Consider the following 53806-nt stretch of genomic DNA (forward strand, 5'->3'; position numbering starts at 1 on the left):
TAATTTTTTTTTCCAAATATCAGTGGGAATCTCTCTCATTATAGTATGCTAAGTGTTCAAATTCTACTGATTATAATCTGCTTTTAGATTTTTAATACTGACACAAACAACATTTACTCAAGTTACAGTATTATTTATTAGTCTTGATGAAATTGGGAGATTTATTTTTACATAGATATATATAAGATTATACTGTTGAAACTGTACAATATAGGTGATCCTCATTTAACCACTGATCTCTTAATGGCTGCTCACTTCCATGACTGTTCAAAGTTATGATAGACTCTCAAAAGGTACTTATGATCCAATTTCAAAGTTTCCATGGCCATACACATTTGGGCACATGATTGTATTTTGGGCTCTTGGCAACTGGCATGCATTTCTGACTATCTGTAGCAGCCTGCAACCACCTGAGTGTGATTGTTGATGTTTTTTGCTGGTTTCTGGTGTTTACTTCCAGTTTGTGGTAAGAAATGCTCATTGGATAAAATGGGTTTGCTTAACAACCATGGTGTTTCACTTAACAGTCATGGTGTTTGCTCAATGATTGCCCAAAAAATATCATAAAACATCAGGAGACTCTCTGGCATCATTGCCCAGTTTTAACTGAGTGGGTGGGCATGCTACCATTCAAACCCTTAGACTGGATTGCACAGCCTCTCACTGTTACTTTCCAATATATGCATGAGGCCTGTGTGCATGGCGCAGAAACTTTCTTGGGAATACAGAGGCTGACAGCTCTGCTGCATGCCAATCTTCTATTTACAATTCTTTTTTTCTTTCAGTTTGAAACTGTATTTTGAAAAGAGGGTAAGGTGGGACTAGGAGACTGGCAGATGCCAAATATATAAGCCTGAGTACTGTTATGCACACAAGCTAGTTTATACTATTATGATCACTAACTTTTAACCATACAGAGTATATGTTAGTAGTCAACTATGCTGTTAACCCAGTATGATCTGTGGAGAAAGAATATACAATGTACAGCATGCAATTTATATTTAATTTACAAATCCAATAAATTCTTTTGCTCCTATTCCCATGGAAACAAATGCTTGTCTTTTAAAAAAAAGCCCAACCCTTTCATTTTTGGCAAACCACAGATATTTAGTATGGCTATAATTTACCTCTATTTTCACCAATCTATGAGTTCCGCGCTGCGGAAGAGCTAGCTTTGGAAACTGCAGAGAGTCTTTTGTTCAGCTAGTGCATCACATCCCTGTCTCAGTGTCACAGTGAAGCATGAGCTTTCTGTGAGAGCTACACAGCAGCTGGAAACAATGAAATCTGCCTTCTTAGCTACATGCAACTATCCTGATTGTATTTCAGCTTAATAAGCTGCCGTCCAAACATTTCCCTGCCACACACAGTGCACTCTTTCGCTCTCCCTTTTTTCTTTTAATAATCTGACTCTTAAATCTTTGGGTTGGAGGTGTTTCCATGGCACTAACTGTTATCCATCCCTACACAAAGCTTCCCCCTTTCCACACCCAGCTATCAGTGAAGGCAAAGGAGGCTCACTTCTCTGCATGTGCATGTTATCTGTTGAAAAGGACCAGCTCCTCAAAGTCATTTTCTCTTTTCCCCCTTCCTTTGTGTCAAGTGTCTAATATAACACCGGCATGGCTCTTAAATGACAGCTCTTGTTTGTCAGCGCAGAGCCAGGCATCGAGAAAACATCAGTCGTGCACTACACACTTGGATTTTGTATCGTGACTGAGATGATTGTCTTCCCATGTGATTCAGCTTTTTATTTGCTACTGTCCTCCTTTCTCCCTCTTTTATATTTTGAGCTGGCATTTCTCTTCATGGTAAGGTAAGCTGATTTAAATAAATTGTTAAGGACCTATTGCCTCAATTTCAATGGCAGTAACATTTAATGATATGCTTTATCTGAAATGAGATAGTTGCTTGTAAAGGCAAGGACTAGAATAATCTTTAGCATCGATTCAAACATAAGATTTTTTTTTTTTTGCAAACAAGGCTCTCCGAGTTTCCCCCACTTGTGTGGCCTAAATTTCAAGATGCTGCAGAATTGGACATTGGCGTCTGACTTCTTTAGAATAGAATGTGATTAAACAGATTTCTAATTTTACAAACCTGGCACAATATATAAAATGGAATTTGAGGAAGCCATTAAGGTGCCTTTACCAATAATTTTTTTATTTTCTTTTTCTATGTTTGTGTCCATTATGGGTAAAGTAGAAATTAGGTTAGACCACTTAGAAATAATTGTTGAAATTTCTTATAGATGAATGCCTAACCATTTTGTTCTGACAATGAGCAAACTCATCACAGGAATTTATGGAGAAGATGCTCAAGCACATGCCTGTTCAGCTTTTAGATAGGGAACGATGGTGTGTACTTTTATATATGCACATAGGATAGATCAAATTTATATTGTACATGATAAATATAATGGAAATACAAATACACAGAAATATAGCTCCTGATAAATTTTGAACTGTAAAATGGAGGGATCTATTAAAGCTAATGTGTTCCCTCGTCCCCTCTTTTTTTTCTGTCAGGGCTCAGTGAGGAATAAAGGTTAAAGTCCTAGATTCTATCAATTGTTAGATCCTAGAGTGGACTCATATAAGGGAAGCTCACTTTTATATCCTAATAAGAATTTAGTGAAACAATTGTTCAACTACTTAATATGCTAAGTCAGTGATGGCGAGCCTTTTAGAGACTGAGTGCCCAAACTGAAACCCAAAACCCACTTATGCATCGTCGGGTGCCGGGTGGGTATGGCCCATTGGTTGGGCGTGGCCCATTGGCTGCGGTGGTAACGGCAGACTGGGTGGGACTAAAAAGTTCAATCAATCAATTCCAACTTTGCAAGATCTTTTTTTTCCCCCCCAGGAAAAGTTGAAATTGACTGATTGAACCTTTTTTTTTTTTTTTTTTGCACATGGCGGCGGAGGCCTAAAATGAAAAGGTTTTATAAAACCCAGCTGAAAGCCTAGGACTGGGGCGATGGCGCATGTGCCCACAGAGAGGGCTCTGAGTGCCGGCTCTGGCACGCGTGCCATAGGTTTGCCACAACTGTGCTAAGTGCTTGTATGACTAATATACTATTTTAAATTACACACGTGTGGAGACTTCAGCAATTTGACACTATCCCTGCTGAAAGTGTTTCTATTTGTTGTCCTGTGTTACCTAGCTTACTGGAAACTCTGGTGAGTGGTAATGAATTGTTTCTCAGTCATGTGGGTTTCACTGGTGATATCAATACAATTTTAAGGAAAGGAGAACCTGAAAGAGAGACCATATAGTTTTCTGCAGTTTTTAATGCAAAATTATTGCCTGTCTTACAGTGTTAAATATGCATATCTGGGTACTGGATTCAGACTAAAAAAGGGTTCTGAGTCTCTGAAAAGCTAAACATGGACCTAAAGCAAAGGATGCTCAAAACAGTATTTTTAATAGCTCTTGCTACAGCTTGCAGGAGCTGTCCAGCAGTTCTGTGGTTGCTCCGAAATTGTTCAGAAAAAACAATGTGAAAGTGAAATAGAAACTATCACTAGCTTAAGATTTTAGTCTTCACTGTCATTTTTATGACTCTTATATAATAGCTACTGATGTTTAATCCAATTTACTGTTATTTTGACTGGGGTAGGAAAGATCTAATGTGAACGTAGCCTTTGTGTTTGCAAAGTCTTGCCACTTCAATTACGGTGTCAGTGTGACAGACTAAAGTACTCTGGAGTTATCTACATAGGCAATACAATGATTTGCATCAATATACCTGAATAAGCCTCTGTAGAACAACAGCCTAAGAACATATACATTTTATTGTTTTCTATTTCATAATTTTATATTTGCAAATGGAGTTTTAATTACTAATTTAGCATTTTAACTTAGATTAATTCTCAAACATTTTATATATTCGAGGAGCACGAAGCTGAAAACACCAGCCTGAAGATGACGAATGGGACTTTGTTGAAACGTCGCCAAGACACTTCCAATTTTACGCGGGAGAAAACCCGAATAACCAAAGACCTACATACAAACATCCACGAAAACCTTAGAAAACATATATATATATGTGTGTGTGTGTGTATGTGTGTGTGTGTGTGTGTGTGTGTGTGTGTGTGTGTGTGTTTTCTGAGGTTTTCGCGGGTGTTTGTATGTAGGTCTTTGGTTATTCGGGTTTTCTCCCGCATAAAATTGGAAGTGTCTTGGCAATGTTTCGACGAAGTCCCATTCATCATCTTCAGGCTGGTGTTTTTAGCTTCATGCTTCGAGGAGCAATGTGTGATCGTAGCTGTTTCTTCCTTTTAATTGCCAGTGGGGGTATGAACTGATTGGATGATAGCTTAGCTGGGTTCTGATTGGATGGAGATGTGTTCTGATTGGTTAGGAGCTTGGCTGTGCTCTGATTGGATGGGGGGTTGGTTGTGCTCTGATTGGTTGGGGGAGTGTTCTGTTTGAGTGGGGGCTTTGTTGTGCTCAGGTTAATCTGAGTTGCAGGGGGATGTGAGATGGTGAGCATTGCTATTGTTTGGGGAATGGAAAGATTTATACTCCTTGCAGTATAAGAATGGAATCTTTCCATTTCCCACCATCCAGTCAGAGCTGAAGAAGCTTCTTGGATGAGAAGTGAAATGCCTTCAAAGAAAAACAAGAAAGTCCAGTTGTCTTGTGAAAAAGCATCTTTGGGACAACTATGACCTGGATGACTGAGAATCTCCATAGACATTTTTCATTTGGTAAACTCTTGATTTTACAGACCTTACAGAATCTGGATGTAATGGATAACATCTGAATTTCAGGCAATAGTAGATTTTACGCCAAACAAGAGACCAAGTCTGTGGTTTGGTGAGACAATCAGGACAACATTTGCTGCTTCTCCTAAAATATGGGCATGCTTCTGCATATGCTTCATTTAAAGTGAAGACTTAGATAAAGCTGGATATTTTCTTCAAGTTAATAGATTATCTAATATCATCATCATCATCAATTGAACCCAGTACTTCCAAAACAGATAGCTAAAAGTAAGGTTTTTTTTTCATGTATGGACATGTTTTGCAGCTTAAAAAACCCAATTTGCAATTGAATGGACATTTGGAATTAATGGACATTCTGTCCCCTGTTATTCAATTGAACATTCACTATATTTATAGTACGAGAGCCACTGATTCCTCCGATTAATGGAAGACAAAGAAAAGTGTCTTGTGTTTTTCAACTAATTCCCATTCAATTTGATTTTTTTCAAAATAGCTTTAAAAGTATTGCAGAGGACAAGTAAATGAAATTCTTATGATTAGAATATCATATATGGTATTTGCATTATATACCTACAGTGAGACAAATGTGTATTTCATTGTCCTATTCTTCTTTATACATTCATCTCTCCAGTGGTATGTAGCCTCCCAAGTTTCCCACATTTAACCTAAACCCTTTTAGAAAACTCCAGAATGGAACTTGCCTCACTGCTTTTTGAGTAGCAGTACCAGCTTGTTAAAAGCTTGAAAAAATGTTCTATTTTTTCTACCCACATATTTGGAGAAGAACTTCAAAATGCTATTTGTGCCCAGAATAAGAATTCGCAGCAATCCCAGACACTGTGGGTAATTGTAGCTCTGGGAATTGTAATTTAGCAACACCTGGAGGGCCACAAATGTCCAGATCTCATTTAAATGCATAATTCTGTGCATGTTTTAAGCTTACTTAGAAATAGTTTCTACTAATAGCAATGAGTGGATTGCATATACAAAATGCAGAATGTGGATATAAGTAATCCTCACTTAATGTCCCTAAGCGGGGCTGACAAACCCATTGCTAAGCGATCCACTTGTAAAGTAGAAAATTACATGACTATACTGATTTACAGCAACAGTTCCAGCAGATCTAGTTACAGTCATACAATGAATCACCACAGGTTTTTAGGTGCAATATAACACATATGTGACTTTCAACCTCCTGTTGGCTTTCCCACTGACTTTTTCTGGTCAGAAGCCCCCTGGGAATGTCACAAATGTGATTGCATGACCACTGGGTGCTGTGATTGTTATATATGCCAAACACCAAACATCACAAACACATGACTGCAGGGACACTGTGACAGCCACATCTTTGAGGATGTATAAGTCTCTTTTTTCAGCACTATCATAATTTTGAACAGATGCTAAATGAATGCTCATTAAGTGAGAACTGCCTATATAGGATGAAATCTAAAAATTCCAGTTGCCAACTGGCTAAAAAAAACATTTGCACTAGAAGACTGATGCCTGGCAAGGAAGACTAACTACCAGATGTCCCATCCATTACCACTACTGATCTCTTATATTTTATATTCAAGTCTGATTTTTAAAAAACTTTACATGAAAATGGCCCTAGGATGAATATATAGGATAGCACAAAAGATCATTCTATCTTTTATCAATACCTATGTGCAGGTCACTAGGTGAGACTGCCTACTGTCTTCAGGAATATATTTCGAATACAGCTAGCTCTCGGCTTACAACCACAATTGACCCCAAAATTTCTGTTGCTGAGGCAATTGTTAAGTGAATTTTGCCCCATTTTACGACTTTTCTTGCTACAGTTGTTAAGTGGATCACTGCAGTTGTTAAATTAATATCATGGTTGTTAAGTGAATCAAGCTTCTCCATTGGCTTTGCTTGATAGAAGGTCGCAAAAAATGATCACATGATCCTGGGACAATGCAACTGTCATAAACATGAGTCAGTTTCCAAACGTCTGATGTTTGATCACGTGACCATGGGGATGCTGCAATGGTTATAAGTTTGAAAAATAGTCATAAGTCACTTTTTTCATTGCCATTGTAACTTTGAACGGTCACTAAAACAACGGTTGTAAGTCAAGGACTACCTGTAGTTTGCTCCCTCTTGGCAATTAAGAATCCAAGTTTGTGATAAGACTTTACTATGGTCTGAGAGCCTTGCTGGGGTGGCTCAGAGGTGTACAAGAGCCATGCCTCTTCTAGTATTGAGGCAATGAAAGAAAACCAGGCAGTCCCCAGGCTGCAACTTTTAGCATACTTTTTCAGGGATCAAAAAATCATGAACAAAGAAAAGAGATATGGAAAGTAGGTCAGGCAATGCAGTAGATCTAGTGAAATTTTGGGAGAAAACTTCCCACTTTGATCCTAGCAAAAAGTGTGAAGGGGGAAAGGAAGAGATGAAGAATTATAGTTCTAAGGGAGCCTCAGGTCAGCTAAGCATTTTTTGTGACCTTGCAAAGTGATTGAAAAGAGCATCTTGGTAACTTCTTGGCAGGCACTGATTATCATTGCCAGATAAAGAACAATGGACTGAAATGGAAGATTATTTGCTTGGAGATATGACCGTGTCTTAGATCTCATGTTGTAGATGCTATGTTCCATTAAAGCATGCTTTGGGTCCTGGAATACCTGTGACATATCAAATAATAGTTTCTGTGTAATTTGAATGTACAGTTGGTAAAATAATTGCAGAATACTTCTAGTATAATACATTTTAATCTTGGGAACTGATTGAATTGTACACAAGTAATTGGTCTAAGCTGCTATTACAGCTATAACTGGATTTCTACATATTTATTCTAAGGCTGAACAGAACTTCTCATGGTTTGAAAGCTCCTTGTGATTTTTGCATCAGCATTTCTTCCATTTTCACCCAACCCTGCCTTGCATTCCAAATGGAGTAACCCCTCCTCCTTGCAATTTGCCACGCAAGAGCCTGCTGGAAAACTTCCTGTGCAAGCATGGGAGCCATAAAAGGCTTATTCTGGCTCTTGTAATTCGGGTGTGTGTGTGTGTGTGTGTGTGTGTGTGTGTGTGTGTGTTCCTTGCTTGCTCCTTCACTCCCTCCCTCTTTTTTAGTTGATTCTAGCCTAGGCATTAAGAAAATACAGGTCATCTCAGTCATTGGGAATATTTTTGCATATGACTGTATTCCAGAACAAAACCAAAGGGTTGGATTTATTCAGCTGGAGAATTCTTTTTGGCACATTTTCCTCTACCAACATATAATCTGCATCACTTTTGGATTTACTTCCCACTTATAAAGGACTGCAGCCTCCAGGGATCACAGAGCACAGATGTGAGTAACAATCTATAAATGCAATTGGAGGGATTAAAGGGGACAAATGAGAGAATGACAGGGAGATTTTGGAGTTCAACTTGCTGTCTTTGTCTTTTGCAAAAGCTCTCATTTCACAAAAACATACAGCTGGCTCTTCAATATTATACAGAAAAAGGCTATTTGGAAGCAAAAAACACAAACTCTATGCTGTTATTTTTGCATTTTTCTCCTTCTTTGCCTTTGATCTTTTTTGGTGCACAACTTTCATGAGATCTTAGATTAATTTAATCATAGAAGTTATCAGCAATTCATCTAATATTCCTCAGTAGTTACTGAGAAAAAAAATGTGACTCAATTTGGCAAGCTGTATCCTTGATTTGTTAAAAGTCATTCTGTATTTTAAACATTCAGGAGTATAGCTATGCATGCTATAACTGAGGAAATTGCATTTAAGCATGCGAAGCTAAGTTTACATGCCAAGACAGATATGCATTGGATATGCAGTTGGGATGGAGTATCTTACAGCATTTTTTAAAAAAACATTTGCTATCCAGGGTGAATTTTGTCTAAGGGCAATTTCAGGCAAAGTACAATCTTTGCAGAAAGTGTACTGCAGTGCTTTCAAGAGATGTGAGAGAAAGAGGCAGAAAACACCAGGCTAGGAATGTTATTGGTGGTCATGAAAAAAAAAAAAAAGCCAATGGCATTGCATCTTTAAGATATTCAAATAAATTATAGCAAGAATTAAATAATCTGTTTATATTCAGTATTGAAAGAATGTCAAACAGCAAAATAGGAATAAATGATTGCTAACCATGGAAACAGACCTTGGTTGTGAATGACGCCTGACTAGCAAATCTTATGAGCCTGGCTTCTTGTGAAGTGGCTCCAGATACAGGATAGATTGACCTGAATTGCCATACTGAGTAGTTTTGAGTTCTAGCTGGCAAGAGCTATCTTTATACCTGATATTTAAAAACTATAAATATATTTTATGATCTTTTGCACTCAAATTATGTACTTAAATACATTGTTCTATTGTTACTTCCCCATATGTTTACCAGACAAAGAGGTTACACCAGAGTAAGATATAGTGCACCAGAGTAAGATATAGTGCACCAGAGTAAGATATAGTGCAGATAGATAAATCCTTATGCAAAAGAATAAATGGTCACAAAATTAACATCAGAAGCATATACTTAGAGGCAAGCAGGAGAAAATGTCAACCTTCCCATGACATTCTGTTTCAGCTCTTTAAAAAAAATGGAGAAAAGCTGAGTTGTAACTTGACAAGTGCTTAATTCTGTTATTTGAGGCTTCAACCTAGAGACTTATTTTTAATTCCACTGTAGGTGTTAATTAATTCAGCAATGAAAGGTTCCTTATAAATGCACTGTGAATGATCACTGGGTTTGGTTTTTACACTTCAGAATGATACACTGTTTAAAATTTGATTTTTCCTCTTATTTTCACTGCCATCATTTTGTTTTCCTCTTATAAATTAAAAAGGAAACTCCTTTGATTTCAAGTGATTTCATGGATGTATTGATGTGTTTTCTTCACCACAGCATGGGACCAGTTTTGGAATAATTTTTGTCCTATCCTATAACTCTGTTCCCCATCTAAGTACCAACCCAGCCAAATCATCCCACTAAAGCCAGACAAGCTTGGCTTGTTCAAACCTTTGATCTAACAACAGACAAACACCTTGGACATGTTTTTATTTGAACGCTATGTCATTTGATTTTTTTTATTAAGAACAAATGAATTTGACAACTGAACTGACCTTCTTCCCTAGCCATTTTATTTATTTATTTATTTGTTTGTTTGTTTGGGTTGAAAATCTCAGTTATTGCATTACAGGCAAATGAGTATACTGCAAAGGGGAAAAGCCCAACTAATACTGTATTTCAAAGTTAAGAACACTGACCGTCAAATTCATAATTCATATGTATGTACATATAGTTAACATTTTTTTTTATTGAAAGTTTTTTAAATTTTACAAAACAAATCCCCTCCCCAAACACCCCCACCCTCCCATACCCTCCCCCACCTCCCCAAACCTCCCAAACCCTCCCCCAACCTTCCCAGAGCTGAGTACAGGCTTAATTAAATTTTTTTAGAAAAAGAAAAGGAAAACTTAAAACACATATAAATCCTAAACAAATCTAAATACATTAAATTAAATAGGTTATCTTCTCTAAAAAAATAATAATTGCAATCATTAAACACATTATAATATACTCTAAACATTTTCTAGTATCATACTTATATTATTATCCATCATTCTGTATAAACTCCCTCCAAAACACAAATTTAAACATTACTTTCTTTGAATATCTATACCTACAATATAAAATCTAATCTCTCCCTCTTTCTTTATCCTAGAACACAAAAATAAACATATAAACCTTCATTATACCATTAAAACTAAATACTCTTTGAATACTTAAACTAAATACTTAAACTTAAACTTCTTATCTAAGATTTTCATTCAATCTCCATAATCTTCTCTCCTATAAAAAAAAAACTTAAAAGACATATAAATCCTAAACAAATCTAGGTACATTTAATTAAACAAGTTATCTTCTCTTAATAATAATAATAATAATAATAATAATAATAATAATAATAAAAACCCAATCATTAAACACATTATAATATACTCTGAACTTTTCATATCATACTTATGTTATTATCCATCATTCTTTATAAACTCCCTCCAAAACACAAATTTGAACATTACTTAAAACATTAAAATTCCCTTATACACATTTAAATCTTTACCAATAACAAATTCCATCCACAATAAACACATTCCTTATCAGTCTCTCTTGTCCATAAACCATTAAAATTCCCTTATACACATTTAAATCTTTACCAATAACAAATTCCATCCACAATAAACACATTCCTTATCAGTCTCTCTTGTCCATAAACCTCAAAAGAAGTGCTTTGAAAACTGCCCTTAAAGCTAACTCCAAAAAGTTTGTAAATCTTGCTTCTCCCACAGACTCAGTACTCTTTTGAATACTTAAACTAAGTACTTAAACTTAAACTTCTTATCTAGAATTTTCATTCAATCTCCATCCTTGTTAGTCTCTCTTATCCATAAATCTCGAAAGAAGTGCTTTGAAATCTGCCCTTAAAGGTAGCTCCCAAAAGTTTATAAATCCTGCTTCTCCCACAGACTCAGGAGCCAATACTTGTGAGGCTTCCTTAAACTCCTTTTTCTGTTGCTCTTTTTCTTTACGATTGTATGTTGCACGAGTTGTCCTCTGCTCCTTCATCTCGACTTGTTGAGGCCCCTCGAACTGAGATTTCCCATTTTTCATTAATATAGGCTCTTCAGACTGCAGTTCTACCCTTAAAGGTTGCTCCAAAAAAATTATAAATCCTACTTCTCCCGCAGATTCAGAAACCAATAGTTGTGAGGCTTCCTTAACCTTCTTCTGTTGCTCCTTTTCTTTACAGTTATATGTTGCACAGGTTATCCTCTGCTCCTCCATTTCAACTTGTTGAGGCCCCTCAAACTGAGGTTTCCCAATTTTCATAAGTATAGGCTCTTCAGACTGCAATTCTACCTTCTTTTCTTCCAAAACTTTAAACTTAATAGATGGCGATGAACATACCCCCAGGACCGAAGTATAAAAGTCTTTTGCTTGAGAAACAGTATTAAGTCTATAACATATCCCCAGGTAATTCACCACCATTCCAATCGGAACATCCCATCTGAACAAGATTCGTCTCTTTTTAAGTTCATCTGCTAAAAAAGCAAACTCCTTTCTTCTTCTTAAAAATTTAGATGGGATCTCCTTTAGAATTATAACATCTTGTGAAGCAATTTGAAATCTCTTCTTATAAAAGTCTTGTATAATTTCGTTGCGCAGAGATCTTTTCCCAAAGTAAATTACCACATCTCTTGGCAAATTCTTTTGCACTGCCACCACAGAGTTAAGTCTAAATAATTTTTCAATTTCACTGAGTATTTCCTCTTTTTCTTTATTCAAAATCACAGCAAAGTCCTTTGCAACCATCTCTCTCAGATCTCCTTGCACAGACTCTCCCAAACCTCGGATTCTTAAGGCATATTCCATTTGTCTATATTGAAGCATAAGAATCTCATTTTCCATTTCTTTTTCCATGCTTTCAAATTTTCCCTCCATCAATTCCACTTTTTCTGCTACCTCTTCTACACGAGAGTTCAGCTTTTCAAGAACAGAGGCAACTCCTTTTAGAGCCAAAACTATCTCTTGCCTCAAAATCTTATTATTTTCCTCTAAAATCTCTTTCATTTCTGCCCTAATTTGAGATATAACATTTCCCATCATATCTTGCAAATCCTTCACAATTATTGGCTGTACCAAGGAAGAGGGTGAAGCTATTGATTTAGGTTGTTGCACTGATGATAACACCGAAGAAGAAACCACCTTAGGAGCTGTAGGAATTACTGGACGCTTTGGAGCCATCTTTAAAAAAATCTTTACTCCTTCTTAAAAATTACAAAAATTAAGCAAAAGAAAAAGAGAGATTAAGTCCAAAAAAATTCAAAAAGTCCTTCAAAAGGAGATCATTATAACAAAAAGATACTGAACGCTTTGGAGCCATCTTAGAAAAATCTTTACTCCTTCTTTAAAATTACAAAAATTAAACAAAAGAAAAAGAGAGATTAAGTCCAAAAAAATTCAAAAAATCCTTCAAAAGGAGATCATTATAATAAAAAGAAAGGAGTTAAAAAAAGAAAAGGGAAGAAGAAAAAAATAATTAAATAGAAAAAATCCATTCCATTTTTTTTAAAAGTACAAAAAGCAAAACAAAGAAGTTAAACAAAAATAATAATGCTTCTAAAATCCAAACCCAACATCAAAATCAAATCCACATTCCGTTCCAATCATTAAAAAAAAAAGGAAAAGGATAAAAAAAAACACCAAAAAGCCTGCCGATCGCCATTCTACCTTCCCCCCCCCCAAAAAAAAAACCCGAAAGGCTTGCCGATCGCCATTTTACTTTCCCTTTCAACAAAAGAAAAAAAAATAAAAAGAGGGAATATAAAAGTAAAAGTAAATCTTTAAACTTAAAATCCAAATAAAATCAAAAAAAGCAAAAGCTAAATCCTCTACTCAGCTCTGTCCGCCTCTAAAAAAACCTCACCAGATCACTTTAATCACGGAGGTGGTTGCAGCGGCTTGTTTTGTCCCTAGGGACAAAAGCAGCTGGGAAGCAGAGACAGTCTGAACTCCGTGGGAGCACTCCTCTCACCCCCCCCCCAAAAAAGGCCTTGGGGGTGCATGAGAGTGGCTCTACCATTATTCAGACAACCCTCTTCCCCCCCCTTTGCCTGGGAGGGGGATTTTGAACCTCTGAACAGCTGATGGCCGCTGTTCATAGCGATTCAAACACTTACCCAGGAGGACGGCTACAAAGTAGCCGCCATCGCACACGCAGATCCACCGGAAGACCCATATAGTTAACATTTTTAATATAGGCCTTTGCTCTGTTCTATGTTATTCTCTGACTTTATCTTTGGGATAAATATATTCTAGGTGCTTGGTTAAGAATGTTAATTTATTCCTGGATCTTGCTGGGCCACTGGGAGGATACTTTGCAGGAGATGCATGGTTAGGAGAGAAAGTTACACACACTATTATTTAAAACTAAAGTAATTTGGGTCTAGTTCTAGTTAATATTTGGATGGGGAACACTGGGAAATGGTGTTTCCATCAGTTGGCCACTGGCTATCAGTTAAGGATGTGTTCTAAGTCCTGAAAATACCACAAGGCTTAAAACTGGGATTGTGTTTACTTATTCAGGATCACAACAAGTGAGGAAGTGCTGATAGAGGTTCTTCCCTAGCAAGAAAAAAGTAATAATATTCCCATTATATTTTGGTATAAGAGAGATATTTGGATGGGGAAAGTGGGGAAAATATGTGCTTTTATTATATGAATTACATTTTAGGAATAATTAATTGCAAAGTGATAATATATACAATGTTATTATATATCTATATTTGTGAGCTTTTTTGAGTTTTTTTTTTTCAGGAGAAAGAGGTGGAATATAAATTCAGAAATCAAATAAGCCAAGCCAAATAGTGGATTATGATAGCAACAAAGCCCAATTAATTTATCTATGAATTTTATTTAAATGTTTAATTATACATATTATCATACTAAAATTGTCAAAGTCCCACAGACCAGTCTAAATGAATTTTCTTATCTGAGGAAGTTAATATTTAGTAATGCCATCTATTCTACTTGTAAGAAGGATCTCTTCTGCATGTGAGGAAAAAGGATATCTATTAAAGCAAATGTCCAGTCAAGCTGACATAATTGATATTAGCACAATTTACATAATTTGCATAATTTTGTATTTCACATTATTTATCTGATTGGCAGAAAGGACTTAAATGGTATCAGTTGTTTGAACTGCTTTGAAAACAACAGACTTGGTGTGTTATTTGGGAGTGAAATTTCCACTCACATTTTATCCATTCATTTGAAGTTTGCTAAATAGGAGTTTGAGCTTTTATTATATAGTAATTGAATTTTAAAAGCAGGCAAACAAATCTGAACATAATTGTTTTTCTCCCAAAATCTTATACATAGTCTATAAACAGAATACTACTGCTTAAGGCCAGATTTCTGCCCAAGTTGTTAGATCCATTTAAAATAAACTGTTCACCATAAAACAAGGTCAGATGAGTATTTGGAGCCAGTAGGCACAATAGTTGGCATAATAGCACATATTGGGATTATATTATGGAAATTCTTGTAAAATGGTTACCTTGGTGGGCATTGCCAATAGGGAAAACATCCTTTAATCAGAAAATAACTGGAAATTGAAATGAATTTTTCTATTCATCCTGCAATTAGTTTTATGGTGATATACTATTTTCTTTGCAAAACAAGAATAGGAGCACTAGACTAATTCATGTGTTAGCATCAACAAAAACTATCAAGCAAGTGCCAATTTATCTTCTCATTTTTGAAAACATGAAAATCTGATGGCATTTTATTGCTTTTTTATAAACCATTGTGTGATACAGAGCAATATATAATCTGGGCCAATGATTATTCTGGTATAAATCAATCTACTTCATTTAATGAAATGAACTTTGCTTCATCAGCGTATGGAATAATAAATGTGCTATCTAAGAGGCCGGGGATTAAGTATTATTGTCATAGACCAGGGGTGTCAAACTGCTGGCCCACAGGCTGGTTGCATCATGCAGAAGCCGCACCCAACCCAGCTCCAGCAATGCGAAAAAAGTCACGATATGTCGCGACATGTCACATGACATGGCGAGTTTGACATGTCATGGACTCACAGAGTTGTCTTTTTAAAAATGCATTCCTGAAGAGCTTCCGGTGGGAGGCGACGGCGATGGCGGCTAGCTTTTAGCCGTCCAGCTGGGGAAGTGTCAGAGCCGCGGAGCGCAGCGCGCATCAGCTGGCCCGCGGCTCGGAAATCCCTTCCCGGGCAAAGGGAAGGGATAGAGAACGCAAGAGTAGAGGTAGAACCCCTGAACCCCCTCTGGATTTATTTCTAGAGGGGGTGAAAGGAGTGTTCCCTCGGAGCTCTTGCTGATCTCCGCCTCCCAGCTGTTTTTGCTTCCTAGGAAGCAAAAGAAACCGCCGCTTCTATCTCCGTGTTTACAGCATTTTGGTGAGTAATTTTTAAACGGACGGAGCAGTTTAAAGGATTTTTTGTTATATTTTAGGTGTTTATTTTTTTTATCTTTTGATTTTTACTATTTTTCCTCCTTTTCTTTGTTATACTAGTGAAAGGACTTAAGATGGCGTTTTGAAAGTGTCGGAGTTTTTTTTTCCTTTCTCTTTTGTTTTACTTTCCCTTTTTAAGGACTGTTTTTTGCTTTTGCTTTTGCTTTTGGCTTAGAATTTTTTCTTTTGAATTGTTTGCTCTTTTACTACTTATTCTTGGGATTTATTCTGGACTTTTAATGATTATAGTTTGTCTCTTTTTAAAAATTCTTTTTTTCTTTTTTTTCCTCCTCCCTTTTTGGCTGGAGGGGAAAGGGAAGTGACAATTGTGCTTTTTAAAATGGCTTCAAAGAGGCAGCAGCCTTCCTCAATACCCAAGGTTATTTCTTCTCCTATAACTTCCACTGCACAGTTACAACAACAATCTAAACATGCACCACCGGCTCAGCCACCACCCTCCCCTCCTCTACCTGGACTTTCAGTACAAGAGGTTAGAGGCATAATGGGAGAGATTGTAGTTCAAATGAGAGAGGAAATGACTCAATTTGTTTCACAGATTAAATCAGAAATTAAATCTGATCTCAAAGAAGAGATAACGGGGATAAAGTCTAAATTGCAAGAAAATAATAATGAATTACGACAAGATATACTGGCAGCTGTTTCAGGTTTGGCTACTGTGGTGGTTAAGCTCGATGCAAGGCTTGAGGAAGTGGAAGACAAAGTTGACTCTTTAGATGACAAAATTCAAGACGTGGAAAGGAAGGTGGACTCCTCACAAGAAGATATTTTGATGTTTCAGTACAGACAGATGGAGTATGCTCTGAGGATTAGAGGCCTCAAGGAAGATATGAATCAAGATTTGATGGAGGTGGTTCTTAGTGATCTGGCGCTGGCTTTGGATATGGATAAAGGAGAATTACAGAGAGAAGTGGAAAAAATTTATAGACTCAACTCCTGGATTGCTAAGCAGAAGAATTTGCCCAGAGATGTGGTGATTTACTTTACAAAGAAGTCCCTGCGGAATGAGATTATACAAGCTTTTTACAACAAAAGATTTCAGATTGCCGCCCAAGATGTCATCATTCTAAAGGAAATCCCATCTAAAATTTTAAGAAGTAGGAAAGACTTTGCTTTTTTAACCAATGAGCTTAAAGCTAGATCGATGCCATTCAGATGGGAAATTCCGATGGGTATCGTTTTGAGCCATGCTGGGACACGTTACAGATTGAACACAGTTGACAAAGCTAGAGATTTCTATACTTCGGTCCTGAGTGCAGGCTCAACTTCATCTGGTCGGAAATCTTTGAGTGGTAAGGAACCTGAGCAGCAATCTGAGGCACTAGATTTGGTTTCCGCAGGGATGATAGAAGTGGCAAAGCAACGCCAAACAGAGGCTAAAGAGCAGAGGATGACTCGTGCAGCCTATAAGCGTAAAGAGAAAGAGCAACGTAAAAAAGAGCCCAAAGAGAATTCTCCTGGAAGTGCATCACCGCCGGTGGGAGGAGCAAGACCCAAGAGTTATGCAACACACGCAGCTCTGTCAGAGTTTGATGGTGTCTTCTCCAGGCTGCGTGCCAAGGGAGATGGCAAAGTTTTTGACCTGGAATGTTAATGGATTGAATTCTCCTCAGAAACGGAAAAAAATCTTTTATTATTTGAAGCAACATACCAATGATGTTATTTGTTTACAGGAAACTCATATTCTACTTAAAGATCAGAAATATTTAGTTAATGCTCGTTTGGGATCTCATTTTATATCTCCTGCACCTGGGAAGAAAGGGGGAGTTGTTATATATGTTAAACAAAACCTGCCAGCTTGTCTGGTAGAATCAGATCCCCAGGGGAGATATGTGATGATTGAACTTGGTATTTATGGAAAGAAAGTACTTATAGTTGGACTTTATGCTCCAAATCAACAACAGGAACAATTTTATAAACAGTTACACCAAAAAATAACTTTGCTTGATTATAGATCGGTGGTATTAATGGGTGATTGGAATGGTGTCTTAGATACACAAAGGGATAAGAAAGGTTCCTCTCCTTTTCTTAAACAAGCAAGGCTACCTAAAGCCTTTTTTGATATGAAAGAAGACTGGGAATTAAGGGACTATTGGCGGGAACGTAATCAAGAGGAGAGAGACTTTACTTTTTTTTCTGACAGACACCAATCTTTTTCAAGAATTGACTTTTTCTTTGATTACCACGGATTTGTATAATAAAGTAAAGAATGTAAAGATTTTTCCTAGATCACTGACGGATCATAGTCCAGTTTGGATGGAGTTGATTCAAGAGAAAGAGGAAAGAAGATCCTGGAGAGTTAATGAAAATTTGTTTAGACAAGAGAAGAATGTTCAAAAACTAAAGGAGTGTTTAAAGGACTATTTTGCTTTGAATATGTACAAGGGGACTTCAATGTCAATGGTATGGGATGCAGGTAAAGCATTTATGCGCGGTGTTTTGATAAAAATGAATAATTTTTATAAGCGAAATCAGATTCAGAAACGTAGAGAACTTGAAGATGAAATTAAACTAAAAGAAAGGGCTTTGATTCTAAATCCTTCTGATGAAAGTACTAAAGAATCTGTAAAGTTATTAAGGTCACAATTTAATATGTTGATAGCAGATCAAGCTGCAACCAATTTATTATTTATGAAACAAAATACATTTTGTAATGCTAATAAGCCGGGGAGATGGTTGGCTTATCAATTAAGAAAGAAACAGAGACAGAGAATAATAGAGAAAATAAATTATAAGGGTAAACTAGTTTCTCAGAAGGAATTAATTAAAAAATCTTTTTTGGATTATTATCAAAACCTATACAAATCTACTAATGTACAACTGTTAGATATAAATAAATATTTAGCTGAGGCAAGTTTTCCTAAACTGACTGAGGATCAGAAATATGAAATTAATGGTTTAATTACTAAGGAGGAAATTGCCTCAGCAATTCAACAATTGAAATTAGGGAAAGCACCGGTACGGATGGGTTAACAGCTGTTTATTATAAAGCTTTAATGGAGGAGATGATCCAACCATTAAATGATCTTTTTAATGGTATCTTACAGGGTTTAGAGATTCCTCCTTCATGGCGTAGTGCTTTTATATCATTGATTCCAAAGGAGGATCAAGATCTTACTTTACCAAAAAATTATAGGCCTATATCTCTTTTAAACGTGGATTATAAGATATTTGTAAAAATTTTGGTAAATAGGTTTATGAGGGTGGTGCATCATCTTGTGCATAAAGATCAATCAGGGTTTATAACAGGAAGGTATATGAAAAACAATGTTAGACAAATTATTAATTTATTAGAATACTTAGATAAGAACAACCAAGTTCCTGCAGGGCTCATATTTTTAGATGCTGAAAAAGCATTTGACCAACTGAATTGGCATTTTATGCTAAGAGTAATGGAAGAAATGAATTTTGGTGAAAACATATTACAAGCTCTTAAGGTAATATATCAAAAACAAACAGCACAACTTATTGTTAATGGAGGTTTGTCGGAGGTTTTTACAATAGAGAAAGGTACTAGACAGGGGTGTCCTTTATCGCCATTGTTGTTTGTTTTAACATTGGAAATATTATTGATCAAAATTCGAGACTCTCAGGAAATTAAAGGAATATATGTTAATAAAAAAGAATATAAGCTTGAGAGCTTTTGCGGATGACTTGGTTGTTACTTTGTCGCAACCTGATTATTCTGTAGTAAACTTATTACAGTTGATTCACCATTATGGTTTGGTCTCGGGTTTTAAGATTAATGTAAATAAGACTAAAATCTTACCTAAAAATATGTCGAGTCAGGAGAAGCAGATTTTGGTTAACTCGACGGGTTTTGAGATTGTTAATAAGGTAAAATATTTGGGGGTGATGCTGTCTGTTTCTAATGCAAAATTATTTAAAAATAATTATGAAAGGTTGTGGGTCAGGGTACAGAAAGACTTGAAGAATTGGGAAAAGTTGCAATTATCCCTCATGGGAAGAATTGCAGTGATAAAAATGAATATTCTACCCAAGTTTCTTTTTTTGTTTCAAATGTTACCAATTTTGAAAAATGAGATTAATTTAAATGAGTGGCAGAAGGGTCTCAATAAATTTATTTGGGCAGGTAAAAAACCAAGGGTTAAGTTCAAAATTATGCAAGACTTCCGTGAGAGGGGTGGACTCAAGGTACCAAATTTGAAATTATATTATGATGCGGTGGTTTTAACATTAATTAGTGACTGGGTAAATTTGACAAATTCTGAGATACTTTATCTAGAGGGATGGGATTTACTTTATGGGTGGCATGCCTATTTAATATTTAATAAAAAAATAGATTGGGCTTTTAAATCTCATATTTTAAGAATTTCTTTACTTAGGATCTGGAGAAAATATTATAAAAGTGATTTTAAAGTACCATTATGGGCTATACCTTGGCATGCGATAGAAGGAATAAAAAGAGGGGTTAAAATGGATATGGTGTCTTATAGACAGTTACTTAAATGGGATGGACAAAACTGGCAATTAAAATCACGGGAAGAATTAGCACAAGAAAATTTTACTTATTCTTGGTTCCAATATAGGCAACTACTAGATAGATGGAAGATGGATTGTAAGGTGGGTTTTCTTAGAGAAGATGAAAATCTTATTAAGCAACTGAAGGATCAAAGACAAACCCACATTAAGAGAATTTATGGGGTTTTAGTTGAATTGGACTCAGAAACGGAACTAATTAAAGATTGTATGATTAGATGGGCGCAGAACTTTGGTGAGCCAGTTTCATTGGACACCTGGGAAACTATTTGGGTGAGAAATGTCAAATTTACTCAAGCACAGAATTTAAGGGAGAATTTTTATAAAATGTTTTATAGATGGCACCTTGATCCACAAAAAATGTCTTACATGTACCCTGACGTGCAACCTAAATGCTGGAGATGTGGTTATAAGGAGGCTTCCTATTATCATATTTGGTGGTCATGCAGAGAGATAAAAGCATTTTGGATCAAAATATGGTGGAATATCCAGAGAATTTTTAGAAGGAGGGTAAAATTTACTCCGCAATTATTTTTGTTAGGTATTGTTACAGATTGTGATACAAAGGAGGTTGTATTGATGTTAAATTTGATCACAGCCGCGAGGCTGTTAGTTGGACAATATTGGAAGAAGGAATCTTTGCCTACATTGCAGGAATGGTTTTTTAAAGTAGCTTATCTGGCGGAAATGGCAAAGATTTCGGCTTTCTTAAAGCAACAAACGCAAGAGAAGTTTTTTGCTATCTGGGACAAATGGATAAAATTTATACAATTTAGATTGGGTATACAAAAATATCATATAGCTTTTTCATAAGTTTTATTTTTATATATATTATAGATATCTTTTTTATATATATAAACATAAAGTTTTTAATTTAATTTTTATTTTTTTTTTATTTCTCAAGCCTATATTCTGCTCTGGGAAGCTCAGGGGGGGGGAAGGGAGGGTTTTTGGGAGGGGTGTGGGGTGGGGTTTTTTTTTTTTTTTTATATATGTATTGTTTAACTTTTTTTTTCTTTGTATATGTTGTTTTTTGTTCTGTATTGTTCTTGTTTTTCTTGTAAAATTTATAAAACTTTTAATAAAAAAAAAAAAAATCTTGAAAAAAAAAAAAAAAAAAAAATGCATTCCTGCCATTCTTGTTTTTCCATGATCTATTTAAATTTTTGTTCTACTTACTCATTTTCTGGATTACATGCATAAAGCTTTTCTTTTATCTTACCTGCAAGAACAGTTGCATGCCAACTTGGTGGGGACCTCAGTTACACACATATATTTGCTTATGTCTTTAAGGTTACTTAATTTCGTCCACCCCAAAGAAAAAAAAATCCTGTCTGGAAATAAAGCATTCAGCCTGAGCCTGCTTATGCTCACATGGGGACACTGGAGCAGCTGCTGCTTGCTGTAAGCATAAGCAGCTGGGTCCATTTCTCCCTAACCTCATTTACATACTTGTCAGCTGTTCAGAGCAAGACAGCAAAAATAATCCCTTTGCTTGTAATAGGAGTTTGCAGTTTTGACTGTGCCCTAATTAGTGCACTGTTTCCTGCTGCTCACAGCTCAGTGCTGTGCTGCATGAGGCAGCAACAATTTATGTGAAATGAAGTGGGTGTGAATGAAGACAAGAAAAAGGGGCTTCAAAGGAGAGACCCAAGAAAGAAGCAAAGTTGACTGGAGGAAAATCTTCAAAGCTGGATAGAGACTCTGATCTGCATGGAATTTTGGGAGTGCAAGAACAAAAGGAATAAATTTAACTTATCTTATTATTTAGATGCAAATACCCAGCAGACAAAGAAATGGAGGATTAACTGAGAAGACCCAATAAAAGGTATGAGAGCTATTTATGTATCTATAGAGCAAAGGGGACAACCTCCTTTTGACTTTAAGCCCTTTAAGCCCTCCAGATTGATCCCACAATCAGCATAATACTCAGAGGTAATACTGTAGTAACTGCAATCTAACATTAGTATTTGATGGGCTACAGATCAGCTACAGAACCAGTTTGGTCTAATGGTTAAGGCATCAGACTAGAAATTGGGAGACCATTGTTTCTAGCTCTGCCTTAGGTATAAAGCCAGTTATGTGACCTTGATTCAGTCACTTGTCTCAGCTATAGGAAAGAGACAATAGCAACAAAACAACTTGCCAAGAAAGCTGCTGAGAGTTTTCTAGGCAGTCTCCAAGAATTGGAAGTGATTGAATAACCCCCCCCCCCCAAAAAAAGGCTAGAGATGGTAGAAAAGTCATAGAAAAGTTAGCTGTAGGACAGAAAGATGCATCCATGAAATTCTCAAGCCATTAGAAATCTGCATCTCTATGTTTGAACATCTCGTTTGTTGAAACTTTCTTATGTTTTGTTGCAGTATACATGGATTACTAAGCAGATGTTTCCCTGTCCCTGAGATGGAAGTGCCAAGCATCAAGGACTTTCAGTGGAAAACTTTAGCACCTTTGCCCAGTCCAAGAGTCTATTCTTCCCTGGTAGAGGCTGGTGGACAGGTGTTTGCCATCGGGGGCTGTGATGACAATGGTGTGCCAATGGACTGCTTTGAAGTGTATTCCCCAGAAGCAAACCAATGGAATTCTCTGCCCCCGATGCCTACAGCCAGGGCTGGGGTAGCAGTAGCTACACTGGGCAAGAGGATAATGGTGATTGGAGGCATGGGAGCCCATCAGATGCCTTTGAAGATAGTGGAGATGTACAACATAGATGAGGGCAAGTGGAAAAAAAGAAACTCTTTGAGAGAAGCCTCGATGGGCATCTCTGTGTCAGTAAAAGGCAAGAAACTTTTTTTAAAAAAAATAAAAAATAAAGTGTGTAGTAGAAACAACTTTAGCTTTGAAGGCAATACCTTGTCCTTGGATATATTTCTGTTTATAATTGGCGGGATGAATGATTTTTTTTCTCATATGCAGAGGCCTAGTCTAGTCAGCAAAAGGCTATCAACTTCTTTTATCCAGTCAGTATTGTCTGATTTTGACCCTTTCACCTGAATTGTTGGAATAACCATCAATGAATTGCTCTGGTTGAGTTTATGCGGTTTTCAACCATCTGGCCTAGAACTTGCTGTGAAGTCCGTTTTGTAATTGGAAGGTGGCCTGACCTTTTCTTCTTCTTCTTTTTAAACCCACACACAGCCAAGCATGTTTTGTATTCCTGCCAAATATGGAAGAAGTCGTTTATTCTGTTTGGTTTGGTGAAGTTTTTATAGCTCCCAAAGGACAGATAAATCAGTGCTTTCTAGTGCATGTGACAGGCTGAAGGTTTTTGCAAAGCATGGAGTGCCAAGATCATTCAGTAGGAATTTATATAGGAAGGTGAATGTGTGCAGTCAAGCATCAATCTTTTTTTCCCTTCAGTATCTTTACCCTCACATTACAACCTGCTTTTGAATATTTGAATCATTTTAGATATGTGTTTGCAATGGAAAGTATCAAATTGCTGTTATGAAATAGAAGGCCAGAAGCCTTCTTTTACCCAAACAAGCATTTCCTGCTTAAATGGGAACTTGACTGCAGGAGAGACATGGCTTAGAGAAGAAGTATTTATTGGAATTTAGCAATTTATCATTGCTGTTTTGCATGTGAACATCTCTTATTAAATGGACTAAAATCATAAATAACTTTCTAGCAAAAGAACTTGGTGGAAGTTTTATCCTTAGAGCAGTAGTCAAGCTATATGATCTGTGGAACATGATAACAACAATGAATGCGTTTCAGTTCAGGGATTATTCTGGTTTTACATTTAAAATGCATGGATTACAGCTCAGATATCCCAATTTCATAGTTGGGATTTTGTTTCCTTTTCTCTTCTAGACTACCGAATCTATGCAGCTGGTGGAATGGGAGCAGATCTACGTCCTCACAATTATATGCAACACTATGATATGCTTAAAGACATTTGGGTGTCCTTGGCAACTATGCCTACACCCAGGTATACTGCCACCTCCTTTCTGCGTGGCACTAAGATCTATGTTCTGGGTAAGAATACACTTCAAGCATCTTCTCATTTTGCAGCTAACTCTAATCTTTACCCTAATTTGTCTCCACGTACATAATTCAAGAACCTGTTTCTTCTTCCTCAAACAGCTGCTCAAGATATACAGTGCTGGAAATGTCCTTTGAATAAAAATGTCTGAGCAGTAACTGTCAGGTTTTCTACAGAAGCCACAGGTCCATGGCTACATTTCTCCATCATAGTGGAAGGAAATAGCATTTACATGAATGTCACTTTTCCTGAGCAATATTGTGAGATTAAAGAGAGGAACTCACAAACAGGTTCTTGGAAAACAACACTGAAGTGCCATTCTAAAATCATCAGTCAGAAATAAAATAAGGAAGATCTTCCCTGGTTGCCTAAGGCAGCATATGGCCCCCAACAACCTGGATCCTCATTTTACCAACCTCAAAAGGATGGAAAGCTGAATCAACCTTGAGCTTTTCAGGACTGAACTCCTGACAGTGCGTAGAGTTAGCCTGCAATACTGCATTCCAACCACTGCATCACCACAGCTCAGAAACATCCATCTCAGTCCCTGTTTGGCTATTTTTTGCTAAATAATACTGATCCAGAAAGCAGACACATTTTCCTAGGCATAAGGATGAAAGCTGAAAGAGGAAAAGTGGGCAATTAAATGGGAATTGCCATACAGTAGTTTACATTCTTACATTTTATTGAGCTTTTAGACAATGCTATCATCCAGTTATTGTCCTCCCCGAAATGAATTTGTATTTCTATCATAACTACAGAAAGTTTGATGTGAACTGCAGTATTCATGGGTGTAGAGAGCCTTAGCATTGTCCCTCCTTTTATCTTAAACTATTGGGAATCTTCAGGCCATAAATATTGTCTCCTCCTCACCTCCCAGGACCCAGATTTAGATGGCTAGCAATTTTGGAAGGCTCTACCCTCAAAGCTTTTAAATAGCCAATAACCTCAATGAAGGTTGCAATATCTTAAAGCTTCTTTTGCAGTGCAGGGAGACCATTTTTAAGGAAAGTAGATGAGGCTAACCTTGTTGCACAAAGATACAAGGTGGTGTTAGCCATCTCATTCATAATAGAACCCTCTAAGATAAATAGATATTGGGAGTTTTTTAAAATAGGTTTCAATTACTTTCTAAAAGTCTAATTGCAGAATTTGTGCAAATGTATATGTGAATAGTTGTTCACATGGAAATAGTTACATTGAACTGCTGCTTGACTGAACAGAATCATCTTGCCCTTTGCCTATCTCATCCATTCATGAAAGCATGTCATCAAGTCAGACCATAGTATCCAATAGTTCAGTATCAGCAGCTGGACATAGTAACACTTCATTGTTATCTTTAAGGACTAGGAAGTATTATAACTGGATCTGATGGAACTTAAAGAAAGCTACACATAGAATTGCAATGCATTTAGGTGTACAGTATGTCACTGATAATTTTACTTGTATCTGACCAGAAATATGCAAGAATGAAGGGTTCACTGAATGCACAGAGATTTTGAATGTGTTCCACTATTATGCAGTTTTGAAGCTGTAAATTCCAAAGTTTTCTGAAATGTGGGCACTGATCCTTAGCAAAACAGGCAGAAGAGATACAGAAGTGACAAAGTAACTTGAACAAAAGAGAATAGCTGCAAAAGCAAGATGGACAAGGTAGACAATTGAAGTTGATAAGCTTGCCTCTTGGATTCTGAGTTCAAAAGGGGCCAGGCCAATTTATCTCCAACTTTTTCTCTAATGTCCAAAAGAAACAGAGAAAAGAATAAAACATATGAATAATTTATATCAGGTAGACTTCATATTAATACTGTGTATATATCTCTAAGTTAGTCTTGACTCCTGCTATTTGCTTGAACAAATCCATGTAGTTTTCTTGACAATATTTCTAGAAGTGTTTTGCTTTCTTCCTTTGGTTAAAGAGAAATTGACTAGAGCTCAGCTGGTTTCACACTTAAGACAACAGTAAAACTCATGGTTTCCCTTTTCCTTGCTCAGTGCTTTTAACCACTACATCAAACTGGCTCTCTAAAGTTAGTTCTAATCTGGGGGGGGGAATTTAGGCAAGGAAGTGAGAGTCCCCCTTCATTCTCACTACATCTATTGCCCCAAGGGTCAATAATTTTATTAATTCAGAAGATTGGTACACAGAAAATTGAATTCGAACATTGATAATATTGCTAATAAAAAGCATTTGGAGACTGCAGTATCTCCTCTACACCCAACATTAAATCAAAAAGTTATCTCTGAGCAGAGTGAAATGATATCTATTTTGATTTAGCTGTTCTCATTCTAAGACCAAAAAAAAAAAGTATGTTCTAAAGCTTCCAAAGTTGGGCCAGGGTCTTCTGTGACCTGCATAGAACAGGAAATCTATCACCCTCCTCATAAGTCATGATATATAATACTTAAAGGTTAGTTTTTGACCCCTGAGGCAGAAAATCTCACATTTTCCCCTGCAGTTCTAAACATGATGCCATCTCTCTGCAATATGGGCAATCTCTGTCTTGTGATTTTGATGAGTAAATAGAAGTTGTCTTCTTAATTAACAGCAACAAATTTTATCAACTTTTTATACACTTCAGTATGGTCTTAGAACGAGAGTAAATTCTGTTCACATCTACACTAAATTCTGTTCACATCTACACCAGAGCTTACACACTGTAATGAGTACTGAGGCATGAGTAGATATGAGCTGGCTGGGAAAATCTGTGACTTGGTCCATACATCTTAAAGTTGTCCAGTTTGAAAATGGGTAGACAGTAGTTATCAAGCTTCCTGCAAGGGGAGAGCAAGAACATAGAAGGGGAAATGAGTTTGTTTTTTTTAAAACTAAAATAGTTACATAAACAGAACTTGCAGTAAAGAGCTCTTCTGGCTCCCTTTTGTTCATTCTTCCTGCAGCTGCTAAGCATGCTTAATCCTTCTTGGGTGATTTTAAAGCAGATATATTTTCTACAAATCTCAAACTCTCCCAGATGTGCTGACAGCTCCCTCTCATTTCTTACTCCAGTTCTGTGTTGAGGGAGTGATTACTCATCATGCCTTGATAATCATTTTGGTTAAGGCCAACTGTAAATATAAAAGAATAACACCACCAAAAGCACCCTTCCATACACACACACCAGTATATAAAATGGGCAAATTGGTGGAAACTACTATGACATGCTTAAAGATCATAACTGTAACCTTGGCAAAAATATGCAATGCTTTTGAAGCACAATTGGTAGGACATCTATGGAATAAATGTATTATCCTGCAACACTGCATACTTTATGCCAAATATACAGACAGAGGTTTGCCTGATTTATGAACTAGAATAACAGTCTAAGAGTAATCATAATTATGAGTTGTGCCATGTGGTAAGTTAGCTTTATAACTGAAAGGTTGTTATAAAATCTGTTCAGCTGAGTGACTATCCAGAGAAAATTACTTAATGAGAGGTAATTTTTTTTTCCAAAGATTTCATAGGTAGTCAGATCTTGTTATTTCCTAACAGGATGAGGAAGAAAAGGACATAAAACTGAGTTGGTTTTTCAGCAGCCAAGAGAATTCCTTTCCCTTCACTTGTGATAGCATCTCTTTACCTAATTTTCCTCAGTTCTCCATTCACTACTGCTTTCACAATGATGAAAAAATAATATTGGTATGAAGCCAAGCTGATCTTTCACTACAGTATCTGCTTTTCTTTACTGAAGGTGGAAGGCAGTCCAAATATGCTGTGAATGCCTTTGAAGTCTTTGATATTGAGACCAGATCTTGGACCAAGTTCCCCAATATTCCCAGCAAAAGGGCTTTCTCCACCTTTGTTTGCACAGAGAACAACATCTTTAGCCTTGGAGGATTGCGGCAGGGCAGATTGTACCGTCAGCCTAAATTCATGAAAAATGTGGATGTCTTTGATATCGAGCAAGGTGGGTTTTCTACGATTGCCTCCAAATTCTAATGTGGCTACATTCAGGTGGGGGGAGGGGGGGAAGAGAACAACCTTTTGATACACACTTTTTATAACTAGTAAAATGCTGCCTCCATTTCTCCTGTGGTTTGCTATGTATATTCAGCAGTATAATTTGGGAAAATTCTGAAAGAATAAAAAATGGCTGTATGTACCTAATGAACTGAGGCTCGCTTACCCAAGCCTTATAATGGGGAGTACAATCTATGTTCTCTGGTTTGCATTTAACCTCTACAAGTGTTGTGAGTCTGTGCCAGCCACTGGACCCGGCAGCTGAGTCCGGGGAATCAGGAGGAGGAGGGGCCTGGAGAGCCATCAGAGTCGGAGGAAGGCTCTGATCAGCTCCAGGACTTACAATCTGATGAAGAGCCTGCCCCTCCAATCATGCTCAGGCTGAGACTCAGCTGTGCAGGGAACCTGAGACAGACTCTGAGGACTCAGAGCTGGAAGACAAGCGCAGACAGGCAACAAGAGCAGGACAGAGGGAGGCAATGGGGCAACTCCAAGGGAGGAGGAGAAGTCATTGAGAAGTCACGCCTTGGGGCTGCATAATAAAAAGGGAAGGTATGGGCGGTGCTGGTTGCTGAAGGCAACCGTTTGCAAAGGACTCAAGTTTCATGGAATCAGATTCTGTTTGCCTTGCCTGTGAACAATTCTTCGTTTGAATCGTGTTCTGTTTGCCTTTGAACAATTCTCTGTTTGCATTCTGTTTCGTTTGCCTTTGCTTTGGGGACATTTTCAGGTCTGTACCTAATTAATAAAAGGGGTTTGTTTTTCCTGCATTTCCAGCCTACTTGTTAAATGAGGGGTTGGTCCTTGTGGAGTTAACAAGGACTCACATAGGCTGGGACAGAACAACAAGTCCTATTGATCCTAAAGAAATCACTGCCAAATTTCCATTATTAAATTTCAAATTGGGCAGGAAGGAAAATTGCTAAATACATGAAGAATAACTATATGAAATGTATTTATCATTAATATTAATTAAAATAAAATGTTCTTCCATTCTGATTCCGCCTACTTGTCTCTAGCAAATCACACAAAAGTAAAAAGCAGTCTTATTACATCTGATGTAATAAGGGAATTAAGGTATGTAGTATAATAGTAAAAACTCTGGATTGCTGCTTTTGAGTTCACAACCCAAGTTGTATACTGATCCCTAAATATTTGAGAAGCCCATCATCTAAATTATGTTTTCAAGGCAAGTGTTTGCATTGTAAGGTCTTCATTCGTTAATGTGACAACAAATGTAATAGTTTAAGTAGCAAATATTTTTATTCAGTTTGGTGACTGCCCCTTCAAGGATTTCAAGAATCTTATTTATAGCAAAAACAGTTTCTCTCCAGGTGCCAGAAAATTCATTGTTCCAATTGTACTGCCAATTGTTCCTAAATCTATATTAAGCTTTAAAATTCAGATGTAAAACTTTTATGTAAAATTCACAAGTCCAGAAGTCAGTTTTAACTTAATGGAGGAGATGGGTCTGCAGAGAAGTGAAGCAATTTATCATCTTACTATGAACAGTAACTGCTCACTGGAGAGAGGACCCCACATATTATTGAATTAATGGAGAGGAGCAGCCTTTTATGAGATTCTTCTGAACTTCAGATTCTCATGCTTTCTGATGCTATGGGCTTCAAATTTGCCGAAACCCAGGACGAGTTGGATGTGGAATGTTAACTTTTATATGTTAATCCATGTTAATATTTTGGAACTCTGTGTGGAATTTTACTGGTAATTGGATAAGGAGATGTTACTTTTTTGATTTGCCTATTGTTAAGAAAAAGTGGCAGCGTGCTGGCTCAATGGTTAAGATGTTGGGCTTGTTGAGTGGAAAGTCAGCAGGCCAGGTTTGAGACCTGAGCACCACACAATGGGGTGAACTCCTGTCCTCGACCCAGCTTTGGCCAATCTAGTAGTTTGAAAGAATGCAAATGTGAGTAGATAAATTGGTAACATTTTGGTTGGAAGGTAAAAAGCGCTCTGTGATGTCAGGCTGACCACATGACAATGGAAATGTCTTCCGACAACACTGGTTCAATGGCCTTGAAATGGAGATGAACATTGACCTATTATTATAGTTGGCAATGACTAGTGGAGTATAATCTGCAATGACTTCTTTTTTTATTGCTAAGAGATGGTTCTGAGATGAAGAGTTTTATATTTATTAATTAAGAGAAGATGAGATTATAAAAATGTTTATATTTGTTGTGATGAGGGTGAGAAACTGCTTTCTTAAGGGGAGGTTCTTTTTACTTTTGCCTTCTTGCACTTTTTTCTTTCTTTTCTTTTTTAGTTTGCATTATTTTATTGTTGTTTCTAAACCATTTATTAAAATAATTATTAAAAAAAAGAAACCCAGCTTAAGTTGGTTCTCCCCATTCATCAACAAATTGGTATCTTTCGTGAGGTCTGCCTCAAAGGAGTAGAATTTTTTGGGTAATAATATATATTCAGTGGGGTTGACTGAACAGGTCCCTACATTGCTGCACTAACCATATTACCATAATAATTTCCCCAGAAAGCAATATCCATATATGTATATAATTGCATTCTGCAGAAGTTACAATGGCAAAGGGCGGGAATACAACTGAAAGACTTGGTGATCATGTCTGTATCAAACAGTAAAAAAAGTATAAGGGGGGGAAGGAAATATGAGCACTCAAAATATATCAGTAGAAAAAATCTATTGAGTTATAGACCTCTAGCATGTTATTAGCTATGAAAAATGTCATGATCATTTAATAATGAATCAGGTTAATTTTCAGGAGGCTGGATGAAGATTGATCGCTCATTTTTTCTGAAGAAACGACGGGCAGATTTCATTTCTGGATGTTTAAAAGGAAGAATTGTTGTTGCAGGAGGACTAGGTGAGGATTTTTTCCCCATCCCTTCAAAGTTTGAACTATATTTTTCAGTTTTATTTATATTGCGAATAGGAAATAGACCTGTCCATGAGTCTACCTCAAAACTTTTCCAACGAGTCCTGCTCTCATTAGCGACCCCCTGCCTCTACCATGCCTATGGAGCTAATAGGGAAGCAGTTAGTCTGGGAAAGCATAAAGCTTTGCCATCGTGGATTCTCTGAGTTCCTCCCTAAGGCATGAAACCCAGAGAATGCAGGTTAGAAAACTAGGTTGGTGATCTAGGAGTAGAAAATCACAAACCTCAGATAAATATGCCCAAGAAAGCAGATGATGGACTAGAAAAAATGATTATTCTAGTTAAGGTTGAGAGAAATAGGAAAAAAAAAAAAAGATGGATGGATGGAATTTCCTTAGAAGAGCTTTTATTATTATAAATGTCCAGGTGCCAAGCATACCTTTAACTCTACAATTATCAGGAATAAAACTTAGTAATGCTGAACTAAAATCCATTATCGCTTACTTACTTACTTCATACTTACAAAATGAACCAATGAATATACGTATGTTTTTATTGTGTGAAGTTGGGTGTCTGGGAAGAGAGATATACAAGATTTGAAATAGGAAAACTAAAAATAGTTAAAATGAAGAAAAAATAAATCCACAGGAATCTTTATAAGCTTATACTATGGACAGCTATGATAGCAAAATTATCTGAAGAAATGTTTAAATTATAATTATTTGCACAGGTCTGAATATGATACAGTACAAAACAAATCAATTTCTTCTCTAAAATGAGAGAGACAACCAAATCTATATTCAGGGATAAGAAATGTGTGTACGTGTTTGTCTGTATTCATATCAAAGCAGAGGGAAGGAAATCACCTTTTTTTCAAACTGATCTCGGTACTCAATATGGCACGTAATCGATTCTGTTTTCTGTCTAGCAGAATAACAGCACTACAGATCCAGCTGATTTAACTTATTTTCTTTGGTTTCTCAAAATCAATTAGTTAAGAAACAGCAATAATCTCTCCAAAAATTACAGTTCCTATATTAGTTTGTTCAAGTTCAGGAACTTGAAGATGTATGGACTTCAGCTCACAGAATTCCCGAGTCAGGCTCAATCATGCTGGCTGAGGAATTCTGGGAGCTGAAACATCTTAAAGTTTCTAAATTTGAAAAACACTATTTCAAAGGATATATTTGCCCCAGATGTGCATAAATAAACAAACACACACAAACACATATACTTGTATATTCTTTTTAAAACCAGTAATCAGTAGAATGTTCATTGGATGGCTTTGGAATTCTGTGCATTTTCTATCTGTCTGTAATCATATTTCTCTCAACCAGGAAACCAGCCAACTGTTCTGGAATCAGCTGAGGCCTTTCATCCTGGAAAAAATAAATGGGAAAGTTTACCACCTATGCCTACTCCACGATGTGCTTGCTCCACTATTGTGGTAAAAAACTGCCTTCTAGCGGTAGGTGGAGTGAATCAGGGTTTGAGTGATGCCGTAGAAGCATTATGTGTCTCTGATTCCTAGCAGGCATGTCATTGGATGCTCACCATTCATAGTGATCTACAGACCAAGAAATAGCTCTGTAGCTTTAAAGCTGGGCCAGTGTCTTCAGTATGTGAAAAGTTGACACTTTTCCTTCACCAACTCAAAGCAGCACTGCCTTGCTTTCCTCTAATTCCTTTCATAGTGTCCTTTGGAAACAACAAATTCTCGCTCCATGTAACTACACAGTCTTGTGGTTCTGTCATCTGGCAGAAGCTCTTTCCTATAATGATGTCATCATCTCTGCAAGCATTACGGAGCACCACTGACTCATGAATTTATAGGACATTCCCACTGTCAACTCTGAATGGCCGGAAATCAGGCCAGTTTTGTAATGGAGCAGTCAAGGTTCATAGCCTGACATGAAGTTTCATCCAAGGATGAGGAAGCATATCATCTAGGACTATGAGAAGATTTTGCCTTCCTCTGAAATATCATGTACTAGTCACAGCTATTGAACAAAATCGTTAAGATTCTGTGCTGAGCTTTTCCAAGTACTTTTTGAAGAATAACAATGGAAACAAAGAAGGGAATCCCACAGAGCTAGAGTGCAATGTGCCCCAGCATTCCTGAGCTCTTTGGAATAGTGCCATTATGATAATGAACTTACTGTTTTTCTGTGGGAATCTTGAAGAGTTCGTAGTCTTCAAAATTCCCCACTGTGATATTGCCATATAGGGATTCAAAGCATCTTGTATGAATGTCTTCCCAATCATGCAGCTTATGATCTTGAAGTCACATCAATTTGTGTGAGAGCAACAAACATATTACCTTGATTAGTAATATATTCTATCATTAGAATGGCAGAATTGTTCTGTCCAAAGACCTGAAAACAAAAGGTGAAGAATCAAATTCAGGAGAAAAATGCCTCTGTCCCAGGAACCAAGGTATTACTCCCTTCAATGATCCTCCCTCCATCCCTTCCTCTTTGTTTGTGTGTGTGTCTCTGTATATGTGTGTGTATCTTTCACACATTCTCCAACCCCACAATTGGTTCCATCCAAGGTACACAAAGTGTGGTTGAGTTTAATATAATTGATGTCTGAGTAGCAGGGAAGTTATGGACTTGGCTCATAGCCACTTTCACATGTCCCATGGCAACAGCAACACTTGGGTGCAGTCTTGCTTGTCTTTTTTTTTTTAACCTGTTTCATGCATTGTTTATCTTCATTAACCTGCAGGGTGAAATGGTCAGTTTCACCCAAGTGCACAATTGATCAGTTCTGGTTAGTTATTAACAAGTAACACAATTAAAATCAATGTTCATATTGTAACTTGAATAACTCCTATAGGCAGTTAGTGTTCTGTTCTTATACAGAGAAAAGAGAGAGACCAAAGTTTACAAGAATACTATTCTTAGTATTGATTTAGCTACTATAGAGCAATCATACACATACACTAAGGGTTTTTCTGCACTGCAATCTTAAGCTGCTTAGCTCTTCTGTACATACTGCCTGGAAATGAAGCAGGCTTAAGAAATCCATTTCCAAATTTCGACTTTTTGTCCTCTTTGGTTATAATGATGACCAGGTGTCTCATTTGGATTGTAGTTACCACTAGTCCTGATTGGTGGATTCCTACCTTCTTTATCCCTTCTCCCATTCCAGGAACATACATGCAAATTGCTTTCTGCATTGTGGGCAACAGAATTTAAGGTTATGTAGTTTCTACTGATGGACCTCTTCTATGAGCGCCCCACCCTCATTGACTCCCCCTCATTTTCCTATCTGGTGCATTACATTTTTATCATTCCTGCTTCACTTGGCTGCAAGGGAAAACTTGTCAAGTTCAACAGATTATGTAAGGGGGGAAAATGGTCACATTTCACCATTCTGCCTGTGAAATTGCAAAAAAAAAAAAAAGTGAAATGAAGAAAAGAAACAGAAATTCACCATTCTGGTCCCTGTAGGAGGAGGCGGCAGGGTGAGCAGCCCAGGATAAAATGGCAGTGACAGGAAGTGGCATTCCTACCATAGTGTACGGTAGATGAGTGGAATGGGCAGATATAACTACACTGAAATCAAAGGTGTGGTTGAACAGAATGATACAAGTCAGAAAACATTACTTTTAAGTATTGAGAAGAGGCTCTGCATTTCTGCTCTGAAGAAACAGCCAGTGGCTTATATTGATGGGAATTAGCTCTGCAAATTGGTTTCAGTCCATGCTCCCAACATGTGATCTGTAAAGAAATCTTCAAGTCATATTGCTACCCCCACAGTGAAGGCCTAAAAGAAGCTTTGGATTGGTTGATATAATCATTAGAGATTGAGCATGACTCAAGAGAGATTTTATCTTTTTAATGGATGTGCATGTTATCCTGGAAGGATGTCCTGTCCTCAGATCAGCAAACACGAAGACAGAAATATCAGCATTTTTCAGCCAGCTATTTTTGACTATCTTAGGACACTGGCTTCTTAATTATGAATTAAGAAGCTTGATAGTACTATTTTGCATTTTAAATTTTAGATGATTTTAAAAAATTCTATCTATCCACACAGCTCTCTCCAGGGTAGTGCTCTGGCTAGCCCAGTTTCCATCAGGTACCGGTAACTAAATCAGCCAGACTGTAAAAACAGATGACAACAAAATAAAAAGCACATAGGAATGGAAACCACAAGCCAAAATTCTTGCATGAAATCAGTGCTGGTGAAGAGACTAAGACTTTGAAAAAAGAAAAGCTCTTTGAATGGTATCAAAAACATAAAAATTGGGATGCCAGGTGAATTTGTCTCGGAAGAACATCCAACTGAGAGACGCAATAGTTGAAAAGCCATAGTGTTTCCCTGCCATCCATTTCATTTCCAGAAACTAGGGACTTTCAGAAGAGGTTATCTCTGTGTCCAGACTGGCTCCCTCATGTGGGATTATATAATCCTTCAAATACTTGGGTTTGAAGCGATGCAGGTTGTTAAAAGCATCCGATTTGGAATTACACTGGATCAAAAGCATGATTTTCAAGATTTGTTTATTATTTTGAATGTATGCCCCACTTTCTGTTATGGTAACAAAGAGAAACCTTGGAGAGCAGTGAGCACTATTTCCATCAGGTAACTAAATTAACCAGTCTGACAAATATCAAGCAGCTGCTTTGAGAGGCTTAAAAAGCAATTCAATGGCCCAACATCAACATCCAGGAGACTTCAATTATGTCTGGCTAATATAAGCAGTCTGTGCAGCTTTTTGACCCAAGATACTTTCCAGGCATACTACATAAAATTTGCAAATTAGCAAGACATGAGAGAGCACATAATAAGCACTTAAAAATTTGGAAGCCTGTCCTTTTTTTATAACATCTTTCTGTGATGCACAGGGAACAAACAAGAGTGCACAGGGAACAAAACTAGATTTTGTTAACAGAGTGCACAGGGAACAAAACTAGATTAAAAGAAAGCATATCACGGACCAACTCTGTTCCAGCAAAACTGGTCTGATTTTATGTGCATTGTTAAATATAAGTTTAAATTTGTGCGGGAATAAATGGGGTTTGCTTGCTTTATCTGGTTTGTGGACAGGGTATTAAAAGGGCTCCAGAAATATCCAGAGGACCACTAGAAGCAAACATTAAAAAGAATGCTTGGATATGTTCCTTAATTAGTCAGACTCAATTAAGGAATGTATCCATGCATTTTACTTTGTAACAGTACTGGAGTGAATTGCCACTACTGTACCTTCTTCAAGGGCATTATTTTTCAGTTTCTCAGACTATTTTAAAATTCCTTGATGATTGCCTATCCTAATCCTGCTTTAGGTTCAAAGCCCAGAGAAGATTATCAAAGTGCTGCTATACAAGAGTGAGCATAGCTTACGGCAGGGGTCTGCAACCTTGACAACTTTAAGACTTGTGGACTTCAGCTCCCAGAATTCCTCAGCCAGCATAGTCCACAAGTCTTTGTGTCCAGACTAGCTTAAGTCCACAAATCTTAAAGTTGTCAAGATTGCAGACGCCTGGCTTACAGCAAAGTTAAAAAACTATACATCTTCTAATTGTAATGCTGGTATCAGAACACCTCTTTTAATTTTCTTAGGCAATAGTAGTTGGTCTTATGCAACTGCACGTGTAGAAGCCTCTTGGCCTGACAGAGTTGCAATTTCAGCCTGCATTTAGCAAAACATTTTGGGAATGAATGAAGACACAAGAAATTGCATGGCAGCTTGAGTATAGTGCAGTGATGGTGAACCTTTTAGAGATCGAGTGCCCAAAAACTGGCCCCGCCCCACTCCTGCTCTGCCCCCCATTCCCCACCCCACCTGCCCACAGGACCACTCACTGCCTCCAGGGCCCACCGCAGATTGCCAAGGCAGCCCAGCAGCGCTATGGCGGCCACACCCTCTGCTCGTGCCCTGCAGCATCAATTGCATGATGGAGTGTGAGGGCAGAGTCTTGACTATGCTGCCTGGCTGCCATGTCCTTGGCTGTGCTGCTCTGTGTGGGCCATGCTCGAGGGCGAGTCTCCTTCAGAGGGGCTGCTGGAGAGGAGGGGGTCAGGAGAGGCAAGGCTGGGGCAACGGCACGTGTGCCCACAGAGAGGGGTCCGAGTGCCGCCTCTGGCACCTGTGCCATAGGTTCGCCACCACTGGTATAGTGTAAACTTGCTGCTTTGGGACTGTGGTTGCTTTATTCTTCTTTCCAACTGGCAAGGGCTGTAACAAGTGCTCAGGATGGAGTACACAAAGGCAGACTTTCCTCTGGCAAGTGGGTGGTGGAACCATCTGTGAGAATCTTCTCTGCCAATAAAGAGCTGGCAGCATCTGCAGATGATGCAAATACTAGTAGGGAAGCCTCTGAAAAGTCTCTTTCCTGCTGTGAATCTTTTGCAACCCACACATCAGACCGAGGGAGTTAAAAAAATAGATATCCTTAGCTTAAAGAAGGAATATTAAAGCTGCTTAACACACAAACACATCAGCAAAAAAAGAAAGGTCCATCTGACAACACTTCCAGGCTAGGAATTCCTCTGCGATCATTTGCCAAGATTTAATTGACAGTGATTTCTAGTTATAGCATTCCCATATTTTCCAACTGTTGCCTTCATCTTTTTTCTCTTATACAAAAATCCATTACACATGCAAGGACAGAATAATGTTGCAATGTGCTTTGTACTCATATTCCAAAAGCTGTCTAGAAGCACTGCAGATGTTATGTGTTTCTTGTGGCAAGCATACAGATGTTGGGAAATCTACCAATTACCACAGTCTGTCAGTGGCGGAACTTCTCAATGGCTCAATTAGCATAAGTCTTATTATGAGACATATTATAAATCAACGTGTTTCTTTTTTTAAAAAAAAAAACGTGTTTCTTATAAGCACAATTGAATCAACATGTATCTAATGGCCTCAAAGAAGAAATGTAACAAAAATCTTCACCTATTTTGGAAACAATAAATTAAAACAAAATTTGAACTGGGGAAAATCAGAAAAATATTTTTTAAAATTATTTTCATATATGCGAAAGATTTTAGAATGCTTCAATACAAGGCCTTATCTGAACCCTTCAAGTCTTCTATAAGACCAATCATATTTTCCTAATTTAACATGCATCTTTTTAGAATATAGTTCCATATAATACATTTGAAATCATATTAATCAAATGTATATATTTTCATAGAATACAACATATAGTGGTCCCTTCTCACCATAAGCATTCTTTCTGAAGTTTTCTTCTGAAAACATTGAACATTACAATGTTGATATATTGATATATTCAGTGATCTACTTCTAAGACAGATAACTGTGAGAATAGATTTAGAGAGGATATAATAAATAAAAGAATTCTTAGATGACAACAATATGAGTTGCAAAGATGATTGGAAAACAAAAGGATCAGTTGCAAATAGCATAAATGAAATTCAGAATGAGATGAAAGGATATAGACAATGACTACCAAGTATCCTAAATCAGGGGTCCCCAACCTGTGGGCCGTGGCCCATTACTGGGCTGCGGCCACTTGGCCACCGGGCCCCGTGAAGGGATGGCCAGTGCACGCTCACACCTGCATGCACTCACACCCCCACACTCGTGCTAGCGGTGAGCATCCTGCTGGCGTAAGCGTCACCCCACCCCCAAGCGTTTGCTGGTGCTAACACTGCCCCATCACCCGCGCATCCCGTTGCCGATGCTAGCATCATCCCACCCCCTCAGGTCCACAGAAAACTCTCTACGGAACCGGTCCCTGGTGATCAAAAGGTTGGAGACCTCTGTCCTAAATAACACTGGAGCCCTGCTAAGTAGATCTTTCACTATTTCAAGCTAAAGTTACTATACATTAAGCAACAAAAGAATGTGTGTTATTTCTATATATAATCCTTCAGTGCACAGAGCCCTATCATGGTGAGCAAAAACTGTTTTGCCACAATATTATGTATTAGATTCAATGCTAGAAATGAGAGATGTAATTTCTAGTACCACTTTAGGCACGAAAGCCAGCTGGATGACTTTGGGTCAGTCATCCTCTTTCACCTCAATCCATCTCATGGGGTTGTTGTTTGGAGGAAAATAGGGGAACAGGGTATTAGCTATGAATAACAATAACATGAAGAAGAAGAAGAAGAAGAAGAAGAAGAAGAAGAAGGAGGAGGAGGAGGAGGAGGAGGAGGAGGAGGAGGAGGAGGAGGAGGAGGAGGAGGAGGAGGAGGAGGAGAGGAGGAGGGGGGAGGAGGAGGAGGGGGGAGGAGGAGAAGTAGTAGTAGTTAGAGGGGATCTTGGAGGTCATCTAGTCCAACCTCCTAATCAGGCAGGAAACCCTATACCATTTCAGACAAATGGCTGTCCAGTCTCTTCTTAAAGACATCCAGTGTTGGAGCATTCACAGCTTCTGGAGGCAGGTTCCATTGATTAATTGTTCTAATTGTGAGAAAGTTTCTCCTTAGTTCTAGGTTGCTTCTTTGGTTAGTTTCCACCCATTGCTTCTTGTCTTGCTTTCAGATGCTTTGGAGAATAGCTTGACTCCCTCTTCTTTGTGGCAATCCCTGAGATATTGGAACACTGCTATCATGTCCCCCCTCGTCCTTCTCTTCATTAAACTAGACCACAGGTCGGCAACCTGCGGCTCCGGAGCCGCATGCGGCTCTTTGAGCCTTCCCCTGTGGCTCCCAGCCTCCTCTGCCTTTGCAGAGAGAGACAGAGACAGAGAGAGGCAATTGCACTTCCCTGCTTCTGTGTATGTGTGTGTGTGTGTGTGTTGTGTGTGTGTGTGTGTGTGTGTGTGTGTGTGTGTAAAAGAGAGTGCACTCACAGTGTTCTCCGAGGAGCTGAAAAGCTTTCTGAGCGGAGCTCCTCCCTTTGCTGCGTCTCTGAAGGAAGCAGGAAGGGCAGGAGAGAGCTAGCTAGCCCAGCTAGGCTGACTCAGGAATTCTGGGAGTTGAAGTCCATGAGTCATAAAAGAGACGAGGTTGCCGACCCGGAGGTTGTTGGACAACAGCTTGAAGCTTGCCAGGTGAGCAGCAGATAGGAGGGGGGGGAGAAAGAGAGAGAGAGAAAGAGAGAGAGAGGGAGAGAGAGAGTGGGGGAAGAGGAGTGGCAGACCAAGGGCAGATAGAGAGGGAGGGAGAGACCCTTTTGACATCTAAAATGAAGAGAACACTGCATATATCCTTTTTTTACCTGTGTGTGTATGTAATTTTATTCTCTTAAAGCATTCTCTTGGTGATCATTGTTTTAATAGTATGGATATTCCCAAGAGTCATATTTTTACTTTTATTTTTAATGTGTATATGTGTGTGTGTGTGTGTGTGTGTGTGTGTATATATACATATACACATACACACACACACATACACACACCTATAATAAAGGTTAGAAAGGATATATGCAGTGTTATCTTCATTTTAGATATCAAAAGGGTTTTGCGGCTCCCAGTGTTTTGTTTTTGGTGGGAAACGGGTCCAAGTGGCTCTTTGAGTGTTTTGGGTTGCCTACCCCTGAACTAGACATACCCAATTCCAGCAACCATTCTTTATATGTTTTAGCCTCCAGTCCCCTAATCATCTTTGTTGCTCTTCTCGTACTCTTTCTAGAGTCTCAACATTAAAATTGGGTCAGTTTGAAACATCTCCTTCTAACATGCTGAATATATGCTTTTTAAGAAGAATTCTGATATATTTTGCCATTACAATCAGAGAAGAAATTATTGATGAAAATAATGAACTATATATTAGTCAAACTGTGTATGGCCTTGAGAGTTTGGCCATACAGGATAATTTCAAATTCAGGCACAATAGCTGTGGCATGTAGACTACCATGTCTTCTGTCTTCTAGGTAAATTGAAGTTAAGCTCATTAAAGCAGTGTTTTGTGAGTAATATAAAAAGTAGGATGTGGGATTAGTCGGTTTGCTCTTTCCAGAAAGAATGGTAAAGAAACAACCACAGAATAATAATAATTAGTATTACCTGGATGAAATAGAAAAAGCTTCCTGGCAGATCATAGGATGATAATGGCACTTTGGCCAAGCTGTTATTTTAATACAGTGGTGGGAAACATATACACATCCAGTTTTGTCTGAAATAAAACTTCAACAATGCCAGCTAACGTGTTGGAATGTAGATCAATTTATGGAAGTTTTCCATTCTGTTGTAACACCTTATCTGTACTGTAACTTTGTCACATGAACAGAGTTGCAGAGTCATTGAATAATGTATAGTCAAATGCATATAGTCATAGCTATTCAGATTGGTAGCTTAAAAAATAGGAGAAACTGAAAGAACAAGGCGGCTCTGAGGTTGCATTCTTGTGAAACTCTTAGGACCTCTTGTGGACTTTCTTGCTAAGAACAGTTGAAATTTATCTCAGGGCATTTCCGTATCTGGAACAGCAGATGGCAGCATCTTTCCAACCATGGCTGATCTCAAAAAAATCAGCCTTGGGCTCCTACAAGAGTTTGAAAGTTCAGAAGACAAAACCTCTGGTCCTGGTGACTGACCCAAATTAGATCCTGCAAGATCAGGCCTGTTTAGTATTTGAAGAAGGGAGACTTCTGGAGGCTGAAAATCTACATGGGGTTGTCTGTGAAATCATCTGGAATTGTGATTGGAATGAGATCTTGCTTTTTTATGTCTAGTTCAGGAAAGAACAGTTAGCAAGTTCACTTTGCCTGCGAAAGGGACCTTGGAGTCCTAGTGGATCACTTGACCATGAGCCAGCAGTGTGCAGTAGCAACCAAAAAAAGCCAATACAATTCTGGGTTGTATAAACAGAGGCATAGAATCAGGATCACATGAGGTATTGGTACCACTTTATAAAGCCCTAGTAAGACCACACCTGGAATATTGCAGCCAGTTTTGGTCACCATATCACAAAAAAAAGATGTTGAGAGTTTGGAAAAAAATTTAGAGAAGAGCAACTAAGATGATCAAAGGTCTGGAGACTAAAACATGTGAAGAATGGCTGCAGGACTTGGGTTTGGCTAGTCTAAAGAAAAGAAGAAATAGGGGAGTGATGATAGCAGTGTTCCAGTATTTGAGGGGTTGCCATAAAGAAGAGGGGGTCACGTTATTCACCAAAGCACCAGAGGGCAGGACAAGAAACAATGGTTGGAAGCTGATCAAAGAGAGAAGCAACCCGGAATTAAGGAAAAACTTTCTGACAGTGAGGACAATCAACCAGTGGAACAGCTTGCTTCCAGAAATCGTGGGCGCTCCATCACTGTCTAAGATGGTATAGGTTCTCCTGCTTGAGCAGGGGGCTGGATTAGAAGACCTCCAAGGACCCTTCCAGCTCTATTCTATTCCACAGCAATATTTGAACAATAATAAATATCCTTCTTACATTCATAAAAAAAGCTGGGACTCCCTGCTATCTTCAATGGTTGTCTTTTATAATTCATACAAGACTAATTGTACTGTCACTTAAGCAAAATGTTCGGCATCACACATGACTTACGGAGAAAAGATTTGCCTACGTCAAAAGCCCTGGCACTTGAAGAGACATGTTCTCCTCCCTGAATTAGATGTTGATATGCCTAAATGTTACATTTTACTACTTTATTTATTTAGCAAATTTATATGACTGTTCATTTTACAGAAAGTGAATCTGAGTGGCATTTTATTATGTAACAATAAAGTATCATAAAGACAGGTGAAGAGTTTACGCTCTGAATTGGAGAAGTTGATTATTGTTCACATACATGGCAAAAATATCATGGCTAGCTTGGGGATTCCACTGTGGCGGTATATCATTGCAAATATTCTGCTGCCCTAGCTATTTAGAATCAAGGTTGCTGGTTGATATCCTTAGCCATGTGCTGACTTTTTTTTTCTTGTTGTGAATATGAGTGTCTTCAGATGTATTGGACTACAAGTCCCATCACCATCATCCTCTGACCAGAGTAGACATTGTGAACATAGGCATTAACAATCAAGAGGAGTTGGAAGTAGCACGATAATGTGATAATCTTTCTGAGGGTGCAGAGAAAAACTGATCATGCTTTTTTTCTCCTTTTTATATAGGAAAAAAAATGAGGCTACCTTGGCCGGAATCCTTCAGTTCCTTAATTTGCTGAGGTCTATATTTAGCATAGCATAGTGCTTGAAGAGAACAAACCCTTTAAGAACATCTAGAGACAGATGCTGAAAGGCCAAAAGAATAAAGTATGTTAAAGAAGTTACATGCTTCAAGTCCTTGTTGACCCCTGCATGGATAACCTCTGCAGATTTCTTGGCAAGATTTCAGAAGTGGTTTTTTCATTGCCTCCTTCCTCAGCCACCCAGCTGGCTTTGTGTCTAAGACCTGACTAAAACTCAGGGTCTCCTAGTTTCTAGCCTGGTATCTTAACCACTATATCAAGCACTCTTTTTCTTCTAACTCTTATTTGAACTGAAAGCAGTAATCCCTAAAGAAGCTTACCATATCTACATTAGTTAGCCTTATTTCACCCATCAAATCTTGTCAGAATTTGGGGTGTGATCTAGATGGCCTCTCAGAAGCACAAAAATGGATCTGGGGGGATATATAAATCCTCCTATGCTTCAACATATCTCAAGACAGGACTTCTCAGAGACCGGAGGGCTCTGAACGTATTGCCTTCAGCTATAATTTATTTATTTAGCAACTTTATATGGGCAAATTTTAACTCAGTCTTCCTGACCTATGTTCATTTGGCCACATTTAGAGGGCACCATGCTGACAAAGGATGTAAAAGCACCTGGAATTTTGAAACTGAATATTAAAAATTGGTTTGCTCTGTTTTTATTCATATTTGCTGTTCTAACTTTCACTAGCCCTTTCTGCCATGTTCAACTTCTGCTTAATTTACTTTTACTTGTTAGTCTTCTTTGGCTAATAATTAAAGAGCCATTTAATGGCAATATGCCCAGATCAAGAAACTATCTGTAATTTAAAGAAAAGGTATAAAAGTACAGTACACCAATTTTCCTTAAACTGGTGCCTTGCAAAGGCTTCTGATCACGTACTAAGTGATTATGCTAGCTTGGAATAAAGGCCGTTTTAGTTTAGTAGTTCTTTAAGCCACAGTTTTGGAACATCTGAAATGTGGTTCGAAAACCAAGGCTCCTTAGCTTTAAAAAAAATGTGGTTTACTCAAGAGTTAAATCCATGATAATGAATTAACTTTATAGTAAGTCTTCCCACTCAGTCATTGAAGTAAATTGATTGTGACCCTGAAAAAGCTGGTAGAGGTAGAAGTAAATATTGCAGATTCCCATCCTTAAAAATCATAGTTCACAGCAAGTAGGAGAGGGGAAGCATTCCACTCTATTTGTTTTTGTCACCAAGAAGCCTCTTGATGTGCTGCAGCAGCAACAGCTGTGAAATGGTGTTTCTCTCTGATCTTGACCTGACACCTCCCATGGATGAAAGGCACAAGACGTTTACTCTGCAGCTGACAACACAATCAGCCCTTATTTATATCCCACCTGCTTGGCTTCAGTTAAGTAAACTGACAGCAGATGACTCCTCTGTTTCTACACCTGGGGTACCAATCTATGTTCTCATCCTTTTAACTTACTGGAAAGGATCAGACAATGGTCCCCATAAAGTCTTGAAAAGAATTTGATAGGAACAAAATGGAAATGAGATGTTTGGATAAAATAGGGATTCAGGTTCTCAAACAGTAGGAAAGTTCCTCTTGGCATAAAATGGAGGGCAATCATGTATGTGCCAGGCTGCTCAATTGAAGGGGCAAATTAACTCTTTACTTGGCATTCACACCAGTTCCATCCAAGTGTGTGCCCTCTTTCCTTATTTAATTATACTTTGGGGATAAATGTGTGTGTGTGTGTAATTAAACAAGCAATGAAAAGAAAAAGGGTGGTTAGAGCAGTGGTTAAAATGCAGTATTGCAGGCTAATTCTGCCAATTGCTAGGAATGTGATCCTGACTGGCTTAGCCTTCCAGCCTTCCAAGGTCAGTAAAATGAGGACCCAGATTGTTGAGGGCATTATGCTGACACTGTAAAACGTTTAGAAAGGGCTGTAAAGCACTGTGAAGTGGTATATAAGTCTAACTGCTAGTGCAGGGGTAGGCAACCCAAAACACTCAAAGAGCCACTTGGACCCGTTTCCCACCAAAAACAAAACACTGGGAGCCGCAAAACCCTTTTGATATCTAAAATGAAGATAACACTGCATATATCCTTTCTAACCTTTATTATAGGTGTGTGTATGTGTATGTGTGTGTGTGTATGTGTATATGTATACACACACACACACACACACACACACACACATACACATTAAAAATAAAAGTAAAAATATGACTCTTGGGAATATCCATACTATTAAAACAATGATCACCAAGAGAATGCTTTAAGAGAATAAAATTACATACACACACAGGTAAAAAAAGGATATATGCAGTGTTATCTTCATTTTAGATGTCAAAAGGGTCTCTCCCTCCCTCTCTATCTGCCCTTGGTCTGCCACTCCTCTTCCCCCACTCTCTCTCTCCCTCTCTCTCTCTTTCTCTCTCTCTCTTTCTCCCCCCCCCTCCTATCTGCTGCTCACCTGGCAAGCTTCAAGCTGTTGTCCAACAACCTCCGGGGTAGGCAACCTCGTCTCTTTTATGACTCATGGACTTCAACTCCCAGAATTCCTGAGTCAGCCTAGCTGGGCTAGCTAGCTCTCTCCTGCCCTTCCTGCTTCCTGCTTCCTTCAGAGACGCAGCAAAGGGAGGAGCTCCGCCCAGAAAGCTTTTCAGCTCCTCGGAGAACACTGTGAGTGCACTCTCTTTTACACCACACACACACACACACACACACACACACATACACACACACACACACACACACACACACACACACAACACACACACACAAAACACACACATACACAGAAGCAGGGAAGTGCAATTGCCTCTCTCTGTCTCTGTCTCTCTCTGCAAAGGCAGAGGAGGCTGGGAGCCACAGGGGAAGGCTCAAAGAGCCACATGCGGCTCCGGAGCCGCAGGTTGCCGACCTGTGTGCTAGTGTTATGTTATAAAATGGAACCACAGGACAATTTTTGGGGGGTTAAAGAACCTTCATAGATTCTTCCATTGTATGATAAAATTTTATTGTGGTTTAAATTATGTATCTTATTAAGTCAAAGACAGAGGCATTAGTAACCGAGACAAGTAGTTACGCTGTAATTTAGATATAGTTTAATCTTGGGTGGATTAGTGTGCTACATATTTTAAAAGTAGCCAGGAGTTGGAAACATATAGGTATGTAGTGATATTTTACTGGGCTTATAAACTGCTCCAGTCATGATTGACTTCAAGTGGCATATATCCCAATAAATATGGGGAATGAAGAGATTAAAAACAGTGCTACTCTTTGGGGTGTTTCTTCCCTGGCATATATGTAATGCAGAGAAATAAAATCAAATTTAGAGTAATTTACTCTGGAGAGCTTCAATACATTTGAAAGTTATCAAACTGGTAATAATTATTAAAGCCTAGACTACTGTACTCATTTGGGTTCGATGAGATTTTACTTCCATAGAACCATCCATAGGATCAGAAGGCATACTCTGAGAAGGCACAATTGCACTACTCCAAAATGATGAGTTCTCAAGCTGTGTTCTGTAAAGGCAATATCAAGGGAAAGGGGAGAGAAAAGTCAACAAATTTAAACTAAAATGGGGATAGTTTGTAAAGCTGCAAGAAGAAAGGCACAAAGGTGACTATGAAAGGACATCTACTTAGTTGTAGTTGTGCTGGGAAACTATGATTCCAGTTTGCTCCATAATATGTAAATCAATCAGATATTCCTTCTCTAAATAAATACTGGTAATTTGTTTTTTAGTAATTTTATTAAGAATTACAGCAATAAAAAACTAATACAAACTGAAAAAGCAAGAATAAAAAGTAAAAGTTGCAGGAACAAAAGAAAAAATAAGAATATATTTAAAAAGAAAAATATATAAAGAAGTGACTTCCCATCTTTATCACAATAAACAATTTTAGTAACATATCTTCTCTTAAAATAAAACAATCTCTTATTCCCATATCCATCTCTTATCTATAAACAAATCCATAAAACCTCATCATTTCCATCCTGATGTTCTTTAAGAGTCATGAGAGATAACATAGGTATTTTAATCTTGATCAAATAAACTTTATTTTCCTTTCTTTTACTTCTAACAATCTTGATTTTTAATCCAGTCAAATAATGTCCTAGAACTTAATTTCTTTCCATGTTTTCTTTGTCCTTTCTCATAAAATTCTTCAAAACTTTAACAAGCCTCTTTTGTAGCTTATAGTAATGTATGAACAACAGCCATACAATGTTTGGGGTTCAATTCCAAAAAACTGCTGTGGGGACCATGGAAATGTGAATATTGCTTCTATACATTGCAAGATCATGGGAGAAAATCATGGCTATTGCAAGAAACAGATTCATATCTTCATTCATTTCAAAGGATTTAGATTTCATACCTTTAACATAAACATATATTTCTGCATGTCTCCAAGGACTCATGGGACAAATTTTCTTTGTATATTTTCTAGTGGTGGGAGGGAGTATCTACATCTCTCAAAATTTCAAATCAGATCTGAAATCACATGGGTCGTATTACCCATTGTGTTTTCCACCTTCCCATCCCTAAAGTTGCAATGACATTGTCTGAGTCACTCAAGATTTGTTTTGCAAAATACTCTTTGGAATGTCTTCCAAAAATACATTAACTTTCTTAACAAAAGCTGGACATCAGGGCAGATATCCAGGGGTTAATGGGAGCCATTAATGGCCATCTAGACAGTCACAGGTAATCACTGAAATGACAGACTGGTCTGGTATCAATGTCTAAGCTATTATGGGCATATTTATCCCCACCAGAATTGAGGTGCTTGTTATAGAACCCTTAATCTTACAAAAAATTTCATGGCTAGGGACTGTACATAATTAAAGATACAGAAATATTTTAAATCCTCCATTGGCTCTTTAAGGGGAACTCCTATAAAGATCAATACTTCTAAATCTCAATCTTGCTGTATGTTTGATATTTCAGGAGGCTGGGTCTCTTCCCTAATTTAATGAAAGATCCTCCAACAAGCAGTTGCCAATTATAAAGAGATACTTAAATAGGTAATCACCTCTTAGTCATATTAGGACTTGCATGGTCCCTTCCTATGCCTCTTAATAAAAGTAAGGTGAAAGTAATTATCTTCAAGATCAGATCTGATCATTTTATGGCCTTTTGGCCACCCTGTCCAACCTGAGATAAATCCAAAGTTAGAAATCAAATGTAAGTATGCGTATGCCACGCATACAAATATAACTACATTGTTTTTATTTTGAAAGTGACTGTTATATTTTTTCTTCAATTTACTTATGTGTGTGCCTATGGATCTTTAGTCCCAGTTCCTCATGTAGTCCCTTAGGAAAATTAATTGCCCAGCCCTATTCTAGATCTACTTGAGATCTCCTCAGCAGCATCTTCTCAACCATATGGCATCTGATTGACTGCAAAGAAATTAACATGAAGTGGATGAATCTTTAGCCTGACACGGCAAGATGGTGCTTGTATTTTCATAGAAGGGTGAAAAAAAAGTACATTGTAAGACAAATTCCCCCTATATAATTATAAGTAGAAACCTATGCTAACCTTAAAACTTTGTCTGTAGATATGAAGCTCTCTAAGGAGGGTAGGATTCACAAGAAACACTACAGTAAACGATATCTTGTTTGTTACAGTGATATGCAAATATATTGAGAGAGAAATTTACTCTTTCAAGGCTACAGTTTCAAATTATGATTTGTTCTTAGATTAGCAACTTTGGTTTGGTCATTTGACAGGAAAAAGAAAAAAGAAAATAGACAGGCTGAATATTCATTTGATAATTTAATATTATCTCCATTTCCTAATATTATATTATTTGTGAATTAACCATAAAATTAGAAATCGTTGGATTCACACACTGTAGAGTCACTGTGATTTTCAAATCACAACAAATGTTTTCACACAATATGCTAAGTCAAAGCCTAACCCATCACATTATGACTTAATATGATTTATAAATCTTGTCTATCACTGGTTTGTTTTTGCCCAGTTAACACTTAATCCCATTTTAACATTATATTTAAATAGGACAAATTGAACAAATTAGCAAAAAGTAATGATAATACAGCTAAACTAAGTATATTTGTTTCCAAATTCTGATGGGCTAAAAATCCATGAATCAGGTCATTAAGCAGTATTTCCCAAGATACTAAAACATACCCACTCTATTTTTTTCATTTAATTAAAAGATGGAAAGATCCAATGCTGTTAAAAATAAATACCTTTTCCTACAACTTCTAAGGATTTATGGAATGTGTATTGGAGTGTGATCAAGAAAGTATCAAGCTTTTGTTGTTGTTTTAAAGACCCCTGTGCATATGAATGGCTGGGCTAGGTAAAATAACTTAAAAGTGTTAATTCTTCTGTTCATACACATTGCTGGCTATAATTATTGAGATTAAGTAAAATCTTTTGTAAGGGAGATTTTCCACATATTTGTATGTCTTGTTGGTAAAACAACTTCTTACAAAATATCTTGTATTCACTGCTTTAAAAAAAAAAAGATTCCTTCAAGTGAAGCTCATCATCTGATGGCAATTACTTCTCAGAGAGACACGGTGGATCTGGACTTGGAAAGGAAACCAAGTCAGGCACAGTTAGAATGTCACTCCACAGTATGTTTAGGTGTGTGTCGTGTATGTGTTTCACTTTGAGAGCACGCAACTAAATTTCATTTTTAATGTGTGCCATTGTGCCCACAGTAAAAATGGCAATAAAGGTTATCTTCTCTTATCCTATGCAGGAGTACCAGTGTGTGTGTGTGTGTGTGTGTGTGCGCGCGCGCACACACACACACACACACACACACACACACACACACGCGCGCAAGAGGGAGGGAGGGAGAGAGAGAGAGAGAGAGAGAGAGAGAGAGAGAGAGAGAGAGGATGATGCATGTAAGAGTGTTTACCACAAACTCCAGGACATCTTTCTAATTCCGTCATGCTGATAGAGACAAAACAAAAAAGCAACAAGGCAGCAGTAACTACTGAGACAGTATTCACCACTGCTTCCTCATGCCCGGATACTAGAATCTGTGGAAAAAAATTGACAACCCCATTGTGTCATAGTTGACGCATTATATTGCAGTGACCATGCTATGTTGGCTTGGCAACAAAGCATCATTAGTCAAAAGAGCTTATTAATAATAAATCTGCTTAGCTAAAGAATTGCTTTATCTTCTTTTTTCTTCTCCCCACAGCAAAGCCAGATTCTAAGCTTTTCTTCTCTCTTTCAATTTATCTGCACACAATAAAATATTCCCCTTTGTCCTGAAAGGACCTTGTTTGCAGGAGGATGTGCCTTCTGTACTTGTGCCTTTTCTCATTAGATTTACAATGAGATTCTCTGCTGAATGAAGCACAGAGGCTTCTCTTTTGTTGTTGTTGTTCTTCCCTTGCATTTGCCTGTGTGCTGTCAGTACCACCCAAATTGCCTGCTACTCCTTCAAAGAAGAGAGCCTAGAAGTCAACCCTCAAGAAGGCAGACCAGACTCTCCTCTGGAGGGAAAACTCGGGCTACCTGCAGATGTATCGACTCACAAGACATCTTTCCCAACATTTTCTTATAGTTGAAAAATTAATCCTCTAAGGATAATTTTCTTACAATTTGTTCTTCTGGTCTTCTGCATTTTCTAAAACTGCTTCAAGGATATTGACCCACTTGAATTTATCCCTATTCGCTTTTATTTTTAAAGCAGAGTTTTATTATTAACCCAAAAGGAAGAGGAGCATTGGCTTTTAGAAATCATTGCTGAGAAGAAACAGCAGGGTCCAAAGAGGAGAGGTTGCTGCTGAAATATCAGCCATTCCCTGGGAGACACTTCTTGCCTGCAGAATTGAAGCCCTTTTTCAATGCCCAAACAAGTTGCTTGCTCTCGTGCTCTCTCTCTCTCTCTCTCTCTCTCTCTCTCTCTCTCTCTCTCACTCTCTCTTTCCCTTCCTCCCTCCCTCTCCTTCTGTTTTAAGTTCAATCAACATTGAACTGGAAGGGACCCTGGAGGTCTTCTAGTCCAGCTTCCTGCTCAAGCAGGAGACCCTATACCATGTCTTGGTAAGGCCACACTTGGAATACTGCATCCAGTTTTGGTCACCACGATGTAAAAAAGATGTTGAGACTCTAGAAAGAGTACAGAGAAGAGCAACAAAGATGATTAGAGGATTGGAGGCTAAAGCATATAAGGAACGGCTGCTGGAATTGGGTATGTCTAGTTTAACGAAGAGAAGGACGAGGGGTTACATGATAGCAGGGTTCCAATATCTCAGGGGCTGCCACAAAGAAGAGGGTGTCAAGCTATTTTCCAAGGTGCCTGAAGGCAGGACAAGGAGCAACGGATGGAAACTAACTAAAGAGAGAAGCAACCTAGAACTAAGGAGAAACTTCCTGACAGTTAGAACAATTAACCAGTGAAACAACCTGCCTCCAGAAGCAGTGAATGCGCCAACACTGGAAGTTTTTAAGAAGAAACTGGACAGCCATTTGTCCAAAATGGTATAGGGTTTCATGCCTGAGCAGGGGGTTGGACTAGATGACCTCCAAGGTCCCTTCCAACTTTATCATCATCATCATCATCATTATTATCTCAGACGAGTAACTGGCCAGTCTCTTCTTAAAAACCTCCAGTGATGAAGCATCCACAACATCTGAAATCAAGCTGTTTCACTGGTTAATTGTTCTCATTGTTAGGAAGTTTCTTCTTAATTCCAGGTTGCTTCTTTCCTTGATTAGTTTCCATCCATTGTTTTTTGTCTTGTCTTCTGGTGCTTTGGAAAATAAATTGACCCACTCCTTTTCCTTGTGGAAGCCTCTCAAATACTGGAATATTGCCATCTTGTCACCCCTAGTCCTTTTCTCTAGACTAGTCAAGGTCAAATCCTGCAACCATTTTTCCCCTTATTAGAAATGGTATAGATATATAGAAAATAAATTTATATGATGTTTTATGCTACGATTATACACACTTCAAAAATTATTTGGCAGAAAAGGTATAGGCCTTACACAATCCTTCTCAGCTACTAATTACAGCAGCCATGTCATTTTTCAAGTTTCTGCACAGGCCTGGAAATTGCTATTATTTTCAGAAATCACACATTAAAGATTTTTAAAGTGACATTATTAAACCCATGCAGAAGTTGAAAAAAAGATGGGTTGCTTTAATTTCCAGCAGAGATGCACTATGCTCAAATGACACTACCCCATCATTCTGAAGGGTAAAGAGCCCTATTCTACATAGAGAACTACAGGATAGGACATAATCTCCCAAGTTAAAAATAGCTGTACCTGTCAGGTACCAAAGTCTTGATGCCTCATGAATACTAAACAAGGGCAGAGAAATCCAATATTATGATCTGGGCAGAAGAATATACACATGACTTCAGAAGAAGGCTTATGTACTCATCAATAAATAATAGTGCTAGGCTGTTCTGTTTCTGGTGTTGCATGCAGATGGAAACACAAAAGAATACATAGAGTTTAATAGTAGCATGGTTCTCTCTCTCTCTCTCTCTCTCTCTCTCTCTCTCTCTCTCTCTCAAATTCTAATAGAGCATTCGATAGTAACGAACTCAGCTATGCTTGCATCTTATTGATCAAATCTTCCCTCCCGCTGGTCTACATGGAAATCTCTCATTCCATCTGTGAACAGGGACACCTGCTGTATATCCTTTGGCCTTTCAAGGAAGCCATCCCAGAGTAGATGGAACTATGCTTGAAAGATGTGGTTGAGGGTAATTATTGAAATATAATGAATTGAATTGCTATAAAGTTGGGGGCTCAGTGAACAGCTTGGACGCATTCTTTCTCATTCGCAAAATCAAAATAAATTAACACATTATTTACCATGAAAATCTTATGCATATCATCAATTCCCCTATTTTAATTTTATTGCAATATGCACAGAGGTCGGCAATATTTTTTAGTCTAAGAAGACTATATGTTAACAATGGCTCTGATGGTCATTCATATGATGGCAGGTCTACTAGCAAAATTATCCTACTTCAGCTTCACTAGATCCTTAGGAACTTTGAAATTATTGTGATAACTTAAAAATTATTATAGCAGCTGCACAACAAATTGAAAAGGCCTGTTTAGACACTCCATTTTTCGTCATTTTTCTCCAGCAGTGTTACCAAATGGATCTTCTATTATGCATTTTTCCCCCAAAATTCATGGAAGTTGAAATGGGGACAGGCCAAATCATATTCCATGCATAAATATTCATATTTTCATTGTTTCCCTCTTTTTAATTATTAAGATCAATTAAGAATAGAAACACAACAGTTCTACAACAATTCTGGCAAACTTGGTTTTCATTTGGTTCTTCTACAATCAGGCTCTGAATAGCTTCCATTGGTGCTGATGAAGTCCATCTCAAAATCTATTTATCCTTCAGGGAGGGAATACTTCTGCAGAGATGAATACTGTATGTGTATGAGAATAAGTATATGTGTAAAAATGGTAAAAGTATACAATAATTACATTCATGTATGTGAACATAATAAAAGAAAGAAAATATGTGTTCAGGGTTAAGTGTGAGATTAAATTTCCCAAATGTGCAATAAATAAATTCAGTAGATCCACATCTAGTAAGATCCACATTGTTTTTCTAGGAAGGCTTCCTTGTGTTTTAACAACAGTACGTTAATTAGAAATCCAGAGAGTAATTTCTTTCACTA

At 37.8% G+C, this 53806-nt stretch overlaps 1 protein-coding gene across 2 annotated transcripts; it reads left to right on the top strand.

The window, feature by feature from the left end:
- The first annotated feature begins 1475 nt into the window (after positions 1 to 1475).
- LOC120305850 (kelch domain-containing protein 8A) lies at positions 1476 to 34525 on the top strand. Of its 2 annotated transcripts, XM_039338156.1 has the most exons (8): positions 1476 to 1816; positions 7910 to 8051; positions 22044 to 22100; positions 22636 to 23051; positions 24089 to 24253; positions 27956 to 28171; positions 30981 to 31082; positions 32433 to 34525. In XM_039338156.1, exons 4-8 carry the CDS (start codon positions 22676 to 22678, stop codon positions 32624 to 32626), a joined length of 1053 nt encoding a protein of 350 aa, XP_039194090.1. In that variant the 5' UTR covers positions 1476 to 1816; positions 7910 to 8051; positions 22044 to 22100; positions 22636 to 22675; the 3' UTR covers positions 32627 to 34525. The 2 variants fall into 2 exon arrangements, with proteins under 2 accessions (XP_039194090.1, XP_039194091.1); XM_039338157.1 differs by lacking the exon at positions 7910 to 8051.
- Positions 34526 to 53806: the final 19281 nt, after the last annotated feature.

This window comes from Crotalus tigris, unplaced genomic scaffold (assembly GCF_016545835.1).
Source record: "Crotalus tigris isolate CLP2741 ecotype Arizona unplaced genomic scaffold, ASM1654583v1 scf7180000017692.518282, whole genome shotgun sequence".
NCBI lineage: Eukaryota > Metazoa > Chordata > Lepidosauria > Squamata > Viperidae > Crotalus > Crotalus tigris.

Coding starts and splice junctions, on each gene's coding strand:
- LOC120305850 (XM_039338156.1), top strand. CDS start 22,676: ATGGAAGTGCCAAGCATCAAGGACTTTCAGTGGAAAACTTTAGCACCT. Junction 23,052..24,088: donor CATCTCTGTGTCAGTAAAAG/GCAAGAAACTTT, acceptor TTTCTCTTCTAG/ACTACCGAATCTATGCAGCT. Junction 31,083..32,432: donor TGTTGTTGCAGGAGGACTAG/GTGAGGATTTTT, acceptor TCTCTCAACCAG/GAAACCAGCCAACTGTTCTG.